Source organism: Thunnus albacares, chromosome 2 (genome assembly GCF_914725855.1).
Source record: "Thunnus albacares chromosome 2, fThuAlb1.1, whole genome shotgun sequence".
Lineage (NCBI taxonomy): Eukaryota > Metazoa > Chordata > Actinopteri > Scombriformes > Scombridae > Thunnus > Thunnus albacares.
This window is the reverse complement of record NC_058107.1, coordinates 36,792,879-36,864,967: the sequence shown is the minus strand read 5'-3', so window position 1 is coordinate 36,864,967 and position 72,089 is coordinate 36,792,879. Positions and strand designations below refer to the sequence as shown.

Below are 72,089 nucleotides of genomic sequence, written 5' to 3'. Positions count from 1 at the left end.
TCCACTCGTTCACTTATTAACTTATTATAAAAATCCAGTTTTTCACTCTGAAGCTGGTTTTCCTACAGTGGAAGCTGAGTGTTATTTTCCTGGTAGGTGGCACACCCTGCTGACGGAGAGGCGGATGTTATCAGTCTCGTCTGCTTCCTGTTGGCCAGCCAGGCCGCCAGTCAAAATACTGATAATTAATGATCTGTTATAAAGAAAAGAGCTGCTTTTCCTCCGCAAGCCAAGTAGATCTGTACTGAGGCGGGAACATTATACGACACAGAAACAGAACTACTAATAAAAGAAGTAATAATGGAGATAGTGATGTTTGTGTTCTGAGTCGTGATGGAGAAACAAGCTTCAACATCTCAGATCTCAGAGCAGCGATTGTAAACTTCTCCCTCTCCGTGTCCAGACTCTGGTGGAGTACGGCTCCAACGTGACGGTCCAGAACCAGCAAGGGGAGCGGCCCTCCCAGAGCGCCGAGCGGCAGGGACACACCACCTGCGCCCGCTACCTTGTTGTCGTGGAAACCTGCATGTCGCTTGCGTCGCAGGTTGTTAAACTCACCAAACAGCTCAATGAGTGAGTTACAATGTTTTAACGTTTGAAGTTTGTGTTTTATTTATCGTTACTATGAATCCTCGTTACCAAAGCAAGAACTTGATGACCTGGAAGTTAACGTGTCGCCGCTTTCACAAATTCTGCCGTGTTTATGATGTTTCCAATCCGCTTTGGGGAAGAGTTCCTGGAACTAAATGTGGGCTCTGCTCTGAAGTCAAACTGATGTATTGTAACCACAATTTATGTCATCTTGTTTTGCATGTATACATAATGGGAAAAGAGGCTTTTTAAGTACTATTTCAGTTTCAAGTAGACCAGTTGACCACAGGTCTGTGATGCAAACTGTTTACAGTTGCTGTTGGTTGAAATGTTTCTGTTTCACTGCAGCTGTAGTAACATTAGCTTTCCCAAAGGTAACTTTGCTGATTTAACTTTGTCTTTGTTTGTCTCAGCTACAGCGTCACACCATTTCATTCACTATGAATCAGAAGTGATTTGCCTCTTGAGGCGTTGTAGCCGACAGTGAATCATACCCACTAAAACGTCTGCATCTGTTGTATTCTATGTAAAATCCAACACACAAACATTCTAGAAAAGCACCAGTACCAGCACTACTTTCTCTGTCTGTATGGTGCGTCCAGTTTATACTACAGGCACTGGTAAATGATGCGATGCTACATGATGCGGCCAGTAAAGTTCATTTACATCTTACATTACATTTTGTCATTTGGCAAACGCTTTTATCCAGTGACCCATAAAGAGCATCCCACCTGAGTTTGCAGTCCTGCTCCTATTGCTACTGCTGAAAAGAGCCTCATAACATCACATACACCCTTAAGTGATTTTAATTACACTGACATTTAAAAGTGATAACGTTAACATGTGATTTGGTGGCAGTTTGTGAAATACAGTGGAATTACAGGTTCTTAGCAGTTCTGGGTTATGGTCATCTCCAGGATACAGATAGTGAAGTTCTTGCAATGGAAACTTCAATTTTTAATTTTTGTTTCAGTTACAGTAACTGAAACCTCTGCTGAAGAGTCTTTCAGTTATTGTTTTTCTTACTGTTAATTTTTCTAGTTTTTCGTCCCTTTGTGTTAGTTGGAACCATTGAGGTCAAACTTACCAACAGCTCATCTGTTACAGTTACAAATAATATCATTTCCAACATTACTATCACTGTTAAAAACTTCACAGCTGTATGTAGGTTGTGTGTCTGTCGGTGTTAATCCTGTTGTGTGTGTTGTTGGTCATGCAGACAGGCAGCAGAGAAGATTGCTCTACAGAAACAAATGCAGAGACTGATGGACCCCAACAAAGCAGAGGGGACACCTTCCAGATCACCCAAGTATAACACACACACACACACACACACACACACAGACACACACACACACACAGCTCTAACATGCTGCTCATCAACTGTAGAGTCTTTAGTTATATCATTTTTATGATGAAGGGAGTGTAGATAGTTTTACACCGGGGAGTAAGTCTGAAAAATGACAGCTTTTGACCAGATAAACCAATCTCAGCAGGGCAAAGATTGCAGTGCGATGATAATAACTTCCCTCCAGGAGAACTTGTGCTTATGAGATGCGATATGAACAACAGTGGTTGCGGCAGCAGTAGTTGCAAGTGATCACAGTAGTAACAGCAGTTTTCAAGTGAGCAGTGCAAAAGAAACAGCTGAAATATTTACCGCCACCATGCAAAGGTTTTACATTCTGTATATGTTGCAGCAAGTAGAGTATATCGTGTGTATCATACAAGTGTAGGAATGCAATCAAGGTGTGAAAAGTTTGAAAACATGCAGGCCGTGTTATTTTATTACAATTTTGTAATACAATAATAATTATAATTTTAATTTAATTTAATTGAAACAGGAGGTCCGGCCCATTTCAGAGTTAAACTAGGTTGATTGCCTGTGTTGAACTTGTTTGCACAAACCCAATGTGTTTTATTAGTTTGTTTTTTAGAGTAGTAGTAGTAGTAGTAGTAGTAGTAGTAGTAGTAGCATAAATAGCAGCAGAAACCAGTAATGGTCAAAATAATTGTGGCAGCAAAACAAATACATACTATTTGCAGTATCAGTAATGATGTTAATAGTAGTAGCAGCATTGTAGGTGTTTGCATTAGTAGCGGTGTTGTTTTTTTTTGGCTATTTAAGACAATAACAACATAAAATAATAAAAGGATGTAAAAGTAAAGGAGAATTTGTGTCTCTCTCTGTGGACTACAGCTCCCATCAGCCCTCAGTGGAGGCGTGGCCAGAGATGATGCTGACAGCGGAGGGGACTCCTGGGGACGGCCATTGGTTGGTTCGTCAGGGAGGGGTGGGGCCAGACTCAGTGCTGCGGCAGCTGCTGGGGAAGGACGCGCCGGAGATGCTGTGTCCCAGAGAGAGGCTTCCTCTGGCGGGTGGCCTGAGCAGAGACGGCCCCGGGGCCCCTGGGGCCCGCAGGACCGGGCTGGTGGAGAGGAGAGAGCTGAAACTAGCAAGACTCAAACAGATCATGCAGCGCTCTCTGAGCGAATCAGATTCAGACGGTTATCCACCGGAGGAAGGTAAAAGTCAAGGAGCCCCAACCACAAACACACTGCGACCTGATAGGCCGTCCCATCTGCCAATCACAGAGGAGGAGCCAGTTTCCAACCATCTCCACTTGATGATGAGGAAGCACCTCCCCTCCTCCTCCTCCTCAGCAGCAGAGAAGAAGCAGGCGTTTTCTGTCAGCGGGTCAAAGTCGGTGGACAGTGGTGGTTACAACCCCTCCCCCACCTCCAGTGACCCCGACGCCACAGACGGAAAAACACCTGATGCTTCCAGCGACGCCCACGATGCCGCCAATGGCCAGAAAGTCGCCACCAGCCCCAAGAGCGCTCTGAAGTCGCCCTCCTCTCGCAGGAAGACATCTCAGAACCTCAAGCTGAGGGTCACGTTCGACGAGCAGGTCCACAAGAGCTCCAGTCAGGAGGCGGAGCCAACCAAAGGGCATCATGGGAAGGAGAGGACTCCAACAGGAAGCTCTGAAAGCAAGCGGCCATTCGGGGCGTTCCGCTCCATTATGGAGACGCTGAGCGGGAACACAAACCACAGCAACAACAACAGCGGTGGCCAATCAGGTGCCGCTGTGAAAGTTTCTACCTGTCAGAACTCACCTGGCAGGAAGTCAGAGAGTAAAAGCAGCCCAGGAGGAGGCAAGGGCAAGAACAAGACCAGTAACGTTTAACTGGGCAGCGAGCACATAAGGAACACGCCACGCTCAGGAGCAAACAGCAAGAGGCAGCAGACATGAGAAGTTTATAGTGAATTAACCCAAATGCAAAGAAACGTCATGTGACATCTGCTGGAATCAACAGGAATTAGTTTTTTCCATTAATATTAGCATCTCTGTTAAGACCTTCACAGTCAACAGTTTCTCATGTTCTTTGCCTCAAACGTTTGACTCTCGACAGTTTTTATACAGTTTACGGACTGAAAGACAGAAACAGAAAATGTCTCAGCTGTTATTGTCTCTTTGTCATCTTGTTCAAATGTATTTGATGCTGTTAAACAGACAGAATCACTTTAAAATGAACGAGAATCATCAGTGTTTTGGTGAGACTCGAGGATTTGTTTTTAATGACGAAATGAAAATGAAGGACGTTTATTTGTGTTGTAATCAGCGTTCCTGCAGAAACCTCACATTTCCTGTCCTCGTTAGTTTGATTTTACACCAGAACGCAAAACATTCGTCTTCTAAAATGAACCAAAACAAATGTATCATTTTTAAAAGATTAACGGTTTCTGTTACTGTTACTGTACTTTGTCCTCTTTACACTAAAGATGAAAAATATTTATGTTTAAGCACACAGTTATATGATTTGAAATGTTTAAAATGTGGTTATAATCACGCACGTGGTCAATGCACCAGCACAAAAAATCTTTTTAAAACCACTGTATATATATAGTAGTATTTAAATGTTGTTTTTTTTTCATTATATTCCACACTTTTTTATTTTTTATTTCCATGGTTATTATCTATGCAGTATTTTTGGCATGAAGTAGACGTTAGTTGTGTGATGTGCTTGCGACGGGGAGGTTGGAGGACGCACCTTCTACAGCGGCTGACAAACAGACCGATCATATAAACTTTAAGAGAAGAAGAAGTTGAAACATGTCGATTCATTCCAGAGATTGAAACAAGAGATTAGAGAAAAGAGAGATAAACTCAAAGCTGGAAACTAAAAGTCCGAGGCTGTAAACTGATGGTGTCGTCTGTCATATTCTGGACCTCTGATGGTGAATTTTCAGACACAGTGTTTATTACTCACAACAATCTCACTGTAGAGGATATTAAAGATAGAAATAGAGGTGCAACAGTACAAAATCTAAACTGTTCTCTGTGAACCTCAGCTCTCTGCATGTGGTTCAGCACATTTTTGGCACAGCAAGTGGCCAAAAAAGTAATTATTGGCACTCAAACATTGGCACTGATGCTCAGTCATTACTGCAAAAGACTGTTATCTGCATGTTTTCAAATAGAAACTGTAAAAAAATGTTTACTGAGACCAGTTGCATATTTATAACTAACCACAAAAGACCACTCCGTCGATTTATCGTTATCCTCTAGAGCTGCAACGATGAATTGATAGTCGATTGAAAGAAAATCAATCATCATTAATGTTACTAAGTTATTTTTCAAGCAAAAATTTCTAACATTTGCTGGTTCCAGGTTTTCAAATGTGAGAATTTGCAGCTTTTGTTATAGTAAATTGAATATTTTTGGACTGTTGGTCGAATAAAAATAATGACATTTGCAGATGTCACATTATGCTTTAGGATATTGTGATCAATATTTTTTATTGTTTTCTGAAGTTTTTACAAACATGAATCTGCAGATTAATCTATAATAAAAATAATATTTAGTTGCAGCCTTAATGCTGAACCGAACTTCCTGTACAGAACAGTTCAGAACTGATAAAGATGTAAAGTTTGTCCTGTGTGTGGCGCTGGAGGAAAGGTCATGAGTTCATCAGAATCTAAAATATGTTTTAATTTTACAAACCACCACACCCTTAAAGGAACATTTTGGGACATTTGCTTATTTGATGTTTTAATGAGAGTCGGATAAGATTGATATTTTATGCAGCTCTTTGACATGTTTCATTTCATTTATTTAGACAGAAATATTCTTCATATGTTTATACAGTATATGGGCTAAATTATACATACAGTATTTTTAACAGGTAATTTTCAGTAAAAGAATACTGCATTTAACAAAAAATAGCAAAAGTAAACAAATTTTAAATGTTAAAAAGTTGCACAGAATTCAAATTGGATGAAAAATTGGATTCAGAAGAAGGAAATCTGTGTAAATTGTTAAAATTGTAAGAAGGAGGAAGAATTTCTTGTGTGGGATTTTATTCCAAATTTTAGTGTATGTCCAGAAAAATGATCTTAAACCATAGTTATTAAAAGCAGGTGTGGGGTTCAGTTCAGTAAACTTATCTTGGCGCAAAAACTGGAAGCAAATGTTTAAAAAAACGTAGCAGCCATCCCATAAACCTCACTACTAACACAGCAACATCCTTTTCCTGCCTGTTTGAGTTTTTATTGTGTGTCTGTGGTGTGGAAACACTCGCAGGTTACAGCCTGGACTCTCTGGTTCGTAGTTTTGGGAGAAACTGGATCACGACTGTCGTGTTTTCTCATGTTTATGTTCAAAACAACACGTAGCAGAACATTCCTGATCCAAACTCATCAGACGGTGAAGAGTTTTTCTGTTACATTCTTGTGTGAGACGTTCACATACAGTCAGGATCAGTAAGAATCTGCTGTGCAGTTTGCTCACAGTGACCTCTCTACTGTCTCTGTAGGTTTACACACTCACACTCGGGAGAATTTAAAGGAGCAGTCCAGTATTTTTAGTGACTTCTCCAGGGTCAGATGAGAAGATGAGTATCAGTTTTATCTCTGTGTGTCCAGTACAGAAATACACTACATAGCCAAAAGTATGTGGACACCTGAACATTACACCCTTAGGTGATAGAGTAACAATAGTGTAACGTGATTGTGACACCATGTTCATTAATGCTGCTAACAGCCGTCAATCTTCTGGTTTCCAGCAGATGTTGGCACCCGGCTGAAGGGGTTTGCTCCCATAGTGAGGTCCAACACTGATGTTGGTGATGAGGTCTGGTTCACTGGTGTCGGATGGGGTTGAGGGTCAAGTTCTTCTACACCAAACTGGCTCTTTATGGAGCTGCTTTGCCTCCTAAAGATAAAAGTAAAGGAATATTGCATGAAATTTGGCAATTTTAAGTTGAAATGAAGAGAAAATGACGACAGCATTTGTCTTTTTTAAAGGTATGTTTGTGAGGAAAAGTTACTTTTTTCTTCTTCTGTCACAAAATCATCTTTTCTGTGTCAGGTTGAAATTAGCTCATTGTTTCTGCATCTGGTGTACAGATACAGTAATCTTACAGATTTTCAGTGTTTGCAAAGATGTTTAAAAAGATTTTCAGCTGAGCATATGTAAAGTTCAGTCCTAAATCACCTCACATTTAAAGCTGGGTTTGTGCACGGTGGCATTGTCATGTTGTAACAGGACTGATGACACAAAGTTAGAAGAACAGTTGTCTAAAATATCGTTGTGTGTTGTAACTTTAAAATTTCCCTTCGTGGGAGAGAAGGGGCTCAAATCAGGAAAAACATCCCCAGACCAAAAGTGCACTAAAGTACTAGATGCACGGAGATGAAAGTGATATCAATCCTCTCAATCTTTGCACCCAAGGGACACAAGTTCAACCTCAGAATCATAACTTTGCTCATTCACGCACTGTAAAAATCTAACTTAAGATCTTGGCTCATGATCGTCAAATTTCTGACTTTTTCTCCTGTAAACACACTTGGATGTGTAAAATCAGTGAAGTTCCTCTTTAACAATAAAGAAAGAAAAGGTGAGCACAGTTATCAAGTTAAAACAGGAACTTCACTGGTAAATGTGGTTCTTCTCCATCTTTACTCAGATCCAGACAACAACTTTAGCTCTTATGTTTAATTTCAGGACATTTTCACGTTCTCTCGGCTGGAGTTTGCAGGAAAATTATTCCCGTCTGCATCGCCTCAAAATATTACAGTTGTGTCATTGCCAAAAACAACCAGTATTCTGTCTGTGGGATTGATCGTATTGATGAGATTGTCTTTGAAATGCAGTTTGTTTTATTTCTTCGTAACCACTCCTTCAGGACGCTTCTACAGAGGAGACGAACTGAATTGTACCTTTTTGTTGTATTTTTTTTAAATGAACTCTTCAGATGGACAGTGTTGCTGCATCATGTTTACTCTCCATGCAAAAAAAAAAAAAAAAGATGCAATATCAGTGAATGTTTGAAAAGATTGTCTGATGTGAGTTGATTTTTTTTCTTTGTTTTTTACTAACCAGCGTGTACAGAGACGGACGGCTGCTCTTCTGCCCTTCTGTTATTTAAACTGATGTGAAGGCTGAAGACAAACTGAAATAAACTGTTATAATAAAAAAATATTTATGGAGTCTTTTTTTGATACTGAAGTAAATTAGAGTTCCATGATCAGAGCAGTAATTTATCAATACTCCAATCAAGACTTGTAATCACATTGACTTTTTCTTCACCGGAAATTTGGTACAATGTGACTAAAGGGCTGCAACTAACAATTACATTCATTATGGATTAATCTGACAATCATTTTCTTGATTAACCAGTTCATTCTTTTTTCTAGAAAAGGTCAGAAAATGTGAAAAATATCTGTTATAATTTCTTAAATCCCAAGCTGATGTCTTCCAATGTCTTGTTTTGTCTGACAAACAGTTAAAAATCCAAAGAAATTCAGTTTTCTATCATGTATGAAAGGGAAGAAAAACTACAACTAACACATTTTTGGCATATTTGTTTAAAAAATGACAGAAACAATTATTCAGTTATTAAAATAATTGCAGATTGATTTTCTGTCACTTGACTAATCAACTAATTGTTGCAGCTGTAAATGTGACTTATCTTTTGTGTTTTTGCATGTTTTAACCTGTTTACTGTAAAAACACACATATGGATCAAGATCTTTGGTTAAAACGTTGACTGATTAATATTCAGTAGTTGTGGAAAATATATTGAATGTGACTCTGCTGTGGGCTGAGAGGACAGTCAGTGATGTAATCTGACTCTGTAATACTGAGCGGCATCACATCCAGTATTTCTTGTGTATTCTTTACACATGGATGCACAATACACATCTGAAACATCCACACAAACGTCTGAAAATGACCCCCATGCGTGTTTACCTGATGAAGCGTGTTCCAGCTTTGAGGTACGGTCATATGATGTTTCCATTCAGTGAAATTTCCTCACACTCTACCCCCCAAAAAAGGCTGTGATGTCACATTTGTGATCCGGGAGAGACACTACAGTTTGAAGTCTGGATGTGTGATAATGTGCTAAAAATGGTGATGAAGCACGAGTATAATAACTTGTCCATTTCCAAACACATTTCAGCAGTGAGTGAGTTCACATGCACACAAGTATCCTGGTTTTGATTATATTCTGGAGATGGTGTTTACATGGAACATGAGAAACCTGGTTGTTCAGCTCCCTGTTAACATGGTTCTGACAGTGTCCAGGTTTCTGATCATCTGTGTCTTGACTCCTCACCATCTCAGCCTCATTTCTATACCAACAGCAAATATTCAGAAACCTGGATCAGGAGTATCCTGATTTCTATTGAAGTATTCCAGGTAGTATATCCAGATGTTTACATGTGCAACACATAACTAGAATACTCCAAAAACCCGATCATACTCCAACAACCTCACATTTCCAGCTTTATATTCATATTCTGAGGCTCTGCTGGAATATCTTTGCATGATTTACAGTTTAAAAACTCCTTATTTATCTTATACTGGTCCTTTATGCAGCCCCTCAGTTCAGCCTCTGTCTGAAACAGGCTGTTTTAGCTCCTGTCTCTTTAAAGGACCAGTGTGTAAGATTTAGGTGGATCTATTGGCAGAAATGGATTGTAATATTCATAAGTATGTTTTAATTAGTGTATAATCACCTGAAAATAATAATCGTTGTGTTTTCGTTAGCTTAGAATGAGCCCTTTATATCTTCAGAGGGAGCGGGTCCTCCTCCACTGTGGCCGCCATGTTTCTACAGTAGCCCAGAATAGACAAACCAAACTCTGGCTCTAGAAAAGGCCTTTTGCGGTTTTCACGAGTTTCGTGGCCACCGTAGGTCTCTCCTACACACTTAGGGGGAGGGGTATTCAGTCGGTTGCAATCTGCAACCTCACCGCTAGATGCCACTAAATCCTACACCTTAGTCCTATAAGACCCGCCTCCCCATGAGCCCACACTGTTCTGATTGGTCAGCTTCAGGAAGCTTCCTCCGATTCCAGAGGCTACATAAACAAACTATAGTAGCAGGATTTCACTTCTTTACTCCAAATGTCAACTTCTCAAATCCATCCGTACACGTTGGAGCTGAATCAGATGTGAAACACGAGAGTGAACAAGATGAACAACCTCAGCAATGAAGATTAGAGAACGGACGCACGTTTATGGACGAGCTGACGTCAACTCATCGGTAAAGTGAAAAAAAACATTGCTGCTCGGTTGGTCGGACAAAACAAGACATATGACACTTGATTGATTACAAAGTTCAAAGCCAACTTTTGCAAACTTCACGCTTCTTAAATAACAAATGAGGCTGTCTTCTCTTTCACTGAGACCTCCTCCGACTCGGTCAGAGACCCTCTGCAGGTCCCTGGACCCCACTTTTCACCACTACTGATCGAGATGGATGTGGTGTGTGAATTGTGCTCTCTGGTAATTTAATGGACGATACATAACAGAGTAGTATATTTATTTCCACGCGCTTCAGCGGCATCAAAAACAGTCACTTAACGGGCAGGATTTATGGTGTTTGGGTAGCAAATTGGCCTTTGATGGCTCCCACGCAGGGTCTTCTGCTTCCCCATGGAGACTAATGGGGTTTGCTCTAATAGCGTCCCTCAATCATCGCTGCGAATATGAAACATGAGCTCACCGACTGACAATTAGCAAAACAACATGGAGAGATGCGAGGACGTGATGTGTGAAGAGTGCAGGATTTATCAGGGTTTCCCAAACGCTCCTCGCGCGTTCATGTAACAAAAAACATGAGCGATTTGTTTTCTTTTTTTCCCCACCTTCTCCTTTTCTTTGAGGTGGGGGGGTGAAGTTAAACTGATAAATTAGACCTCATTTATTGGACACCAGTTTGAGTCGATACCCAGGGGCCCCTGCTCCGCAGCGTGGACGAGGCTCCAGAGCCGCTAATTGGTTCGCTCTGTGTGGACGGAGGAGGCGGTGGTGGGAGGGGGTGTTTGTTTTGGTGTGGGAGGGGTGGTGTTTTTAGGGGGCGGGCGGGGCGTTTGGCCGGCGCTGATGCTCTCACACACACACACACAAACAGAAGCGGTTGTCTAGCGGCGGACGTGTGCGGCACACGCCACGAAAACGGACGAGACGAGCGCTTGATTTGACAGCCGGGCCAGAGGGGTGGAGGTGGGGAGGGTGGGGAGGGTGGAGGAGTCATGTAGGCCTATAGATTTTTGTGTCTGTTGTTTTGGCTTATTTGTGTGCTTCTTTTACTCAGTCAATCAAATTTAATTGACACCGCTGGGCTGGGGCCGGGGGCCCCGCGGCATGCTGGGATGACAGGCCTTTAATGCCAAAGAGAGGAGAGGAGGTTCTTCTGCCTGTGAAGGATGGAGGTGGGGAGGAGGGTGACAATTCTTCAGCCCGTCAACAGCATTAATTGATGTAACGACAGCGATGATGGATACTAATAAATACAACCTTTAAGAAAAAAGGTAATTAGACGGCGTCCTGTGCAAACCGCCACACTCGCTGATAAACACCATTCATCTTCCGCCGAGGCCTTCAGACGGACACGAGGTGTCACCTACATGCAGATCAAACTCTGCATTTGCATTTTGGCCAAAACAAGAAAACAAGTGAGCGTTCGAGGAAGAAGTCATTCAGTTTGTTCTCCTGCAAAAAAAACAAAAAAACAAACTCACCCTTAAAGGTGAGCTGCAGGGATTTTCCACCTCAGTGTGTTTCCAGGTGTTCTCTGTGTAAAAACTAGTATAAAGCCTTTTGTGTCTCCAGAGGGAACTGTCTGAAATCTGATAATCTGCCTTAAGTGATGTCGCTTGAGTCAGCGTCAGTTGGCGCTGAAGACTACAAGTTTGAAAGTGAAAAAAATCTGGTGATGTGAGGTTAGAAAGAAGTGAAGATACCAGACCTCTGTAGTCATGTATTCTACAGGAAAACAGACTTTTTAAATACGTTCATGCTCTTGCAGATGTCATGCTCATAAAAACTCAGCTTCAGGGATCTTTATGGATAAAGGTGGATGCACAATAAGTTCAAAGAATGTGACTTTTTTGTGAGAGAGGAGGATGTACGGCTAAACCTGGCTGCCTTGGATCCAGTTTGACTTGGATCAGTAACTGGTGTTACTGGGGAAATGTCTTCAAACTTCAGATTGACTGAATATGTAGTCCCAAATAAATAAATTGAGAGCACTATATATGTTTTTCCTCTGTGTGGTCCCTCTCAGGCTCCGTAGATCACTCTGCAGGAGGACAGCACAGGCAGGGAGCAAGAGGGCTGATGGGAAATGTGGTTTTAATGTGGATGTGGAGAAATACAAGAAGTTTTATAGTTTTATTGTATCATTGTTTGCAAATTGTTTGTGTTTTGTGCTGTTTAGTTTGTATTTTTTCGTTGAGTTTTGTCCTGTAATGTACGTATATGTATTGTTAACTTTTACACAGTCGAGTTTTATGTGTTTTAAAGGCCCGTCAAGAGACAAGCATTGCAAACTAGCTCAGGCTATAAATGCTGTGGTATGTGGTATTGGTTCATGCTATATACTTGTCCTATAATAAACTAAAAATGTGTTTTCAACCCAGTTAGTGTGATGTTCTTACAGAGGTCACAGGGTTGGTGTTTGGGGTGGATGGTTGGTCATATGAAGCTCAGGAGACCAGACACCAGGGTTCATGTTACATTTAAGCTACTAAAACACTTAGTTAAGGTTGGAAAAGATGATTGTTGTTTAAATATTTAAAAATTTTACTCGTCCTGTCTCGTACTTCAAGTCAGTGTCGACTTTCTCTTAAAGCTGCCTAAACAAAACCATAAAAACATCATCAACATTATATTTTAGTTAGCAGGAGTGGTTGCTGTAGGAAAACTAATTAAACATTTAACTTTTTATTAATATCAGTCTGTAGAAAATGAAAGCATGATCATTAATTACATTATTTTTACTGGACCTGTAGTTCATATTCAGAGCAGCTATTATATGATCTGACAGTTCTGCCTGTTAGTGAAGTTCAGTGTTGATATTGTGACTGTAATATTTATAATTCAGCAGTAATATTGGCAGGTGAACAGAAAACATCAATAAGTGGACAGATGGATGAAAACCACCATCTGTTGTAGTTAAAACTGATGAAGCTCAAAGAAAGAAAAGACAAATCTTCAACATGAGCTTTCCGATCAATATTTAATATCTCTTTATGCTGTATTTTTATAGATTTGTACTGAAAACATGATATATTTTTTACTATCCTTCATTTTTAATATTAATATTTCACCACTCTGCATTTTAACATTCAGTTTTCTGTTGCTGAGTTTCTGTAAGTCAAGTGTGTTTGTGTCTTCTGCCTCATTTTCCATAAAAAGTCAAATTATAGTGTTTTGCAAAATGATGAAGAAATCATAACTTTGATATTTAAAAATAAAAGACTGTTTGGTTAATAAAGGATAATAAATGTCAGAATCACATCCTAGTCTGAATTTGAAAGGAAATGTTTATTTCTAATAAACATGATTAATGACCTGATTATTATAATCAAATATTAAAACACAATATTCAAACATTTTTTTTTTAGCCCTGAGGTCTGTCTGCAGCCTGAGAGGCGAAACCCAGGGGGAAAAAAAGCCTGTTAAAAAAGTCTGCAAAGCTCTTGCTGTTGCTTGTTTATTGATTATTGCAGAAAGACGAGAAAATCAACATTTTAATCTCATCTGGATTTTAGCAGCTGTACTCAAGTATCAGGATTGTACTTAAATACAGTACTTAAGTATTTAGTTACTTTCAACCACTGCACATTTTAAGGTATATTGTTGCAAATACTCATATGGTAAAGCATAGATAATGTAAAAAAAAAAAAAAAAAAAAGTTAAATAAAAAATTGTTTCATAAAAACTGTTTAAAAACATAAAAAAAACATTATAAAAGTAAAATAAATTAAGTTCTGGTTGTGGGATAAAAAAGTGAGAATACAGTTTAATGTGTGCAACAGGTGGTGTTAATCTGTCAATAAGACTGAAACAGGCGTCCTTCATCCTCCATAATCCTACACAACAGTTTAGTCCACTACAAACCAAATATGTTTGTATTTATCACAATCATGTTTCTTCAGTAAGTTGTTCACTTACAAGCAGAGAAGTTTGTTGGGGAAGAAAATGCAAACAAAAACCTCCAACTGTGACACAAACAGAGACATTTTAAGAGTTTCTCCAAAAGAAAGGCTCAGTGCCAAAACAAGGGAAATGAAAGTGGATCTGGCTTTAGACTATAGTTACAGAGGGATAGAGAGTGTAAATGTGTCCTTTGTAAGTTCTTTAAAACAGCAGCAGTTTTCCTCTTTTGCACAGAGCTGTACATATATAAATATATATAATCAATTATATATAAATGTTTGTTCCCTTTTTATGTTTTTGTTGTTTATTCATTCATTTGTTTGTTTTTATTCTTGTCTTTCTGTCATTTTGTGTGTATTATTGTGATGCAAATAATGAGGTTTGTATGTGCATAGTTTTAATATAAGTTTTGTTGAGTTGTATGTTTTCCTGTCTCACTACGAGCTCAACAAGGCAATAAAGTTAAATCAACTTGACTCATGCAAAGTTGATTTCATCTTGGGACCAGGTTCATTTTTCTTTTTGTGTCTTTTATTGTTATGTTTTCCTTCTGGTACATTTGTTTTTGTGTATTTTTTCCATATGATTTTACTTTTTATTCTTTCATCTTTGAGCGGTTTTTGTTTATGTACAATATATATATATCCATCTGCTGTAAATCCAAATACCTCCACCACAATTAAAACTAAATCATAAAAGAAAAAAAAAACAGATTTAAAAGATGACGCTGACTGAGTTTTATAGTCCCGTTGCTCTGATGTAATCAGGATGTGTTCATTATGAGATGAGTTGTTGTTCCCCTGCAGGGAAGATCAAGCACAAGTGTTGCTGTTTTTAATCCTCTGCTGCAGAAACAAACAGACCTCCAGCAGCAGCAGTTTTGCTCTTTAGCAGCCGTTTGGCATTTAGCTCCTCTGTCACGCAGTCGATTTTGTTGATTCTGGGCATGAAAACAGCAGCGGTACCTTGTTAAAGTGTTTGTTCGGCCTTCAGACTGTTTGTCCCCAGAGGACAGACACACTGAGAGCAGACATCATGAATAAGCTGCAGTAAACTGGTGTCTTATTTTAATTTTCCTGCAGCTGTAATTGACAGCGGACTCAGTTTCCTTCTGAGTGCAGAAACAGTTTGCGACCCCGGAGACGAGGCCGATCGTTGTTGATGTTCTGTAAAATGTCAGAAATACACGAGTGTTACACTCAAAGAGATGACTGATTGTTTTTTCACCCCCAATTTGTTAAAAGTTGTCTGTGATTTAGGTTTTCAGAAGAGATGTTCTTTAAGAAACAGTTGCTTCTCTCTTCACACACAGATGAAATTTTGTTTTGTTTTTGCTGAATTTCTGTGTTTTTACATCATAAAACTGAAACAATTTGTGATTTTGAGTATTTATTTATTTAGTCCTGTGCTCTACTGCTTTAACTTAACTGATGTTTGATCCCTGTGTCTTTTTTAGGAGAATATCAACTGTAAATCTGTAAAAACTGTAATTTAAAAAAAAAAATAAAAAAGTAAATTATAATGTATACATGATGTATTTTTGAATACATAGAAAGTATTTTTTATGATTGTATATCTTTTTATAATTTTAAAAAGTATATTTTTCTTTTTTTAAATAAAAAACATGCTGAGAAGCTCTCCCCCTCTGTATGAAGCCTGAGAGGCGAAACCCAGGGTTTATTATTGCAGAAAGAGAAGAGAATCAACATTTTGATCTCATCTGGATTTTAGCAGCTGGACAGTCAGAGAACATTTCAAAGTCCTGTTTGGTCTTCAATCAACTGTTAAAAAATGAAAAATACAAATACAGAGACAACACAGCTTCTTAAACTGCTTTTCACATTTAACATTTGAGTAAAAATGTTCCGTCCATTAAGACGTTTAAGACATTTAACACTGATTCGCAGTCCAAATGTTCTTTATTGTGGATTAGTAAAAAAATATATGATAAAGGCATGAGTATATAGGCTTTTTAAATGTTGTGACTCCACAGTGTTGAAGATGTTTGTCTACTACTCACATTCACCTTAATGACTGAACGGCTCTCTGATGGTCAACAAGACCTACAAACAAGAGAAAGGGATCACAAAAACATTTCTATGGAAGCGTAAAGATTTTAATATTTTACTTTAAATAAACTGAATGTGGTCTGAATTCCTGTCTTTGAAATGTTCAGTCATCAATTCTAAGTTGTGTAATTTCAGAAACTTTCCACTCAGCCTCGTTTGTTTCTCCCGGATGTTCAAGTTTGAATCGTTTTTGAATAATCATATTTGACTTGAATTCTTTTATCCAAATTGGACTTAGTGATTTTAAACCTGCAGTGCACAGCTTTTACATATAAATGAAAGTCTGTGACATTCAAGCCTTTGCAAGTTCACACAATGCTGATTAAGCCTATCACTGCCAGGTAAATCTCTTTGTATTTCACAGGATACAGTTTTTAATCTGGTGTCTGGTTTGACATTCCTGCGCTGGCCGGATGAATGCATACTGCTCTACGGGCAGAGCATGCGCACTAGAGACTCCTGCCGGCCAAGCAGCTAACTTCTGTTTAGCTCTATGCTAACGTTGTGTGACGCTCAAAACTATTTATCCACCATTTTACAGCCGCAACAGTAGCAACAGAGTCGGCTACAGTGGAGCCTTTGACGTAAGCACATGTCAACACTGTTTTTGTAATTACTCTCACTGCCAGAAGGGGGAGACAGAAATCCAGCTTTTCAGTATTGGATATTATAACATTTTCTATCTGAATTAATATTTCCTAAAAAAATATATATATTGAAAATAAAGTTTTTGAAATTGCACAACCTAAAATTGATTCAAACCACATCAACTCAGATTTAAAAGTAAAATATTTCACTATAAGTTCAGTGGTATTCATATGTAAACATCAAGTGTTCAGTAATGATTTCACAATTAGGGTTTCAGTCACTTATAAGAGTCAAATCTTTTCGGCCACTTTTTGCTCCCATATATTTTTTGATTCTGAGAGGTTTGACAGCAGAAGTCATACCAGGTCCTTTAAGTTCTTAATAACCAAAACCCATCCAGGGTTAGGCTTACCTAAGACCTGAGGCCAGCTTCAAATTATTTTCGAGAATACAGTGACCCTGAGAGCTGGAAATCACATGCAGCTAGACAAAACAAGAGCAAATAAAGAAAACATCTTGTGTTCTGTGCAACCGACAGTGTTTCTATATTTGGTTTTCTCACTTCACAGCTTTTTTTTCTCTAAATGCCGCACATGTTCCTTTGCTTTGTTTTGTCTATTTGCATGTGTTGTCTAAGTTGACCTCCGTACAAAACAGGCAATTGTGGTTTTGAAAAAGTAGTGTCAGGTTTCTAGCCAAAATCAACAGCCCATCTCAGAAAAGTCTCTGCACATTGACCAAAAAAAAAAAAAGTAAAAGAGGCTCTTTAACTGCAAAAAGGATCTGTTTTGTTAGTATGCACATTTTTTAAATTTTTTTGTCCAATCAGGTTGGGTGTTGTTGTATTTCTGCAGGTCTATGTGTTCATATGTCCCCAATAATAAAACCTCTGGACCTCATACACCAAATAACAGCTGGTGTTTTACAGTGCGTTTAGTTTTTTATGGTATATTTTTCTTTTAAATAGACAGCGTATAACTTCATGTAATAAGATTTTGGGGGCTGAAAGGATTTTATCTGTCAGCTATTATTTTGTGTGAAGACGACAGCGGAGACTCAAACCTCTGATCGCTCATTCTCTCTCAGTCTGTGATCGCCTCCTGAGTGAAATAATAGTCGAATAAAACTCTCTCATTTCGCTGAGGGGTCCCCCGGGAGCCTTGTAAGGGCCCCTGAGGGGTCCCCAGACCCCGCTTTGGGAGCAGGCGGTCGGGCCCGCGTTTACAGGCTGCGGTAATGATGCTTGTTTGTCCAGCGGTCTGTAAATCACACCGACATTAGAGCTGTCACAGGATCCACTGGAGACACAGCAGACCATCACTAATACCCCTGAACCCCAGAGACGCTGCCGCTGGATCTATAACAGCAGCCAAAAGAAAAAAAAACAACAACAACCACATCGGGCCAGGAAGCTGAGGAGATAAAAGTAGTTTTAAACCAATCCAGACCATCTTTAACACGGACCTCTGGAGGTCTGACACACAAAGAGACCGTTTACTCCACGATCTACAGCTGTTAAACACAGAACGGGAATTTATTTGCGCTTAAAGGTACACTGTGCAGGATTTGTTTGTTGATGTTTGTAAACACAGCGTTCAAATTTGGCCCCTCCTCCCTGGCTCGAGTGAGAGAGCGTAGCGGTAGTCGAGCAAGCTAGAGAGTGAATGAAGAGAGGGAGCGGCGGTAGCGAGAACAAAGCCGTGAATCACAGAAATAAAACGTTTTCTGATTGTTTCACAGCGCTTATGTTCTAAAGCACAAATAAACACGCTCACACCCCCTCAGAACCCTGCAGAAAGGTGCTGCATTGCCGGATTTTGTGTGAATGCAGAGCTTCGTCCTGTCCGCTGTGGCTTCTCTGCTCTGTGTGTGAGCCCAAAGGTTAACACCCAGAAAGGTCCCGAACGCAGCAAAATAATAAAAAAAATAAGGAAATACAGGCAGAGGACACAGTCTCTGTAGATATGTACACCACCACACACTTCTAGTGGGTCATAAGTGATGAGTCAGAGGGATTACTTTTGTATGAGTGTTGTTTTGTTTTTCAGGAAAATCCTGCATAGTGTACCTTTAAAGACGAATTTAACATCTACAAATCCTTTCAAATAAACTGAAAGTAAGAACAGAAAAAGTAAGAAGAAAAACAGAAAAATACGGAGCCACAAATGCTTGACAGATGCAGACAATATTAGTTCTGCCGCAGAGTTCAGCTTCATATCACAGCAGTTTTAGGGTGCCTCTCTACAAACCTGTTTTTATTTGCATTATTAATTTGCACAGAAAATTGAAAAAAAAAAAAAAATCTCAAAATGTTGCACTAGCCAGGTTTATTAATATAAATTAAGGGCAATTTTTAACTGAATTTCAAGAAAATCTGCAAGAGAAAATGAAAATGTATGCATTTTTCCATCCACTGCTGTTGTGTGAATATTGGGAGATAAACAGTCGGCGCCATTAAACCCTTGCAGAAGAAGAGGACACAAGGAGATGATGTCATTAAAAGAGTGGCAGTCAAAGATCAAATGATGGAAAACATGATGGAAATATGACATTTCTGTTAGTTTCATGTATTTATTTGATGAACGTTACAGTCTCCTCATCCGTCCGTCTCCACACAGATCTGATGTTTTCAGCTCTTCAGTGATGTTTAAGTCACATGACTCATGCATGTCATCATTTATTCTGTTTACATTTGCTTTTATTTATATTTCAGTATGTTTTCATTTTTCTTCTCAAGTTTTTTTTATGCACAAATTGAAAATGCAAATAAAAACAGGTGAATGAAACACACCTTATAAAAGCATAATGCAATTTCAACCAAATTTAGATGATATGTGCACATACATTTTTATTAATAATACAGACATGATACTTGGCAGACAGTTGCCTCCGTCCATCTCTCCTGCATATTAACACAAGTGACTGATTGCACCACCTTGTGGCCAGTCTTTGTGCTTGAGACTGTGACTTGCCAGCAATGGTGCATACTTTGGGGCGGCTGGCTGACATCCGGTTAGGAGCTCACCGACAATTTCTTCAGGAATGTGACCTTTTCTAGTTTTTACTGGCGTTCTGCACGGGCCTAAAACTGAATCCAAACCTGACGCTGTACCCAAGACATGACCTGACTGAACCTTAATGATGATGCTAAATTTAAGACCTGGACCTAAGTTCACCGATCGATTGCAGACTGTTAACAACTTACATTTTACAATAACAAAAACAAGAGGTTTACGCAACATAACGCCCCTAAACCAAATACTCTATTTTTCTATTCTTTTTAAGATTTCCTTGCAGCCATTGTTGTCTGTTTCCTCAGGACTGAATCTTCCTGCAGAGCCTCTCTGACTCCTCCAGCAACCTCTCCACCCTCTGCAGCGTTTTGTCTTTATTTTCTGCAGTCTTCTTCATTCATTACAGCAGCTTTACTGTGAGACGAGCAGCTTTTATTGGCACTGCTGCCTGTAAAATCAGTCAGAGCTGGCCGAGAGACTATAACCTTTAAACTGGTAGAGAGAGAGAGAGTTTGTTAGAGGAAAGATGGACGTTCAGACAGTAAAGAGGAAACAGTCCACAAATACACACTGTCATTACTTCACACACACACACACACTACAGATAAACACATTTTCAGCACTCTGCAGTGTGTGTTGTGATATTTATTGGGAAGCGACGGCTCCTTTAACTTCACCCATCGACCGCCCAGTGTTCCCATTAAGGCTGACTGGGATGTCCGCAGGGAGAGAGTGTGTGTGTTTGTGTTGGAGGGGAACCTTTAAAAGGCAATCGGTTGTTTCTTGGAGTGTTTATGGGCTGATATCTCCGTCTGAGTGTCTTTATAGTGAAGTGTAAACTGGAAGTTTAATAGTGGGCAGCCAGAGCCTTCATTTAGCTCAACAGAGGAGAAAACCTGGAGCCTCATTTATCAACAGTGTGTGAGCAGTTTTGTGAGTAAACCGTGCGTAAACTCATTTCTACACATAGAATCTGATTTAGCAGTTTTTTTTCTGGACCAGGTGGACCAACAAACCCCAAGAGATGCACAGATATAATCTACAACAGAGTATTAAGGCCACTGTAAGAGAACAATCATCTGATTTAGAGAATTTAGTCGTAATATTATGAGAAAAAAGTAAATCCATAATATTTTCAGAATAAAGAAGAAGAAGAGATTTTGAGAATACATTTATAATTGTTTGAGAAAAGTTTTAGTACTTGGAGAAAAAAGTTGTAATATTTTGGGGAAAAGGTAAGATTTTGAGTTGCTTTTTTTAAGTTTAAGTTGCTTTTTTGAAAAAAGTTGTAATGGTTTTTTTTTTTTAAGAGTAAAGATGTCATTCTTTTAAGAAAAAAAGATTTTTGAGAAAATCTTTTTTTTTAAAAATACATTTTTTATTTTTTTTTAACTAAAAGTACTTTTTTAAAGAGCCATAGTCATTGTACTTGGAGAATAGTGTTTTGACATTTTAAGAAGACTTTGAGAAAAAAAAGTTATACATTACATTTTACATTACATTTGTAATTTGTACATTTGAGAAAAAAAACACTACTGTTTTTGAGAATATGTTTTCTCAGGAAAAAAAAGTCACACTTCTTCAAGATAAAGTCACAATTATTAAAGAAAAATGCAGATGTTTCCGCGCCTGCTTTGCTGCGTCACTTGGCCGGGCAGAACGGACAGGAGTTGTTCTTGCTGGACTGCAGCCAGACTCGGATGCAGTCTTTGTGGATGGTGTGGGAGCAGCTCAGCGGGTGCCGGCTCTCCGGATCCACGCGGTTCTGACACACCAGGCAGGGTTTATGAGCTCCGACGGCTTGACTTCCACCCACTGACGCCGCCGCCGCCGCCCCTCTCTGCGGCGAGGGCGACGGCCTCTGGATGGGGCCTGGAGGAGCGGGCCGGCTGATGGGCCCCGGGGCCGACCTCTCGTTCAGGGCCAGCTTGAAGCCGACTTGCTCGATGACGTCCTCCATGGACATGCCGGCCAGCGTGCCGCGGGAGCTCTTCACCTGCTGCAGCAGCGACGTCAGCTGAGCCCTGTTGCACTGTGGGTAATAAGCCCCAAGCCTCTCCAGGACTTTGTCCAGTTTTCCGGTGGGGGCTGAGGTGGCAGCAGCGGCGGGGGGAGGCGGGGAGGGAACTACAGGGTGGACTGGCTGGACGGGAGGGGACGGGGAGTGGCTGGGAGGGGGGGTCACCCTCACCGGAGCTCTGATGTGGTACTGAGCCTGGGGAGGGTGTAGGGGCTGGAACTGGTGCGGAGGTTGGTGCTGGGGAGGGATGGGGGGCTCGAACTGGTGGGGGGGTGGTGGGTGGTGGTAGCGGTGGCGGTACTGGGGATGGTGTGAGTGTGGGGGCTGGTGCGGGTGCTGGTAGTAGTGTGGGTGTCTCTGGGGATGGAGGGGCCGGTTCACTGGGTTTGGAGGATGGGGGGGGAATTGAGGATAAACCAAAGACTGCATCAGCTGATTGAATCTCAGTTTAGTCTGGAGGGGGGGGGACACAGAGACATTACAGATAAAACACCAGCATGATGCACAACATCAGGTAAAATTCATTTATTGATCAAAGCTGCAACTAAACATTATTTTAATTAATCTGCTCATTATTTATTAATCGTTTTGTCTATAAATTGTCAGAAAACAGTAAAAAATGCCCGTTAGAATTTCTTAAAGCCAAAAGTGACGTCTTCACATGTCCAGCAATCTAAAGACATTCAATTTATTATAACGTACGACATACAAGTTTCAAATAAATCACATTTGAGAAGTTGAAACCTGCAGATTTTCTGCATTTTTCCTTAAAAAAAAAAAAAAAAAAAAAAAGACTAAAACAATTATTCAATTATCAAAGTAGTTGCCTATTAATTTTCTGTTAATGGATTCATCTTTGCAGCTCTAGCTCTCCTTAAAGATGCCCTGTGTGGCTGCAACTTACAATTATTTTAATTATTGATTAATCTGCCAATTATTTTCTCCATTAACTGTCAGAAATAGCAAGAATCGCAAATCATATAATTTTCCAGAGTCGATGTGAAACATTTCCAGGCCTCGTTTTGTCCAACCAACAGTCCAAAATCCAAAAATACTGACTTTACTATCAAGTATGACAGTGAAGCTAAATCACGATGGGTCTTGAATAAATGGGTCTTACCATGGGGACCTGCGGCAGGGACGGCACGTTGATCCTGGGGAGGGACTCGAGCTCTCGGCCCTGCTGCAGCTGCTGCAGAACCTCCTTGTAGCGGCTCTGCAGCTCGACCTGGCTCCTCCGCACTTTATCCTCCTCCTTCTTCCAGTCCATCCTCTCCTGAGGATACTGCTGCGGGAATTCCACCCTGAGAGTGTTCAGGTACTGCCCCACCTGGGACGGGTAAACACAGAGGTCTTTCTGAATAATTATCCACATTTTATAATCACGTGATTGTGAAAATTTGTGGCTTGAAAACAGCTCCAAGCATCAACTATTAATCCATAATATTCTGACGTCCGTTACCTCTCTCATCCAGGCCTCGATGCGAGCCATGGCGACGTCTCTCTGCTTCTCCACGGCGGCGATCTCGTCCTGTAAAGCCAGCAGGTCGGCCTCCTGCGCCTCCTTCCTGACGCGCTCCATCTCCTTCCTCAGATCCTCCAGCTCCTTCTGCCACCGCCGCTGCTCCTCGTTCTGCTCCTCCATGAGCTCCGTCAGCTTCCTGTCGCTCTCCTCCAGCTCCTTCGCAAGCCTGGTGGCAATAAATTATGATGATTTAAGAGTTAATTTTCCATGAAATGACTCAACAAAACCCCGAAACTTTCTGCTGTACAGAACATCAAAACCTGGAAAGACTGTTTAATGTTAATGTTTGTCTCAAAAAAACTGGAAAAGAAGACATGGAAACATAGAAGTAGCACTCCGGTCCTGGTTTGTTTGATTTATAGCTGCAACAATTAGTTGATCTACAGAAAATTAATCAACAACTATTTTGATAACTGATTAAAGGTTTTGTGTCATTTTTTTTTAAGACAAAATGCCAAAATTCTCTGCTTCCAGCTTCTTAAATATGAATTTGTTCTGGTATCTTTAGTCCTCTGTGACATTTTCACAAGTTAAAGAGAGAAAATCAATTTATTCAATGATGACAAACATTAGTTGCAGCCCTAATTAGTTGATTAATAGGCAACTGTTTTAATAACTCATTCATCATTTCAGTATTTTTTTCAAGCAAAACACCAAATACCGTATTTTCTCTAATAGTGGCCGGGGGGTGTGGTCGACACGAACAAATAAAGGTTGGCGGTGTGCGGGGTGGGGGGGGGGGGGGGGGGTTTATTTGTGCTCTAGGAAGTAACCTCTGTGAAACAATTAGATTTTTTCTTTTTGATCTGATTCACTGCTTTCTTACCAGCTCCATCTCTTCATTCACTCTCTAGCCCCCTCTTCCTATTTTTCTCTCGTCTTTTTTTTTTTTTGAATGAGTTGGGAAACCGACAGCAAAACCTAACTTTACTTTTAATGTGATCAAATGAAAAGAAATGTCCGCCCCGCTCCTCTTGGTGCCTGTTATAATGTGACTGTGATTTGTAGTAATGTACAAGTGCCACAAGTAGCTATAATTGAAGTAGCATATAGGACCTGTGCAAGTGAGTCAGTGACTAGATTTTCCATAACGCCGATGCCACAACACTGTAGAGAGCGAACCTGGCACCCACCAGACGGAAATTTGATGTCAAATTCAAAGAGAGTTTTGCAATATGCGGAGGAAAATGAAGGAGCGAAAGCTGCAAGACATTTTGACACTGACCCGAAAAGATAAGAATCAGATACTGGAAAACACAGAAGCTGCTGTTAGCTGACAAGAGGAGAGCACGGCTAGAGGAAGAAAGTTAGCTTGGAGCTAATGTTAGAGAGACAGCTGATTGATATTTGACTGTGCTGTTAACTGGCTATTAATGTTTATATCCAGCATAACGTTACCTCATATTTGTTTAGTTTTTAACTGACACTGGCCATATTTCCCCTCCCGTACTTGACCAGTCATACTTCACACAAGTTATATTGAAATGTTTGTGTAATGTTTCACACTAAAAGTCGGGAAATGAAGGGTTTTAATTTTATTAATAGCATAATGCAGTAACAAAAATTGAACAGAGCAAACGGAAGCAGATCAGAAAGCAGGGAGGCTTCGTACTAAAATATGAGCAAATATACTTGTCAAACAAGGGAATTAGGAATAAAGGCCTCTCTCTAATATAAGCCTGCTTCCATTAAAGACCTGGTTCCCTCTGCAGTTGAGGTAAACAAAGGCCCTGGCCACTATTAGAGAAAATACGGTATATATTAAATATGAGGGTTTTCTGCTTTTCTTTGTCAGATGACAGACACTTATATCAATATTTGAGTTTTTAAAACATCTGATAAAGCTTCATTGGCAGATATAAATACATAACACTGACACTTTACATAAAACAACCAACACATAATATACAACATGAATAAAACTATAATGTAAAGACGGAGTTTCTAAATAAAACACATCTTTGGTGTTTTTGACCAGACATGAATATTTACCTGTTCCTCTCCTCTTCTGCTCTGTTCTTCTCTGCCGTCATCTCCTGTTTCTTGGATAAGAAGTTCTTCCTGGTGGCTTTGGAGTTGTTGAGTTGCAGTTTAACTCGCAGTGAATGCAATTTGTCCAGAAGACCCTGAAAACAGATTCACAGTCTGATGCAACAACAGGTTTCTGTTATAGACTAGAGCGCCCAAATACTATCAGAATCATTTTCATTCCAATGTTCTGGTTACTTCCTCCTGACATTTTGTTCGCCATTGCAGTTTTGTACAATAAAAAGTTCTTGAAGGGGCAAATAAAGCTCTCCAAGCTAACAGTCAGTTAGCTCTAATGGGACAATGACTTCACAGTTTAAGAAGAAAAGAATCACGATTCTCATCTTCTACGACTGAATCGATTCACAAATGTCAAAAATCTTTTTTCTAAATGTTAATTAATATTGTGATGCTGACAGAACAAAAAGGGTGGAACTCAACTGTGAGCGCAGTGCAGCACCCGGACGGTTTACAGAGCGCACACGCTACAGTTATCTTGTAGTTCATCTTCAAGAAAGGCAGCGCTTGGTTGTATTTTTTTGACTTAATGACTAATTTCTGTTTCACCTCAGCCGCTGCTTAGCGTGTTGGACAGCGACGTCGTTTCCATGGAGACACAACGTTAATAACAACACAGCCTCCTCCTTACTCCAGAGCAAACACACCAGCTTCTGTTTTTACAGTCAGTTATTTCACTTTCATTTCTTTATTCTCATACAGACAGAAGATTTACTTCGACCCCACGATACAACCCACAGATCTTGTCCACTTCATTATAATGAATTGCCATTTGAAATCCTGCTGTGCTCAGGCGTTTACGAAGATTGCGGTCCTCTTGATCTTCTTGTTCTCTTATTTGTGACTTTTAATGATCACCGTCTACTGTCGGATTCGGTCGGATTAAACGAGTTCTCGAGGAAAACTTTCATGACCTAAAAACAAGAACCAACTCAGTAAATGTTTCTCTACAGCAGAACAAAGTGCCTTTAAACAGCAGAATTGAAATTCATTTTTTTGTATATGCATATATGTGAGTGTGTGTTTGAGTCCCACCTGGTACTGGCGGGTGGCGTCCTCCTTCTTCTTCTGCAGCTGTTGTTTGTGTTTCTCGTGTGCGACCGCCTCCTGGTCCTGCTGCCTCATCAGGCCGTCGTACTGCTCCACCAGGCTGGAGCTGTACTCGAACAGTGCCTCCACCTGACTCTCCCAGTCCTGCTGCGTGTTGACGCCCGACTCTTCGGTCCAGCAGTCCGTCTGCACCGCCTGCACCTTCTGCGGCAGGTCTGGGAAACGAGGAAACAAAACCAATAAACAAAGAGTTATGAAGAGGAAGCTATGAACAAACAAAACGGTGATGACTCATCAAACTACAAGAAAAAATGTAAACAATGAGGAGACGTCCCGTGAACCAACACAGAAACATTATTTCATTAATTTTAGGTTTGTTAGGCTCTGTGTTGGTACTTTTACTTCAGTAAAGGATCTGAATACTTCTTCCACCACTGTTACAGTGTTTGAATAACAGATTTATGAAATGATTAACAACACACCAAAACTAAACGCTAGTGAGTCTTTGGCACTGATGGAAGAAGTATTCAGATCCTTTACTGAAGTAAAAGTATCAATACAGCAATGTAAAAATACTTTACTACAAGTAAAAGTCCTGCATGTAAAATCCTACTACTGTAAAAGTACATAAGTATTATGAGCTTGATGTAGTTAAAGTATTGCCCATAAAGACTTTTTTCCATAGACTTACATTGTGAAAGAGACGTCTGTAAATCAGCGGTTAAATTTTTTTGAGCATCATAACCCCCACGAAATGATTTGTCTCACTATCAGAATTTGATTCATTTGGTCCGATCACGTTTCATAAGCCTGTAAGAGCTGCACGATTGAATTATTTTATCCCCATTCATGTTAGTCAGCGTGCTAAACCGGAAGTAGCTGGCTCGGCCGGCGACAGCCACTAGTGTGCTTGTTCTATAGGCCCAATGATTCTGGAAGATCCGGGTAATTTTATATGCGGAAGTCGAACTTTTTTGGCTTCATGCACCACTGAGCAACTTTCATAGGAATGAACAGGGTCCCGCCTCCGACTCTGTATCCAGTTCTCTTCATACATCCATGAGCGGCTCACTTTGAGCTTCAAAACCGCTCGTCAGAAACCAACGGGTGACGTCACGGTATATACGTCCATATTTTTATACACTCTATGGTTTAGGCCAGTGGTTCCCAACTTAGGGGTCGTCTCCCTCCAAAGGGTCAGCAGATAAATCTGAGGGGTGGTGAGATGATTAATGGGAGAGGAAAGAAGAAAAAACAAAGTTCTGATACACAAATCTGTTTTCAGTTTTTGGACTTTTTCTCTAATCTTTGATTTTTGCTGAAATATTGGGTCATTTGAACATTTATTGAAATGAAAGCATGTGAGAAGTTTAGAGGGAAAAATCACTATTTGGTGGAGCTGTTAACAACTCATAGACATCTTATATTGTATGAAATTGTATATATTGTGTGTATTTTAAAAGCTTGTTATATTATCCCTTGTGTCAAATCTTAATCTAATGAGTTACTAAAGCTGTAAAATAAATGTAGTGGAGTAGAAAGTACAATATTTCCTTCTGAAATGTAGTGGAGTGGAAGTAGGATCACATGGAAATACTCAAGTAAAGTAGAAGTACCTGAGGACAGTACTTGAGAAAATATATTTAGGTACTTTCCACCACTGCTCTGTCCTAATGGTACCTTCTAATCTCATGTCAGCTAACTCCAGCTCCAGCTGCTGTTCCTCCTCCTCCAGTGATGAATGTTGATCGTCTTCTAGAGACGAGTTAGCTGCTTCTTCGTTAGCCTCCATGCTGCAACGGAAATGTGACTCACTGACTTCCTTGAACACATTCTATACACACTTTGTGGATTCTTTTTCCGTGTTATAACGGGTGCAACCTAAAGGCGCAATACCGCCACCTACTGTGTTGGAGTGTGAACCAGATTTATCAACCCTACTAAATTCTGTTGATCAATCCAGTTTCTTTCAAGTAGTGGAATAAACTCCCTAACACAACTGTAAATATACTTTTCAAACTCAGTTCTTCCCCTTCAATCTTCCTGATTTCTCTTTTTAATAATTCTCACTCTCGAGAATACTTATTGCAGTGCAAAATGACATGTTCCACCGATTCCTCTATTTGACATAGGTCACATAATCCTGAGGGATGTTTGTTTATTAAATGCAGTGTTTTATTTAGTCTGGTGTGTCCTACTCTCAGCCTTGTTAAGATGTTCTCCTCTTTGGTGCTCCTTTTAGCTGACTTCACTGTGCCAACCTCTCGCTGTACTGCATAAAGGTGTCGTCCTGTATTTGTTTGCTGCCACTCTTTAATGATGTTTCTTTTGATTATTCCTTTTGCTTCAGATTTACTGAGTGAAATTTCTATGATCTCCTCATGCTTCAGTGCCTGTTTTGCTAATGCATCCACCATTTCTTACCTTTTAATCCCTCTGTGTGCTGGTACCCACATAAATGTTATCAAAATATTCATATTTTGAAATATGTCCAGAGTTTCATATATCTCATTAACTATATCCTGCCTACTGTGAGATGTAAATGACTGTAATGACATTAATGCAGAACATGAATCTGTACAAAGAATAACCTTTTTAATTTGCAACTTTTCTATCCACTGTAATGCTGTTGCAGTTGCTATCATCTCGACTGTAGAAACGGACAAATGATCTGATGTTCTTCTTTTCACAGAAACTTTTAAGGTTGGTATACGCAAAGCAAAGCCTGTGCTCCGTGTGTTAGGATCCTTGGATCCATCTCGGTATACCGGGATGAACGTTTGATATAATGCAGTATTTCCAAAATCTTTATGTACCTGCACTTTTTCCAGAATATAGAAATGACACTGAGGTGAACAACCAGGGTGGTGTTACTGATAATGGCACTGTAGGTATATATCTTTCCTGATTTAACGACATATCTTTAGCAATTGTTTCACTGCTCCACGCAAAACATTCCCTCTTAGCCCTTTCTCTCTCCCAGCATGGGAAGAAGTACTTTTTTTGTTGGATTGTGATCTTCAGAATACCCTTGAAGATTTGTCCAGTTGTTCATCATTAACTGTTTGTGTCTGATGCGCAGCAGCATTTCACCCGTCTCAACCTGAAGAGCGAACACAGGAGTCTTTTTAAAGCACCAAAAAAGAAAGTCTTAACGCTTGAGTTTGCACCACCTCCAATTTCTCTACTGAGGTTTTTGCTGCTGAACCGTAGGCAATATAACCATAATCTAATACTGCTCTAATCAGCACTACATAAATGTATTTAATTGCAGATCTGCTTGCTCCCCATTCTGATCCTGTTAAACATCTCATCACATTTAATATCTTTTTACACTTGGTTGTTATCTTATGAATGTTAACTTTTCATCAAACCACACACCCAAAAATCTAAAGACTTTCATTTGCTCTATTCTTAACCTGTATATGTTTATCTGTGTGCCAACACCTCTCTTTTTAGTGAACATTAATGTTTTGGTTTTTTCAACTGAAAACTTAAATCCCCAAGAGTATGACCATTTTTCTACCATGTTAACTGCCTGTTGCATTTTATTTACAATATGATTTATATTCTTTCCTCTTTTCCACAAAGCTCCATCATCAGCAAACAATTACCGTCCAATATCGCCCTGAACTTGAGAAAATACATCATTTTTCAAGTATTGAATTTTCAAGTATTGGGCTCACTGAATGTGATCCGGATGAAACATTCTTATAACATAAGATCCACAATGAGACTGACACAAACATAATCTATAACGGACAGTTTTATTTCCCCAAAAACTTAATTGAATAATAAACAACAAAAAAATATCGATTGATCTGCACATATACAATAAATACACAGCACATAGAATAGATTCAAAGCAGTGTAAGTATGCAGAATTGAAAATAATAGTAATAATGATAATAATAACTTTATTTACATAGCACTTTTTCAAAATAAATGAAACAAAAGTAGAGATAATAGAATAAACTATTAAGACAGCATCAATAAAAAAGATCAACAAATATAATATTAAAATAGTAAAGAGTAATACAAATTAATAAGTTATGAAGTTATGAAATAAAAGCTAATAAGAGAGATTGTTTAAGAATGTGTCAAATAAAAATAAAAGCTTAAAATAATAAATAATAAATAATAGTTGCTGAGATTGTTTGTGGATGCATAAAACATTTTTTCACATCAGTCAACAAAAGTCTGAATTTTGAAAGTTTGTTATTCTTGAAATATGATGATGAATATGTTCCTGACACAAAGATATGTAGACAGCCATCAGTTATTCAGTTGTTTGATAGAAACAAGATTTTACTGTAACAATCTGTCCTGTCCAACATTGTGAATTATCAGCAGTTAAAAAACAAATGTAATATTGATTATATTTCAGATTTAAAATTGGCTCCACATTGATGAATTACAACTATAAAATGCTCTTGTATGTTAATGTTTTACATTAAATGCATTAAATGCTAATGTATTTGTTAATGATTAAAAAACAAACAATATCATTTAGGTTAGGTTTAGTTTAGGTAAGGTTAGGTAAAGTTAGGTTATGTTAGGTTAGGTTAGATTAGATTTGACATTTGATGTGTTTTGCTGATAATAATTATTTTACTTGTAATCAAATATTTTTAGCCAACAATATTTTTACCTTTACTTAAATAAAGGATCTGAATACTTCTTCCACAGCTGTTCAAATTAGTCCTAATCGGATAAACTGACACAAATTAGACCACAGACCTCCATATGATAAGATTTTGTCACAGTGTTCTCCAACTGATAAGATTTTTTGCTTTTTGATGTTTTTTTACATGACCGAAATAGTCATACATTCTGTCATTGTGTTACTTATTGATGGAATTATAGTGAAATTAAAATATTCTCAATTTTTCTGGGGATCCCGTGACTCCCCTTCAAGAACCCCTGTCGGTCTCCGGACTCCGCTTTGACAAGCACTGGTTTAGGGAGCTTTAAACTAAAGATATCAGGAAACAGCGGCAGAGTGAGCCTTCCTCTCTTTTCCCTCCTCTCTTCTTCCCACTAGGACTCCTGTTAGTCACATGACAGAGCTGGGAAAACCTCCTGACTCCCCGCTCCTCCCCTCGCTGTGTCAGTCGGCTATTTTCTGGCTGTCTGTCGGTGTATTTGTGTGTCCGTTTTCATCACTATCAACCTGCAGAAGCGACGCGAGCATGGCGGACACAGCCAGGGACCCACCACCGGACCGCACCGACTTCCAGGAGCTGGAGGACGGGGAGGACCTGTTCCCGGAGCCGGCAGCCACACAGGAGGTGAGGAGGAGGTGATGGAAGGGGAGGCCGGAGGGAGCTGTGGCTGGCAGGGCGTGATGCCTCCAGCTGACCACAGATGGAAACTTAGAGGAGGGGGAGGCAAGCAGAGAGGAGACCCTTAAAACGGCCGATATTTGAATGAGGTTTGGTGGGAAGCGTTTGTTTTATTTAACCGAACACCCTGATAAACAGCCTTCATGCACAACACCATAACACAAAGTGGCCCTCAGCCTCATAAGCGACAGTTACGGGAGCCGAGGAGGGTCATATATGCGCGGAGAAAAACGCAGAATAGGTGTGTTTGCGCTCTCGTCAGGTGACAGTCACGCAGGTGTGGATGGTGCGTTCAGGGCACACTAGAAACACTGATAAACGACAGCAAGAGCAGCCCAGCAGATTAAAGTTTCTGCCTGGTTGTGTTTATGAGTTTGTACATTTGGATTATGAATGAAGACAGTGGCTGAAGTGTCTTGGGAATAATTGTTTTTAGGGTTTCACACTTTTAACTCCTATCACAGTGTTTTAACAGTGAGGATGACTCTTAAACTACTGTATTAAATGTTAAAGGGTGGAAAACAACAAAAACCCCAAATAAAGTACACATTACAATATAAAATACAACAAAACAAGACCACAACATGCTGCTTAAAGAAATCACCACAGTCTTATTAAAAGCTAAACTTCAGGCTTGACTGAGGTCGTTTTTGTTGCAGAGATGTTTTTATTTTTGGATTTAGATCAGGTATGATAGTATGGATGTGGAGAGAGTTGTGATTAGTGATGACTGTTCCTGTTGAAGAAAGTTTTAACTTGTGTGATGTGTTTTCTGCATGTATTACTGGAGTGTGCTGTGGTGACTTTTTGCTAACCAGGCTTGTTGGACTGAAGCAAACTTACTCTATTATAAAAAGAGTGTTTGCTAAATGTAGAGTTATAAATGACTAAATGTAATCATGTTGCACCACATAAACTAGCTGTGACCAGATATTTTTATGAAGATAACTGAACCAACTGAGAAAATTACAGCAAATGATCCAAATGTTGTTTACTGATGAAGAAAACTGGGAAGATTTTAAATTAATTTTACAAAAATAACAATAAACCTCAAATTACAAAATGTAACACATTAGCCTGACTGACCAAAAAAACGTCACATTAGTGTGATCAGTATTTACATTTACAGAGTATTGTTGTTTGTTTTTATTTAATATCTCTTATGCCCTAAATTTAAATGATTTTTGGAAGTTATGTGATGCTTCCTGTTTACATAGTCGGTTGCTTTTGATTTCCTGTCATCTCTCTACTCTTGTTGATCAGTAAAGACATAAAAGTTCTCCTAGAAATACAAAAAAACCCCAGAAAATTCTAACTTGATTAACTGTTTCATTGTTTCCACAAACACTGAAGCCTGAACACATCACAGTCATCCAGATGTTTATGGGATTACAGTCTTCATTCAGACCGAGTGTTAATAAGTAGGTACGGAAAATAAATGAAGGGACACTTCAGTACAGAAAAAGATATCTTGAGATCTTTTTTTTAAGAGGACAGTTCAACCAAATTACAAAGAAATGAGTTGTTTCAGTTTAGTTTTTATTTGATGTCTGACTCCACCTCATTAAATTGGACTAAATGTAATTTTGTTTATGAAAAGTGACATTTTGACAAATGTCCAAGTTCTTCTTCTGGGTAAAACTCACTGTGGGAAGTTCATGGACAGTTTTTATTGGGATTATTTCTTCGAGAGAAATTTAGTTCCAAAGAGAACTTGTGACACTGAGGTCTGTGGGTCATCCGGTGTAACGAGGCCAGCACAAACAAATGTTACTGTCTCCATGGATACTATGACTGTCACTGTCTTTTGATGCTACTGTGTTGTGACTGTCCGATCAGTGTGGCTTTGAATGAGTAGCCAGTGACCTTCTCCATTTTTATTTATTAGCGTAGTGTACTGATACGTACATTAGGCCCAGCTGATAGTGAATTTTAAGAACACCATGTGCTGGATCAAAAAGTAAACTACATCAAACGGTCACTTTTAGACTGTAAATATTGAATTTGTAATGACAATCTGAATATTTAAAATGTTCCCATGTTCAAACAGAAGTTTGCATTTCAAATAAAAAGTGACAGAGCTAATGGATAGATGCCACCAGAGGCACTGTAAGTGAGATGATGTGTGTTTTTTCTTTGTGATGTGGGTGAACTGACCCTTTACTAAAAAAAAAAAATTAATTCAAGCAGACAGACAGGAAGTAAGAGGAAGAGTGAGACCTCCATCTGTGCACCTATCTCAGATCATACCTGCTGGATCTTCTGCAGTTTGCTGCTTCTTCAGCTGTGTTGTAACTACAGCTTGGAAACAGACTTGCAACAGAGCAGGCAGAGTTCACACACACACACACACACACACACACACACACACACACACACACACACACTCTCACACACACACACACACTCAGGCCTGTTTTTCTCTTTTTGTTATTTCGTTGTGTCAGCACTCTGGATTTCATTCCTGGTGATGATTGTCTTGAGTGTCACAACAGCACTCTTCAATGACCTGTGTGTGTGTGTGTGTGTGTGTGTGTGTGTGTGTGTGTGTGTGTTTGAGAATGAGCCTGGGTGTCTTCTCATGACCGACATGCTGCTTCAGAAGCACCAATAAACAGATGAAGGATGTTAAACACACACTCAGAGCTTTTTAAAGGTGGACTGAGGTGAAGTGAAGTGTTTCATAACCTCTGACTCTTCCTGTTTCCTCCTTTAGTGTCTCAGTTTGCAGGAATATGAAGCAGATTCTCTTCTGTCACTCTCTGATATCATAAACACTCAGTTTACAGTTAGTACCACCTAACTGAAGCTAATTCTAATAATATCCTCTCAGTATAAACGAATGGTTTGCGATTGCTGAACATATTGGATGATGAGTGTTAGTATGAAGGATTTAACCCAGTTGTGCACCAGACAGTCCCTCCGGGAGAGTTTTTGTGATTATTGCAGCTAAAAATGCTTGAACTGTTAGTGACTTTTCTCAGAAGTTGTGATTCAATTTTGCGATAGTTTATGCAAGCAAAGGGAAATATTGTGATATGGGAATTTTCTTTTAAAACTACTACCAATTAAGAGTCATATGTAATCACTGTCATATGCAAATTTTTAAAATTTATTTTCTGAACATGAGAACCACGAGCGCAAAGTTCTATAAAAAGGGAAAAACTGTACTTGAGTTCCATTTATAAGCCTTCAATCAGTCAATAATGCCGTTAAAATAAAACCATTAACATAAAAACATAGTTTCATTTCCAAAGTGTTTTTATGTTTGAGGTGGATTGTGTCCATCTCTGCTGTCTGAACATCAACTTGTGTTCTTCTGTTGAAGGGTAAAAGGCTCTTTTTCCAATCAGCTGCACTCTTCCAATCAATGACACAGCTAACAGACACATTATCTCATTTTCAGATGATTGTAAGTCTTCTTGAAGAGGAGGAGCATCATCATGAGCCAGTAATGGATGAGTCTGTATCTCAGTGTGATGAGTCCTTCCTCCAACTAAATGTGTCTAAAACTAAAGACGTGATAATCAGCTTTAGAAAGACTCGTCCTGGTCCTGTACAAATAGCTATGAATACCTGACAGGTCCAACATGTCTCCTCTGAGATGATGAATCTCTTTTTTATAGAAGTTTTTATTGAACTCGTTAACTTCATCAAAGCGGCTGGTAAGATTTCAGGAAGGAGTCAAGGCCAGCTAACCCACCTTTATAACAGGCAGGTGCTCAGAAAGGTTACTTCCCTTTATGAAGTGTCAAGATGACGTCCTTCAGACAGTTTGAACCCTCAGGTTATTGGTTGAGATTAAGAGATAAAAGGTTTCCTTTGTCCTGCTGTCAGTCAATCGTTAAACATCAGATAATATTTGATTGTTGTCTGGAAGTTGCTTATTTGCACAGACTTCTTACTTGACTTCTGCACTTTGACCTTGATGCTGAATGAACTCCTGTAAATCACTCTGCTCACTACGTCCTGGTGTTTGTTGTCCGTCAGTGTTTAATGTGTTGGTTTTTTTTGTATGATTTGTGCGTTTCTGTTTATCTTGGCTGCAAATCAGTTTTCCTGTATGAGACAATAAAGCTACTTTGAACTTTGAACTGCATGCAAATAAAGGCATAGTGCAGGTTTAATGAAAGACAAAGTACAGTAGTCCCTTACACCTGAAGGGTTTTCTACATCTCATGTATGAAACTAGAGTTCAGTGTGGTCTGAGTCATATCCTGTCTCTCAAACGCTCCACTGTGGAGTCGCTGGTTGTGGTTTCAGTCACATTCTGTAATTTTGTCAGATGCTCGATTTACAAACGAGGCGAGACAAAGAAACGTTAGAGGACGCTGACTCAAAAAGCGCCGTGGTACAAATTCTCAATTAGCTGACCAGGCACAAGTACAATGAGAAATAAAAGTAATAAACAACAGGAAGTAGACGAGTGCATAAGAAATACCGTAAGCAACAAGAAGTGCAACAATTTAAAAAAAAAAGTGCTAAAAGCGTGAAAGTTTTCACAGAAGAGCTGAGTTTTCAGATATTTCTTGAAGTGTGTTCATATGGATGAATCCCTCCTATCATGTATCACTTTATATATTGATCTTGATATATATCATATATAACACTTTTCTAAATAAGTAGACAGCATTGTAATCTCTGTTTATTTATAATCCTGTAAAGTAAATACCTGATAAATCTATCAGGTAAAAATATATTTCCGAGTGATGTTCAATCAACCTTTTTTTTCCTGTCGGTCACATCTGTGATGAATTTCCTCTGCAAGTGTCCTCATGTTCCCTTTTCATCCGGCTATTTCCTGCTGCTTTTCAATTTTTCTTTACCACCACGTTGACATCTGTGTAGTTTCCTATAAAAACTGGTAAAAGTCAAATATCAGCATTATTTGAAGAGTGTAATCCACATTAATGTCGGTGTGTCCAGTACTTTACTTTGTAGTTCTGTGAATCTTTTCAGCTTCCTCTTTAAAAAGTCTGTAAAGTCTTTAAATGTCTTAATTAAAGGTTTTAAAATAAGGCTGGAAAACATGATCTAAAATCTACAGAACATCCTAATAATTTAAAAAATATTTTCAATATTTTTAACACATGAGGGCATTTTGTTTCCTTCTTCATATTTACTGATATCATATTTATTTGTCTTTATATTTCAGTTGTTGTAAGAAAGGTTGAACTGGACTTTGGCTCAGTTGGTTCTGGTTTGTTGTAGCTGTTCTCAGTTTAATTATATGCAACACTTTATTGAATTTGGTCAATAAGAGAATTATAATGTTGGTAATTTTGAAGTTTTAGGAGCAAAGTAGTGTCTTCAATGCAAATATTAGAGGTCAGATTTCTTCAGCAGGTTAATTTGTTCACTATTGGTTGAATCCAGGTCAGATGGATTTTGTGCATTTTAATGAACACAGAGAGACTTTGTTATGTTAAATGTTCATTTCTTGTGATTTTTCTTAAAACGTTTTACTGTTTTTACAGATTTCTTTATGTGTCTAGTTTCATGTCTTAATTTTGTTTTTTGTGAGTCTAAAATGATAGAAAGTGTGTGTGTGTGTGTGTGTGTGTGTGTGTGTGTGTGTGTGTGTGTGTGTGTGTGTGTGTGTGTGCACACAGTGTTTCCTCTGACCTCTCTCTCTCTCTGTGTGTGTTTGCTGAGTAAGGAGGGAGGAAGCTCCTTGTTATCATCACTCATTTCCTCTTTTCTCCCTCCGCACACACTCTCTCTCCTCCATCCTCTCCTCTTTCTGTCCGCTCAGCTAAATCTTCCTCCTTCCTCTTCCTCCTCTCTTCCTGTGAATGAGTTTGTCTGTTCAGGTGTGTGTTTGAAGCAGCACACTGACGGTTTGGGGGGTTTTGACCGGTTGTTCATCACTGACCCTGCTTCACTTTCATTCAGTTTTTTTACACCTTCACACCCGCTGAGGTCATTTTTTTTGTTTTTTTTAGTTATTGATAATAATGATATTGCTTTGGATTATGGGTAATTTTCCAAGCGGACTCTCTGGAAGTCTGCAGAAAGTCTGTTGATTTGATCTGCAGACTTCCAGGAAAGTCTGGACGTTTGGATTCAGCATTGATGACGTAAGACAAACTGTACGAGAGGCTGATCAGAGAAACATCCACCTGCTTTCTGAATAAACACTCAGACCTTTGTTTTATTGGCTTTATCGGTCGGTTCAGACTGAAATAGCTCAACAGCTATTGGCTGGATTGCTGCTAAATTTGGTTCACACATTCACGTCCCTCTCAGGATGAATTGTGATCATTTTGGTGTTCAGAATTCAGCTGCATGTTGTTCATTTTTGTCCTAAAACAACATTCAGGAGCCCAAATGAACATTTGAAAGCTGTTTTTCTTGCTGTAATCATTCCTCCTGTTCATACTGACCATTAGATCCCTTCATAATGCACTTACAATGGAAGTGTTGGAGGACAGAAACAGTCCTCATTCTGTGCAAAAAATGTATTTAAAAGTTTATCTGAAGCTTCAGCGTCCAAATGAGTCAAATCAAGTAGATATCTTTCAACGTTTCAGTCTTTTTAGTGTCAAAGTTCCTCTTTTTGTTACTATACTTCCACCTGCAGCTCAACAGGGAAACACAACAAACTACAAACTTCAACAGGCCAATTAAAATATTTATTTAATCGTTGCCATTAAAATAGAGAAGTGTGTAGATTTCTACAACCCTGAACGCAGCTGCATATGTTTAGTTTAGTTCCTGCTTTGTGGTTAAAGATCGCTGCCTGTAACCTGCAACCAACCGACATCATTAACAGGAATCTTTTTGGTGCTAACTGAGTAAAACTCATCAGTCAGATGGCAGTAATGTGGTGATAGTCATTACTGATGGTCGGAGTGTGAAGCAGCTGGTTTCCCTGGAAGAAGCTGAGACCGTTGCTGTGATGTCACACACTGCTGATGGATCAGTTTTACCTCCAGTGTTTGTGGAGAGGCTGGCAGTTTCCTCAGGAAGCTCTGCGGTTCAGCCAGGATGGATGACACACGCTGCACTGGAGGTTTTTTTTTTTCTTCTTCTTCTTCTGTGGAATATGTTGAGTCTGCACAGCTACTGATGTGGCCGCTGCTCTGCTTCCACTTTTCTCCTCCTCCTGCTGTGAAGTGCTGCAGCTTTCTCTGACAATGTGCACGTTCAGCTGTTGTTGGATATTTAAGGGGAAGTTCAGTGTCTGTACTACTACACTGAGTCAACTTTCGATTGATAAAGTGCTTAGATAAGACATATCTTGAAGCGACTATAATCAGTAGTTTTTATAATAACAGTCTGATCCGTCAGTGTGTAATGTGTTGGTTGAACCTACAGTGACTCTGCAGCTCCTCTCGGCTTTACGGAGCTTTATAGTGAGTTTCAGTTCATTGTTTATCTGTCCGGCTGCAACTTTACTGTTCCGGTTCACTCTCAGCATCTCATAGTGTCGTTTTCGGCAGCAGCAGGCAGCTGTTTTCAGAGTTAATGTAGGTTTAAGTTTTAATGGTGCAGCCTGATTCAGCAGTTTGACAGCAGCTAGTAGTGGATCAGCTGGTATAACTCAGTCCATATCTCTGGAAATGTCTTCTTTATTTCAGCCTGACGTTAATGAGTTGGACTATTTGAGTAACTGTTTGCACCAAAACAGACAAATGTTAGTACAAATAACAAAATGCAGTGTCAGCACATCATAAACAATAAGTAGTGCAGCAAATCTATTGAATATTAAAAGATTTTTAGATGTTTGTACATAATATTGTTTCAGAAAAGCTTGTCCATTACTTCTTCTAAAAACTTGCTGGTCCTGCTTTACAGTCACTGACATATTGAATTGACGTGTGTGTGTTTGCAGTCAGAACCAGCCAGTCTACCTGCTGAAGACATCAGCACCAACTCAAACGGACCCAAACAGGATTCACTGTTTGATGACGACCCAGAGGACCTGTTCGCAGGTAAACACACAAGTTTTCCTCATATGAATCAGATTCTACAGACTCTGAACTTGTAGTAAATCTCTGGTTTCAGCCTGATGAACGTCAGCCGTCCTATAAGGCCACGTGTTCCGCTGCGTTTGTGGGTTTGTTAGTTTCATTCACAAAAAATGTTTCCTAAAGAGTGAAAAGAAGAATTTGCTGCTGTCAGAAATCAGCTGACGTGTTTCAGTAGTCGGTCATGTGACAGTCACAGAGAATATCACAGCCGACAGTAAGTGATGTTACACCGTCAGCATGATGTCGGACAGAGAAATGCAGAGTCTTAAACTTATCTGTGGTATCAATAAACGACAGACTTTTCTGTTTATTTATAAAATGTTGTCTCAGAGCTCACTGGTACCTCAGACTTTTCATCATTTTTAATTTAAAAATCTTACTTAAGTAAAAATATAGAAGTTTTAGCAGCTAAATGAATATTGATTGATAACTTCTGAAGAGCAGAGTTGACTGTGTAACAACTGAAATGAGAAATAATTTATATAAACGTTCACTGAGCACTTTATTAGGAACATCTGTGCAGTCTAATGTAATCTAACACAAAGTCTACTTTGATGAAGCTTCTACATTTTCAGTTTTTGTTGACATTGTCAGGAAGATGATAATTCTACTTTATGTTTATTATTATCTATGTATTATGTATATTATGTATGTTGGGAACACTTTTCTATATAATGTACTCCAGTAAACCACCTCAGCCACTATGACAGCTAGCTTAACTTTTAGCTTCATATCTCCTGCACAAGTGTTTGTTCACTTTGAACTGAAGGTAAAAGTGTATTTTATTTTATAATATGAAGATCTTCTTGTGTACAAATCAAATCATATTATTTAAACACCTCTCAGTGAACTTGCAGCCATGATGATGTACTGAACAGAATATTAATATTTACTATTTGTTTTACTTATATATCTTCTTTTAGTTCATTTTGATATTATACAGTTGTTTGTGAAAGTTTTTTTTTTAATTGAAAAGATGTAAACACATTATCTCTATGATATGGAAAAACAAACATTAGTGCATAGTTACTTTTTATGTGATAAATTGAAAAATAAATGTGTAAAAGTTTAGGCAACGTAAGAGCTCTGACGTCTCAGATGTCAATCAGCCCGTTAGGCCTGAGGCTTGTCAACAGTCGTCATCAGCCGCTGCAAATACTCCCGAGTCTTCAAACCTTGTGTGAACACTCAGCAAGCAGGAGTTCATCAGAGCAGCTGTTAAAGACTCTGAAAATGATCAGTTATTGATCCCCACGATGCATGTTAAAGCTACAAGATAGCAAAGTGGTTCTCGTCATAACATCCAACATTAGACGTTTGCAACGGAACATCTGCAGATGTTTGAAGCGTTTCGGAAACAAGGACTGATGAAGTTAAAACAGAAATCTTTGGACACAGTCAGTAAAGGTACGTTTGGAGAAAACACGGAGCAGCATTTCATGAAAAGAACACCTGCTAAGCATGGAGGTGGATCTATTCTCAGTTCAGTTTATGACATAAAAAGTAACTATGCATCATTGTTTGCTGAAGATATTGTGGTTTTTTTTCCATATTTGACATTTTTTCAATTTAAAAAATCACCCTAATGTCAATGGATTGTGAAACTTTTGCACACAAATGTATTTAAACTCCAAATTCAGATTAAACCGTTTATTATTTAAGTCAAACAAGTGTTTCTCCTCTTGTGGAGGAAGTTTGTTCACGACTCGTCTGATCTGAAACATTCTGTTCGTTTCTCAGAGAAAATCCTGAGAATGATTAAAAACTGATGAATGCTACTAATCCTACGTGTCACTTATCAGTCTGTCGGTACGAGTGTTTCTCTCATGATGCCCGTCGACTCTTTGATGCTTTATTGACCCTGAGAGGAACTTTTGTCCTGCAGCCAGTTAAAACATCCAGAACACACAGAGACTTAAACACACAGACTAAAGTACATAAAACACTTCCTGGGCTCGTGTGAAGATTCTCTCTCTCTCTCTCTCTCTCTCTCTCTCTCTCTCTCTCTCTCTCTCTCTCTCTCTCTCTCTCTCTCTCTCTCTCTCTCTCTCTCTCTCTCTCTCTGCCGTGTGTCTCTGTAGAGGCGACGGAGGAGGTTTCGTTGGACAGTCCGGAGAGAGAAGTGCTGCTGTCGGACGGCCCGTCGCCCGCCATCACCCCCATCACACCCCCCACCTCCGTCATCACTCCTCGCATCGGCCACGCACACGACGACATGTTCACACACTCCTCCTTCGACGAGGTGACTGCACTCAAACACACACACACACACACACACACACTCAAACACACACACACACACACACACACACAGGGTTATCATCTTATCACCATGTTACTGCCTTTGTCATGACATTATTTCTGTTAATTGCTAGAATATTATCTCATTATTATGTTGTTTTTACAGAGCTGTACTTTTTTTCACACAAGTTTCATACCTGCAGTAGTTACATTACATTCATGCTATAATTTGTGACTAATAGAGAGAGAGAAAGGTATTTTTAAATTAATATGTCATTGCTGCTGTCATGATACACAGATAAAACTTTCCTCTGTGGATAAAATCTGTGAAAAACCTTTTTCAGAACAGTTTTGTTCTGAAAAAGTTCAAAAGTTGTTTGTTCTTTTTTTTTTCTGTAGATTGAAGAAGAGGAGGGCGGCGATACGTTCGACATGCACATATCAGTGTCTGACCCTGAGAAAGTCGGTGAGTACACGCTCAGTTCGCTTCCCACTAATCCTTGAATATCCTGGGATATTATGGATTAGCATGGAATAATAGGAGATGTTTTCCAGACAAGGAAACAGAAGAGAAATACAGTTTCCGTCTTGAATTTGAAGATTTTCCTCACTCACCAGGAATATTGTCAGTGCTTCCACAAACCAAAACTACATTTCCTCTCAGCCCCCTTTCCTTCCTCTCTTCTCCCTGCAAGTGATGTTTTACACATTCATCCTCAATCCTCATCCTCATGTCTCCTCATTTCCTGTCAGCACAAACTCCGGAAGTGATGAAGTCAGACGCTGATCGCAGCCGACAGTCTGCTCAGTCACACTATTCGTCATCATACTTCCAAATTATTGTGCTTAACGGTTTATTGACACTGAAGCTCTGCAGCCTTGTGGAGCCCCCTACAGGCTCTAATGAGTCATTACAGGCCGCAGTTTAAAAGTGTTGAGCTGAACAAACAACTTAAAGATGGTTTAGCTGTTTGGATTTAAAGGATTTTAAAGCTATAAAAGTTTATCCTGATGTCGGCTGTGGAGAAAGAATGAATTAAGTGAATTTAATGGAAATCTGGCCAGTAGTTTAAAAATAAAAAATAAAATAACTGAGGCCTTTATGTGTATTTATACAGAGTACTCCACTTACCAGTATATTTGTTTATTGTTAAGAGGATGCTTTATATCTTTGAAAACATTGAAGTTAATCTTAATTTTAAAGAAAAGTCATTGTTTTCATATATCAACAATATATTAAAAATGTAAACAATTCATTTCTCACATGTCTACTTCAAAATATGGACTTGTAGTCGGGACAGTAGTCAGTTTGTGACTGATAACGTACGATCTGTCTGTCTGTTCACCAAATATAAGCATGTTATAAATGAATTGACTCTTCAGGTGGTGCAGCTGTTAATCTTGCTCGACAATCCCTTTATGTAAACATGAACAAAGTCACCAGAAGTCAGTAAATAAAACAGTTGAAACCCTCTCGACACTTTGTTGCAAGAAAAACACATTAAACCAGTTTAACCAGTTTGATATCTGAGCCGACTGTATTCCTGCTTCATCTGGCTTCGACAAAAACCAGTCGGTGTATTTATGTTTTTGGTGTGTTTAATATTGTTCAAGTAGTGAAAAAGACACGTGACAGATATTTGTGTCTTACTGCTTAATATAAATATCATCATCATTATCTTTGTGTGAGCAGGTGACGGGATGAATGCGTACATGGCCTACAAAGTGACGACCAAGGTGAGAGTTTAACCGGTCTCTCTTATTGTTGATAGTAGAACTAGTAACATTCATTCACCAAATACAGAAGAATTTGTTCCTGTGTGGAAAATAACACAACGAAAAAGTTAACAGTCACACCTGCAGACCCTTAACCCTTTAACATCCACCCTTTTTTTTATAGAATTTTCACCTATTTGGCATACCCAAATGGAAAAGCTTATAACAGGAGAACTGTAAGGTCATGATGCGAATTTATTAGGCTTCATTTGACAGGTGACATCTTCTAGTTTCTGGAAATGTGTTTGTTTAGTATGTGGCTAAAACACAAACAAAACTACATCAGTTCAAATAAGGCTCAAAAAACAATGTTTTTGGTCCTCGTCTATAATGAGTCATATTTGAATAACAATAATTAGGACATGCTTTATGCCAGAACACCATAAACCTTCTACAGACCTCTAGGTCTAACCTTATGAGCACTAGGGAGTTTTTAGTTTGTGGTGTCCCTGAACCTCTCCGATCATCTCCAATTATCCAAATTGTTGCTTTGACTCATTACTGCATGATGCTACTGCTTACAACTGGCTTCAGCTGGTTGTTGGCGACCCGGTGGATGTTAAGAGGTTAAAGGACAAGTTTGGTGATTACCTATATTTTTCTTATTGTCAACAAACCAACAATGAATTGATCTACTAACAAATGTGTGTGTATCAAAGTCTGATAGATCTTATTCCTCTGTGCCGTAGACCTCCGTTGTTGGGAAAAAAACAACCATATTGGCCTTGAAAACAGATTTTATTCAGAAAATTACATTTGAAACAGTGGAGCTTGTCTTATATTCGGGTTCTGGACGTTTTCTGTTGACAAGATTACTGATGTAACAGCGGCTCTTACAGAGAGCATTGCATTATGGGTTCTTTTTTTAGCATTAATGTTGCTAGGCTAGTGAGATTCTTCCCAGTGTGTTTATAGTAAGTCTGTTAGATTCAGTCAGGACTAAAAGTGTTCACTTATCTCAGTTTAACTTGCAGGAGTTTCTGAAGGCTCATGTAACGGGTTTTTCTGCAATGGAGGAAATAAATTCATGTCGAGTGTCTTCCGACGTCTTCTCTGCAGAAACAGACCAGAATCTGTCAAGCAGCAAAAGAATTACTGCCGTCACAGATGAGGAGAAGCTCAAACAGAACATGATTTTGACAGGATTGAGTGTGTGGATGTGACAAGACAGACAGGATGTGTGATTTACCTTCTGATTTAATGGAAGTATTTCACTTTTATGAGAGAAAAGCTTCCAGGATGAGGACTCTCTTCTCCTCAGATTAACAGTGAAACGTTCCCCAACAGGACGAGGGGCCACATGCTCAGTAGCGTCTGCCTTACACAGAACTACTCTCCAGAGACTGAAAACATGATGCTGTTATTAGTCTTTGGAGCCTTTTTTAAACAAACTAACATGTCCAAACTCTTTATAATGAAGGAACATGTGCAGCGATGTGGCTAATTTAAGTGTTTTTAATAGTTTCTGAACAACAACGGAGGAGTTAGATATATCAGGCTTTAAATACACACACAATACTTGTTAGTATATCAGAAAAATATCAAATATCGCCATAATTATCCTGTAATGACAATCAATCCAGTAGTTGTTGAGATCGTCTCAGATGGTGGAACGACATGATGACACTTTCATTTTACAAACTAGTGTGATTGAAAACTGTTGAAACATGCAGAAGGCTGTCATGTTGATGTTTTGGTGGAGATATTGGAGGTTTTCAGGCATTAATGTGAACATATGGTCCTCTACTGTTTAACATTTGAAAGCCTCTTCATGATCTTCATTTTCTGTCTTTTTTTCCTCTTTTCGTCCAGACCTCCATGTCTGTGTTTAAGCTTCAAGAGTTCTCAGTAAAAAGGCGTTTCAGTGATTTTCTGGGTCTGCACAGTAAACTGGCCTCCAAGTACCTGCACATAGGCTACATCGTCCCACCCGCGCCGGAGAAAAGCATTGTGGGTAAGTAAAGCCGGAGCCACATACTCCCTCTGCTGTACTACAGGTTATAACTGTTGCTATAGCAACACACGGGTTCCCAAACTGTGGTCCGGGGGCCGTGCAGGGGTTGTCCAGGACTCTCAAGCAAAATATGGAATATTTAATATTTGTTTAACGTTCTTTCAAAGGTTTGTTTTCTTATTGATCATTAATTAGTAACAAAATCAATACACATCCACACCTACAGACACTTAAAAGACCAAACAAGACGGTTTTATATGAAATGTAGATGATAACAAAACATTAAATGGAGAATTACAGGCAGGAAATGATATTTCAAATTTGGTTAAATAAATAAGTAAATAAATAAAATAACAATAATTCAATAAATAAGAAATAAAAAGGAAATAAGAATGAAAGATCAAACAAAACAAAATGATCCAGAGACGATCAGAAGAAGGTGAACATCTACATTTATTAATGAAATGCTCTTTACTAGATGTTGATACAATGAAAGATTGTATGAGAATAACTTTTCTTGTATATTTCATGTTAGCGGAGACAAAGAAGAGTAAATATCAGAAGATATGTGAGAACATACAGAACATAAATCCATCAGTCTCTGTCGTCCTGTCTGTTAATGAGCCTCTCGTCGTCTGCAGGGATGACCAAGGTGAAGGTGGGGAAGGAGGACCAGTCGTCCAACGAGTTTGTGGAGAAGAGGAGGTTGGCTCTGGAGAGGTATGATGAGAAGACAAATAAATAAATACATAAAACTGTAGCTGGACTTTTTCTATTTAAAGACTATTTAAAGAACCAGTTTGGTTTTTACATGTTTTGGGCTTGTGATGAGAATCAGTTTACTGTCTGTGAGACACAACAACACAGCTGACTTCTGGAAGAATCTTCTTATTTCTCCTTCATCACAACACAGCCTATATTTACTCTACAAGAGGGCTGAATCCTCATCAGTTATCCAATCAGAGCTTAACACACAGATGGCCAACACCTCCAAATAACAAAATCAATCATAAACAGCAAAAAAAACATCTCACAGTCACAAAATACCATTACAAAAGTATTAATATAGCTTAAAACCTTCAGTATGTATATGTTTAAAACTGTTAATAGAATTAAAAACATCAGAATCTTTATTAACACTCGTAAATGCAACTGTAAAAACTCTCTAATACTAAAAATCTTCATTCATTCCTATCAGATGTGTCTGAGTTGCATCACGCAGATGTGAGCAGTTTATAAATCAGTCCTCAGTGATGCATTCAAGGACTCTCTGACATCAGAGAACGAATCAAAACTGACTATTTTAACTAACATTTTCGGTGCCTCTACTGCCTCATGTGAGTCACATGCCAACTTTATTGCGTTTATTGCTTTATTTAAAAATTTCACATGACCGCACTGAAAAGCTGTACATCCGATTTTTACATCAGCACTTAAAGGCATCACACATTTTTGGATCAGATAGTGTGAAAAGAGTTTAAAAAAACTCCCAACACACACACACAAATGTAACCTAATCCACACCTGTCTGTCTGATTTGTGCACACATTCAACAATCTGTGCAAAAGAATGCAAAAGAGTTAATTACATTATATCTTATTTTAGACATTTATATGCACAGGAAGCAGTGGTGGAAGACGCATTTAAATCCTTTACTTCAGTAAAAGCAGCAACATCACAATGTAAAAATACACCATTAGAAGTAGACGTCCTGGATTTAAAATGTTTCTTTAGCTAAATTTACTTAAAGTATTAAAAGTAAAAGTGTTCGTTATGCAGCATTATGTGTTAATGTATATTGTTACAGTAGCTGGTGAAGTACAGCCGGCTGCTCAGCTCATTTTCAGGTTGTACATACATATTATGCACATTAAAAATCGTCATGTTTCTGCTTCTCAGACAGCAGAAGCTGGTTAGACTTCTGTGAGTTGTGGTTATTTTAGCCTTTAGTTACTTGCAAATGTTGAAAGTTAAACCTGATAAGATTCATTAAGAATTTCAAAAAGATTCAGATTCAATAAGTGAATTTAATAAAATGCTACGAACCCCATAAAACATGTCGACAAGAAAGAGAAACTAAATCAGAAACTTTCACTTTCTATTCTTTGTTCTGTCTTTGTGTGTGTGTGTGTGTGTGTGTGTGTTTATGTGTGTGTGTGTGTGTGTGTGTGTGTGTGTTATAGTTGTGGTAAAGATCAACCTGGTCAGAACTTTACAGGGTAAAGGTTAAACCACAAATATTAGATACATCATTATCACAACACACATGTTCCTGTATGTGTATTTATCTGTGTGTGTGTGTGTGTGTGTGTGTGTGTGTGTGTGTGTGTGTGTGTGTGTGTGTGTGTGTGTGTGTGTGTGGTGGGCGGGGCTGACATTCTAGTGCCCTTTACTGATTGACAGGAAGGTCAGCCAGAGACAGCTGATGGAGCTCAAAGCTGCAGAACTCCACGCTGATGGACACACACACACACACACACACACACACACACACACACACACACACACACATAGATGAACAAGTGTCAGGTTAATGAGGACAAAATTTACATCGGTTGATAATTTTTAAAATGTTAGCAGCAAACATTATAAGCTTGACTTTTGTTTTTCATAAACATTTTGGTGATTAAAAACCTTCTATTAATTATATATTATATATTAATCTGATGATTATTTTCCTGATTAATCGTTTGGTCTTTAAAACATCAGAAACTGTTAAAATAAAAAAAAGTCCCTCACAGTATCACAGACCCCAAAATATTCAATTAACTGTGATCTACAACAGAAGTAAAGCAACAAATTAAACTAATTGTTGCAGCTCTAAAAATAAACATATTTAATTATTATTGGTGTGTTTTGCTGAAGGCTTGTAGTTTCCTGTCCATGTGATCAGTGACTGTAAACCAACAGTTACCACACACAGACTACATGAAAAACCTAATTCAAATACAACTAATATCATGTTTTAGTGACTGTGATTTAAAATAATCAAAGGCTTATTTTAAAATTATTATACAAAGTTATTAGTTATTAACAGTAGTTATTATTCAAATTAGGGACTGTACAATTGTCTTGTTTTTGAGGAAGTTTTAACAGCTTTTCAAAATAAAAGTCCTAAGGGGGACTAAGGGTTTTTTTTTTTTTTTATTTAAGAATTTCTTCACATGTTGGGTTTTTTTCAGACTGTCAATATGCGTTTTTACACTGAATGCTCTTTAATAAACGCTGCACTGAAATCCTTAAAAATATTTTTAAAAATCGGGGAAACATTAAACTTCTAACAGCAGCCAGTCCTGTCAGAGGAAACGTTTCCCACAAAAACAAGAAGCAGAACGCTTCAGTGAAGAAAGTTTTTACTGGAAGCTGAGCGATGAGATCAGATAGCAACAGGTTGCTAAATGAGCGCTCTGTTACCATGGAGACAAGGTGCACCATCACTTTTTTCCCCCCCAACACAAAATGCTGTCCAGGCTATGCGGTCCACTGATCTGTTCATAAAAGTTAGTTTCAAATGTAAGAGTGATGGTTTCAGACTGGATTGCACAGCTCAGTGCTCCTGTTTGACTGGGTAAACTGGTTCTTTGTACAGTATTTTGTTATTTTCTTGTGTGTTTCAGGTACCTGATGAGAACAGTGAAGCATCCCGTCCTGCTGAAGGATCCTGATGTCCTGCAGTTTCTGGAGAGCTCGGAGGTAAAAAAAACAAACAAAACAAAACACAAAATGTAAGACACGTTTAATTTGAAATAATGTTCTTTCGTCAGCTCGTAAAGGAAATGCTAACAAGCTGATGCTAAGCAGGTATAATGTTTATGTTATAGTTTAGCATGCTATATTTGCTAATTAGCACTAAACACAAACTTCATTAAAGTTGCAGATATTTGGTCTAAAATATCTAAAATATTGGACAAATTAAATTGACCTGCTGGTGGTGCATCATCTGGGAACCAAGAATGTCTGTATCAAAGTTTATGCAAATCTATCAAGTAGACGTTTAGATATATCACCAGGGATGTTCACTGTTGACTGTAAATTTCATTGGAATCCATCAAGATATTTCACTAAAAGCCCTAAATATCGACCTGCTGATGGCGCTGTAGGAAATGTCAAAGGATCACCAACATCAATAGGATTCATCCTCTGGGGAACATGAATATTTGTGCAACATTTCATGACAAACCATCCAGTAGTTGTTGAGAAATTTCAGTCTGGACCAAAGTGTTGGACTGACTGACTGACACTGCTGCTAGCATGGCTATAGACAGATAACCTTCCCCACAGAAAAGGTAAAAAACTCTGTCTCAGTTTTACGATCTCTCCATTTCTTTTTCCCCCCAACAAGCAGCAAAACGTCCCGACAAGGTCAAACGAGCGAGTCGCTGCCTGCGAAGCCGAGCCTCTAAAAACTGCCTCAGGGTTTAAGGGCCCGCGGCGTTTCCTGTTTCCTCGCTTTATTGTCCACTCCGACTAAATCCTCTGTAACATTCCGTCTTGTCACCTCAACTGTCCGCCTCCCCAATCCTCCTCCTTCCCCCCCCCCGCCTCCGCCATCCACCTAACTGTCGGCGGGATTGCGTCGGGAAGGAGTCAGCAGTCGTTGGGTCCAGAATAAATGGCCTCGTGTCACTGATTTAACAGATGAATCGCTCGGACGCTTGACCGAGCGTGTCGGTCCGTCTGGCCCACTTAATGAAACACAACCAGAGGAAGGGGGGGGGGGGGGGGGGGGGGTGGGACAAATGGGACCGGGCTGCAATTGAAACCTATTTTTACCCCCCGCCTCCACTCATTTACACTCGTCCTTCCGTCGGCGACGGCCCCGGGGACCAAGCCGTCCCCCGGCTGCTGCTGCTGCTCCCGTTAAATGAGATTGGAGGGGGGGGGGGGGGGGGGGGGGGGGGCAAATGTGCTCCACTGTCAGAGGAAAACCCTGTATGTCCAGGACAAAAGTAAACTTTTCCAAAATTAAGAAAAATGAGCCTATTTTCAGATGGACGTGCAGGTGTTTTCAGAGTGACGCGATGGGGTCTGTTAAAGTTGCTCGGCACATAAAGCGGCGGCATTAAAGCTTATTGGAGCTAAAACGTGAGAGAAATTACAATCAGAGAGGAGGAGAGGAAAAAAAAAGATGGAGAGAGGAGAGATGGATGGAAAGACGGTAAAGGAAAGGAAAAGAAACAAACAGAAAAGCAAAATAAAAGTAAAAATCAAAGGAAGACAAGGGTAAAGCAAAGAAAATAAAGTGATTCAAAAACTGAGCAACTAAAGAAAATAAATGCAGTGAAGATTTGAAATGAGACAAACAGGAAACAAGAATTGTGGGGAAACTAGAGGAAGAAAAGAACCAAAGAAAGTGAAACATAGAAGACAGAAAAACTTTTCATTCTTGGACGTGTTTGTTTTGTTTTGTGTTTGTTGATGTTCTCCAGTTTAACCACTCGTCCTGTTTGTTTGTTTGTTTGTTTGTTTGTGGTCTAGTTGCCGCGGGCCGTCAGCACTCAGGCTCTGAGCAGCGCTGGACTTCTCCGGATGGTCAACAAGGCCGCCGACGCCGTCAACAAGATGACCATCAAGATGAACGAGTCCGATGCCGTGAGTTGAAGGAGGGAGGGAGGGAAGGAAAGAGGGAAGAACCAAAAAAGGGAATGTGGAGGCAAAGAAAGAAAAGAGAGGAAAGAAAGGAGGAGAGGACTGTGGGGATGAAGGTAGAGAAGAGAAGAGAGAAGGAGGTCTCAGGAAGGAGGGAAGGGAGATTAAATAAGGAGGTCGAAGGGGGGAAGGAAGAAAGGCTAAATAAGGAGGTAAGGATGAAGGGTAGGAAGGAAGAAAGACTAAATAAGGAAGTAAGGATGAAGGGAAGGAAGAAAAACTAAATAAGGAGGTAAGGATGAAGGGTAGGAAGGAAGAAAGGCTAAATAAGGAGGTAAGGATGAAGGGTAGGAAGGAAAAAAGATCAAATAAGGTAAGGACAAAGGAAGAAAAAATGGAAATTGGGAAGTATGGAAGGCAGAAAGGAAACAAGGGAATAAGGCAGTATAGAGGGAAAAAAGGAAGGACAGAGAAAATGAAATATGTAAAGAAAGAAAGAAAAGATTAAGAGAACAAGCAGGAGGAAAAATGGAAGTGATTACTTGGGGTTGAAGGAAAGTGAGGAAGAAATGATGGTAATGGGGAAGTAAGGAAGGAAGAAAGAAAAGATTTTCATTAAGGTGTGTGTTTGTGTGTACTTGTATTCCTACATTGTGGGGACTCCCCACCCTCAAGGGGACAAAAAGCAAAGTCCCTGTAATGTATGTAAATCATTATATTTGTGTGTGTCAGTGGTTCGAGGAGAAGCAGCAGCACTTTGAGAATCTGGACGTCCAGCTGAGGAAACTTCACGCCAGTGTGGAGTCTCTGGTCTGTCACAGGAGAGGTACGAGTGTGCGTCAGTCTGTGTGTTAATACTTATTATTTTCAGATATTGATCTTTGAGGATCTTACAAGTACTTCTTCTGGACAGAAACGTGGCTTGAAATCATAAAAATGCATATATGATATCAAAGTTGAGTGTCTCGTTAAGCATCCACAAAAATCTGAATGAAAATAAACATTCATAACTATAAATAATGAGAAAACTGAGCTCAAAAACAGCTCATTTGGCTGCTCAAACCACTTCTCAGGACTGTGTGGGCGTGTCCAGATCACATTTGATTGACAGCTCACTTTCAGCTCAAGTACCGTTTTATTTTCTATTCATTCACTAAAATGTTTTTCTGATATGGAATAAAATACCAAATCTATCAAATGGACACTACTTGGTTGAAAGCTTGAATAATCCACTAACTAACAAACTAAGTTAGACCACTTGAAACTGTGTTTTTATTTAACTATACCTCCTGGAGTATGATGCTAATCGTTTTAGCATCTTCCATTCACTTACATGAAACGGTTAGCATTAGCTTTTCTATTCAAAACTTTTGAGCTTATTATCAACTACCCCAGTGGTCTACTGGTTATCTTGACTAATTGGCTAACTAGCAGACTAGACTAGACCACACATATCTGTTTTTAATTAACTATACCTCCCAGACTACGAAGCTAAGTGTTTTAGCATCTTTCATTCACTTACATGAAACGGTTAGCATTAGCATTACTATACTACACTTCTGAGCCGTGATTCCACTCCGTGATTAATACAGATTTGGGTAGTGTACCCAAGTCTGCTAGTTAGCTTAACACAGTAACTTTCAAACTATATCAGGCTAATTTGAATTCTCATTCTAGCTAATAGCAAAGAAAAGTGCAGTGCATTGTTTTCTCATGGGGGAGATGAGAGTAAGTGTTGTGAAGTCAGCTTGGCCGGATAGCCACTTCAATCATCTCTCTCCTAAATATGATTGGGCAGGTATTTATTATGTAATAAATTCCCTAGTTTAGCCCCAGCTAACTGCAACCCAGTAACAAGGGAAAGGAGAGAAACTTTCTAAAGAATTACATAGGCTATGTCAAAGGCTATGTTCTCATACTTTTTAGGTGTTTACTATATGCACATTAGATCCCAAATTACATAATTAATAGCCAACCATGGATTTGCCTTTCCAGGGGTTTTAAAATGTTTTTCACCAAGAAATAGTTCCAGCACATAACTCCCAGCCGCTCTCAAACCTCCGTCTGGTGGCGGGACGGCTGAGGGGGCGTGCCCCACGGGCCATCATCTTGCCGCCAGATTCTATTGAGCAGAGACTCTGGCTCCAAATGATGTCACACAAGCAAGATGGCGGCTCCCAGAAAGGCGATATTTTGGCTTTACTTTCGCATAGTGGTAGGAAGTGGAGATGCGTTGTCCATATTTATATACTTTCAGTGGTCTGACACAGTTATTCTTTTGTTGGGATTCTCTTGTTTTATTTTGTATTTTGTTGGCTTCGCCGCCATCTTGACTGTAAGGGAGCCGGGAGGGGGGAGGAAGGAAGAGAGTGGTTTTATTTTGTGTAGTGTGTTACAACAAAATGTTCTAAATTAATGTTTAGCTTTCCTCTTCACCTATTGCCATACACAATAATTTACTATCAACTAAGAAAAGCTGTTATTTGTCAACTTCATATTGTCTAATAATTCTTTCTTTATACATGTTCTTGAACTGAAAAATATCTGAACAACCCAGAGAATTCCTCAATTTGATGCCACATACTGAAATACACATCTGCTTTAAAGTAGTCCGTGCATACTGATGCTTGAAATTAAATTTACTCCTATGGTCCTCATCCTCGGAGCTAAAAACAAACAACTTCTGTAAATTTTCTGGCGATACTCTGTTTTTTCCCCTTTACATAACTTAATAATGTCTGTAACTCAATCAGATCTTTATAAGTCCTGACTTAATAAACAGTCTGTTGGTATGCTCTCTTGAATCCACCTCATGTATAATGCATACTGCTCTTTTCTGTAATATAAATGGCGTTATGTTGCTCATGTACGTATGTGTTACCCCACCTCCACTAAGTCACTAAAACATGGAAGAATAAGTGAACAGTACAGAATGTGCATTGCCTTATAATCTAATATATACTTTAATTTTTTCTTTTCCAAAACTGAAATATTCTTGGACATGTTTGTTACACTATATGAGATTCCCATGTCAGTTTCTCATCCTTTATTACACTTAAAAATCTAACTTCAAATACTCAATCAATCAATGAAAATATCAACTCCATCTATAGAAAGTAAGCAAAAATCATAAACTTAGTTTTGTTCAAATGTAATAACTTGATTTCATCAAACCATCTTTTAAGTTTGACCATTTCATTTACAAAGCTTTCTGCTAAAGCTTTTAATTCATCTCCTGAACTAAGAAAAATAGTTAATCTGCAAACAAAACAAACTATAATATCTTTAACACTTCACGTCACTTATATTCAAAATAGTTCAGGCCCTAAAACTGAGCCTTGTGGGACTCCACATTCAATCTTTATACACTCAGATATATGACCAGCAAACTGTACATATCGTTGTCTGTTTTTCATTTAAAAACTCTACATGTCACCACAAGCTCTCAGGACTTTCAAACTTGGTCAAAAATATGTAATGTGTAGCGTTTCTGTTAGAAAAATATTGGCGCCAGTCCACGTTTCCTGGAAGATTTCAGTGTCCCAGACAAACGGGAGAAATTCCAGTTGAATATTATCTGTGTTTGTTAAGTTTAAAAACAATTGATAGGCAGGTTATATAAAGAAGGACATCATTAAGGGATGTAGATTAATAATATTTTTACATTGAAAAGTAGGCTACTCTTGCTTATACGTTATATTCCAAATAAAATAAGTCCTGTCAATAGACTCACGTGCATAACGCTATTTTTTTATGCTAGTCTACGTTCATTGGGGCAACACGTAAACACAAAAAAAATCCTCCAGCTTTAAGCCTACATATTCTCAGATAAAATAAAACACAATAAAAACTATTTGCAAACAAATGAAAAAATACATGTAGGCCTCTCTGGCTCATAACATTTTAATTACGGTGTGCTGCTGCCGACTTGAAAACAAATAATTTCCATTTGCTTAAGGCCTTTTCTCAGAACCCAAACCCAGGTAATGTGTAGTGTAAAATTTGTTTGAGTGCATTATTGTTTTGCCCCTGAATGTTTCCTGAACATCCTTGTAGAGTCATAAAACTTAAGTTTTGTTTGTCTGCTAAAAATGTCTTGAAATGTTTGAATTAGTAGGAAGAGAAGCGTTCAATCTGACTAAATCTGAGGTGGAAACAATGACTGTAAATGTCTGTGTTTTTATATTTTATATTTCAAAGGAATATTTGTTCTGTTTTATGGAATAATTTGTGAAATAGTTTACCTGCTGTGACTTTCATGTACATTTAAAACAATCTCGTATCCCCTCCCCTCTTCTCTCCAGAGCTGTCGGTGAACACGGCGCAGTTCGCCAAGTCTGCGGCCATGTTGGGGAACAGCGAGGACCACACGGCTCTGTCCAGAGCTCTGTCTCAGCTGGCCGAGGTGGAGGAGAAGATCGACCAGCTGCACCAGGACCAAGCCAACGCCGACTTCTACCTCTTCTCTGAGTTACTGGGCGACTACGTTCGCCTCATCACTGCTGTCAAGGTACGAATCCTAGTTTCTCCTACGTAAACACAAAAACCCCCGAATACAGGAACTGAATCATAAGCTTTGGGGACGCCCTCATGTAGAGCAGAATTAGGTTTTAATCGGGATTGTTTAATTATGACAACTTTATGATAGCATCAGACAAAATGAACAAAAACTACACTTGAAATTTTAAAAGCAAAAGTTTGTTATATTCAACAAAATCCACAAAACATCTGTTACCACATCTGTATACATGAGCTGCAAACATGTATTATTCTTGCTGTAATCATTCCTCCTGTTCATACTGACCATTAGAAGATCCCTTCATAATGACCTTACAATGGAAGTGATGGAGGACAAAATCCACAGTCCTCCTTCTGTACAAAAATGTATTTAAAAGTTTATGTGAAGCTAATATGAAGCTTCAGCGTCCAAATGAGTCAAATCAAGTAGATATCTTTCAACGTTTCAGTCTTTTTAGTGTCAAAGTCCCTCTTTTTGTTACTATACTTCCACCTGCAGCTCAACAGGGAAACACTGTCCGAGGAAACACAAAGAGGGAATTTGATGCTAAAAAGACTGTAAATGTGTCAGATATCCATTTAGTATAACTGTGTGTGTGTGTGTGTGTGTGTGTGTGTGTGTGTGTGTGTGTGTGTGTGTGTGTGTGTGTGTGTTTGCACGCAGGGTGTGTTTGACCATCGTATGAAGACGTGGCAGAAGTGGCAGGACAGTCAGCTCCTCCTGCAGAAGAAACGAGAAGCTGAAGCCAAACTGCAGTTCACCAACAAACCCGACAAACTGCAGCAGGCCAAGGACGAGATCAAAGAGGTACGACACACGCAGGGAGGACAATGAAGTTATCGATGAATAAAACAATAAAGTCAGAAACAATAAAGAAAATAACAAGATGAATGAAATATGGCCGGTCGGTAGAAAAATGAATTACAGAAAGTTCAGCTACATGTTGTCTTATGTCGCAAAACATAACCAACATAAAGCAATATCAAAGATTTAATCAACATATTTAATATTTCATAGATTAATAATGTTGATTTTTTTCAGCCAACAAACAGTCGTTTGCTGTCATACATCATCCATCACATCTCCAGATGAAACAGGATGTTTCAGTGGGACATAATGTGAGATGAAAGTGGTCAAAATATGTGTTAAAAATATATTTTTTGCATAATTCAACGATTTCAGGTCCTTCAAAATCATTCAAATCATATAATGAAGCAGCCTGTCTGTTGACATGCTGAAAATAAACCATGGTGCAAACTATTGTAAACATATTACATGTTTGGTGTTTTTTATGGTATAAGTTGATTAAAAGTGAGCAAAAAAAAAACAAATACAGTTTAAAGATCAGTCTTCAAGTAGAGATGTGAGAGCAGCTGATTACAGCTTAAAACTCAACATTTAAACATTTTGAAACTCAAATTTGTGTCATTAATGAACTTCCATAATAACAATCTGACATCACAGCTTGAAGGTCGGGGGAATTACATACCAGGAAAAAAAAATCTAAATAAAATAACACAAAACATGATGTAAAATGAAACATAATATAATGAAAATAATTAATTAAAATAGATAATTTTTTAAATAAATAAAATAAAGTAGGTTTGGCAGTGTTATTTCCCTTTTTTGTTGTTGTTTTTTTTTGACTGGTTGAGTCTTTATGGTGAGAAATTAAGAAGATTTATAAAAAATGTATTTAGTTCTAAAACAATCAACAGAAAATTAATTAACAGCTATTTTGCTAATTAAATAATCATCATTTTAAAGTGTCAATCCTCTGATTCCTCTCCTCTCAAAGGTGTTTATATCATTATTTATGTCATTTAATATATTGTCGTCGTTGTATCTGATAATAATCCGTGTTTACACACAGCGCGGTTTGATGTCTAGTTTTACTCGCCGTTCAGACGTTCTGATGAATCTCTGTAGTGTCTCCGAGGCTGTCGGTGTGTCCAGTCAGATAAAACAAACACACCTTTACAGTTCAGTCATGTGAAAACTTTTTCAGTATATAAATCTTTTTTTTTTTTTTTTTCTTTCTAGCTGCAGACTTCACATGAAGTGAGAACGACAAACAAGAGCAGGAGCGAGTAGAAAAGTACTTTATTAGACCGTCTGTTGAAGCTGTCACCACATAAATTCATCCTCTGCTGTCTGTCAGGAAACAACACACACACACACACACACACACATACACAGAGTCTGCCGGCGTGGTCGGGGGTCTGGTATTAGAGCGGAGGAGCTGTCAGAGTGGGGTTTTGGGAGGAGAAGGTGGGAGGAGGAGGAGGAGGAGGAGGAGGAGGGAGGAAGGCTGTCAGAAGCTGCAGACGAGGACAGTCCGCAGTAGAGTTACAACCAACATTTATTTGGAGCCGACGAGAGTTTTGCCGCCTGTCAGGAGTCGGGTTTTGGTTCTCGCCTTGACAACAGCCAACAGAAAACACACAGCGGCTTTTTCTAGAGTCAAAAAAAAGAAAAAAAAGAGTTTTACTGCTGCTGCTGGAAACCAGGTGATCCGCTGCAGCAGACGTCTTAAAACAACAGTCAGATGCTTAAATGAACAGTGAAACAATATTTTTTATAACATTTAACTGTTCTATCATAATATTTTGAGTTATTATCACTAAAGATTTGTCATCTTTTGTGTTATTTGGGTTCCTGGTAGATTTTATACTTTGTTAGATTGACAAAATATTCTAACTGATGCATAGAAACTCTGTAAAAATGTACCATATGTTTATTTAAAGAGTTGTTGGTGGCTGTTATTTTTCCTCCAGTATAGACGGGAGGGATTTTTAGTATATTTGTAGTCCAACGCCGCCATCTTTATAACATTTGTAATAATAATATCTTTATTTATACAGCATTTATCAAAACAAAGCTACAAAGCTGCTTGGCGTAGAATCGTAGATAAGAGTGAACAACAATAAGAGCTAAAAGGAAAACATAAAACAGCCTGACGGTAAATAAAATAACAGTAAGACCCATAAAACAGGAAGCATCAAGGCTGACCAATGAAAGTACATTTAGAGATTAGATTTAAAGGAAACCACTGACTCATTCGCCTTATTTCCATTTGACATAAACACACACAAAGCTTCTTTTCTCTCCCAACTGTCCCACCAACAGTTTGAAGTTACAACTGATAAAAAATAACAGACCGAGTCCCCATAACGCTCCAACAAGTGAAGCTTTTTTATTTCTTTTTATCAACATTTAAAACAAGTGGGGAGCTGGAAGCTTCTCCTACTTCTGTCCTGACTTTGTTTTATTAATCAGTGCTGATACATGTGATCAACAGAGATCAATAACTGTTTAAAAGGACGTATCTGACTGCTGTTTACAATACTGAGACTTAAAACATGTGAATGTACCAGCAGATAAATTCACAACCACTAAAAAATTAATAAAATTGTTAAAAAGACCTTTAGTCCACTAAGATGAAACCACTTTAAAAGAGAAACTTTTGTTGTTATTGTTTCATTTTCACAAGAATCCAAAGTTATAGTTTGATTGAAAGAGTTTTTAACTCTTAGTTTTATTGAATGTAAAATTTTACTTTTTACTTTAGACACAGTGGCTCACTTTCAACTTCAGTGACTCTTCAGCAGGTTTTAATTTATAATATTTGTTTTATTTGTTTGTTTTGAGGAATGACTGTCTCAGTTTGATATAAAATACAAGAAATCATGTTTCTGATGATGATTTCTCAGGTGTTGATGTCTTTGACATGTTTCATTCAGACGGGCTTCAGATCTGCACTGAATCACATCAAACTCTCAGATGAAGCTTTCTGAGTCTCAGTGTGTTCAGAGTCTGCTGTCAGATTATTAAACCACACTGCCCCCTGTGGGCAGCAAACACAAACAACAGCCAGAAACAAGCTGCTGCTGCTGCATCAGTCTGTACAAACACACTGTGATGCACCAGTTTAATTCTCAAATCTAAACAAAACATCTCTTTTGATCTTTTCCCAAATAATTTTTAATGTACAACAATTTCTCAACCATAATTTTTGCTAAAATGATTATAAATATTGATTTAAGTTGTTTTTTGGGGTTTTTTTTGTCAGTTATTCAGTAAAAGTTCCACAATATTCTGTCTCCATGCAGCTTCTCCTGTAAAGATTTGCTGTTTTTTCTCTTCTTCATCTCACTGTAAAATGAAAACCAGTGTTTTCTGGCTGCTGGTCGGATGAATCAAACCATTTCAACACAGTATTGATTCCTGATCAGAACAGTTTGCTGCCGCCTGCTTTTTGTCTGTTTTTCTTCTGCTTCATCTGATCAGGTTTTCAATCATCAGATATTTATAAGAGGAAAAATCCTCCCTGGATCCTCCGACTACGTCCAACCTGACGGAGTCGACACGTTACAGCAGTTACCTGCTCAATCACCTCTACGAGACAGTGATAGTGATATATAGTGATTTCACTAAGTTTAAGCCTCCAGAACAGGAGTCAAGGTTAAGATCTTTATTCAAACCCCAACGTGTCCTGTAGACTCTAATTTAGTTTTTGCTCTTTTTTCTTGTGAATTATTGAAACATTTGACCTGTAAAACAAGAACATGAAGCTTTACTGCTCACAACACAAAACCTCGTGATCACAGTTTTATTGTCTTTTTATGTCTTTAGCTGCGAGAAAGAATTAAAACCTTGTTTGAATTTAAAGGATTGACACTAAAAACCTGATGTTTACTGTTAATATTTCATGATGATTATAATAATGATGTTAATGAAGTCATTGTGATTAGATCAGAAGCCGTTTACCAGCCTGACAACTGAAGAAAAGTCCACATTATAAACAAATAACTGAGTACTGATATGCAAAAAAATAAAAGGAAAGGAGAACATTTAAAATGTTGTTCCAGCAGTTAACTCCCCCTAAAACCACAAACCACGTTTTTACATTTCTGTTTATGTACGTGCTAAATAAACAGTGTTATTAGGCTGCAGTATTGAACATGATATTGATAACTTCTTTTGAAAGAAAGTGAAAGTGTGTTTCCCAAAAAATATTATTTTTCCATTTAACAGAATCAAACTTTTTTAAAATCATCAGAGTTTAATGTCTCGACTCAAACTGCCAAACAAGAACTTTGCCTAAATAGTATAAAACTGCACAAACTGAACAAAATAATGAATGAATGACTTGAGTATCCAGATCCAACATTAGTATGTGTCGCTTCCTCCAAACTTTCCTCTACAGACACGAATCAGCTGATAATTAAAAGATATTTAATCTCTACAGTAGTTCATTAAGCTGAAACTTCTCATATTTAGTGTTTCAGGGAGGATTTTTTCCTTTCAGTGGTTTTGTTTCTCCTCAGTGTTTGCTCATGTCTCTGGATCTTCCTCTATGATTTTGGAAGCTCTGAACATTTTTTTTTCCAGCCTTTCTTAAATTTTGTTGCATTTTCCCGCCATGCCTTCCTGCAACCAGGAGATTGAGGAGGTAGGACCTTCCCCGTCTGTCTGTCCGTCCGTCCGTCCGTCTGTCCGTCTGCAGCTCTGTGTCCACCTGCCTGCTGCCTGCTTCACACATCTCAGTTTCCTCACTGCATCATTTAGCTCTCATGCTTTTAATTTAACATTGTCATGGTGTCATCTGTTTGTTTGTTTGTTTTTGGCGTGTTTCATTTCCTGCTGCTCACATGAGTCACATGAATTAGTTTGTCAGTGTCAGAGACAACAAAACACATCTCTTTGAGTCAAACATTTTAATTGGGAAATCTAATTAAAGAACAAACAGACAAACCCTTTCATGTGACAAATTAGATCATCCAGCCAACCAAAGTGTGTGTTTGCATCCACATAGTTCATTTATTTCAGTTTCTAGTCTTTATAGATGACTTCATATAACAAGCTAATTAATCTAATCATTATTTAAACAGGAGCTGGTTGTGTTAGTTCAGTAAATATCAATAACCTCAATTAATTCACTGTTCAGCCAGTTCGTTACAGGAACGTGTATACGTACAAAATTAGTTGTTTACTTAGCCTTAATTTAGGCGACGCTGCCAAAATACCAGAATAAAACACAGAATCTTCTGTTTGTTATTCATATAAAAACACTTCAACTATTTATCAAAGTATGAACTTATTATTATTTTATATATGTCATAAATTAGCTGCAGAAAAAGGTTTGTCTTTGCAATATAAGTTCAGAAAGAGTTTGCAAAGAAAATTACCGTTATGGCTTGAATATAAGACAAACTCTATTTTTCAACAGCTGTTGTATCAAAGACTTTCTGTTGGGAAAGTTTCTCTGAGACACTATTAATCCAAGGTGAAGAAGAGTCCTCATCCCTGTAAAAGCGACATAATTCCTTCAAAACCAACCGTGAATCCCACCGTTGTGTATCTTGTCTCCTGTCAGGCTTTTAGTGCTGACAGACTCACTATAAGCACGCTGGAAGATACTCGCTAGCTTAGCAACGTGCAGGCTACACATGACGTAAACGTCTCCTCCTCAAAAACAAGAAGACTTCCACTTTTTCAAATGTAATTTTCAGAATACAATATTATCTCATATTCAGGCCAATACGGTAATCTGCAACCATAAAACAATAATCAGTTAATCATTTAAAGGCTCCTTTTACACTGTAAAGTTGACAATAGTGAGAGAAACGTGGGGAAATCTTTGGCGTCCTTCATCACGCTGACTGTGAGACTCGATGATTTGGAAACCCAAAATTCATCTGGTCCCTCATCTGTGATGCAAAATGACGACATGACTGAAAACGTGTGACTGATTTATAAATGTTGTCGATGTTTTTTCTGTGTGTGTGTTTGTGTTTGTGTTTCAGCTGGAGGGGAAGGTCCAGCAGGGCGAGAGAGACTTTGAACAAATCTCCAAAACCATCCGTAAAGAAGTCAGCAGGTTTGAGGTGAGAAAGATGATCGTAAAAGATGGATGATGATGATGTCAGAGAGAGGATGAATGAGTGAATCTGTTAACATGAGGTTCATCCTAATAAATAAAAATATATGTGTGACTTTCATTCTTTTTTTAACAGAAAGAGAGAGTGAAGGACTTTAAATCGATCATCATCAAATACCTGGAGTCACTGGTTCAGACACAACAGCAGGTAAAAATAAATACATTTTTATCATTATAGTCAAAATGCTGTTATGTCAATTTAGCATATTGGTTAAATATAAACTTTTATATAAAACTTACAAATTGCCAGACTTAAAATAATAGCGCAAAATGATGTTTACGGAAGTTTATGACTGGTAATATTAAAAGTGAATCATTTAATTAAAATGTAATTTTCCATTTATGTAATAAATAAATAAATAAATAAATAAGAAATTTAAATCTGATGAAAATTAAAATGTTGATATTGACAGACTTCTGTTGTGAAATCTGTCAAACATCATGAAAATTATCATTTATATTTAATTTTCATTAAAATTGGAAAGATTTAAAGATTTAAAATACTTGTCACATGCTCATATTTTAATATACGTGCGGTGAAATGTGGAGGATATTATACATAATAATATTTAGGATATAATGTGTTTTACTTGTGAACTGTGTCAAAAACTAATTTGGACAATGAAACAAAGTTATTGTGATTTTGAATTAAAATTTAAATGCAAATGTTAAAATAAAACATTTATTTTCAAACAAACATTTTTTAAATAGAATTTTGTTCTAGATAATACACACAAAAATGGAATATTTAACTTCAATTTGATTTAATTTGGTTTATTTTAATATTGGCAGCCACAGACTTCCATACTTTCTATATTGAATAAAATACAAAAATTAGTAATTTTGTATTTCTTTCTTCTTCTACAGCTGATAAAATACTGGGAGGCCTTCTTACCCGAGGCCAAGGCCATCTCATAGAGTTCACACACACACACACACACACACACACACACACACACACACACACACACACACAACAGACAGTCCTGACTGACTCCGGTCAAACTACACTACCCATAATGCACTTGTCCTCCCAGGTCACCCTCTGCCTCCTCCTGTTTAAGAGAAGAAGAGAAGTGAGGGAGCGAATCAGCTCAATGTGACTTTTTTTTTTGCAGTTATAAAAAAAAAAAAAAACAACATACTGCTAGTTTCACTTTTTAATTTTCAGCTCATCATCTCGTTTTGTTCCTTTTTCGTTTATCTGCTGAACTCGTGGTTAACAACAAAACCTTCCTCCTTATACCGTTTTCCTTCATGGTGTTGTGAAAAAAAAATCTAGTGGCAAATTTGGATTTCCCATGTGAGATGTATTTATATCCTGAAAGCTGTGATGAATGTTATATTCAAGTCTGAATTTCATTTTCCTGTACGACGTGAACGCAGCATGACCCCCGGACACGGCTTTCTCCAAACATAACGGCTCAAATATGGTGTCAGGTTTTATATTTTAACCACTTTTGTCTATCTATTTTCATCAACTTTTGCGTTTTTCTGGCGTAAAAGGGCTTCTATACATTTATCTTCAAATACTACAATACCCATGAGCCTCGCTGGCTGTGGAAAAAAGGTCAAAGCTGTGAAAGTTGATGTCAAAATTTTTCCAACAACATCTTCAAACTTCTAACTTCACCTTGCTCTTTCCTGCACGGCAACAACATCTCAAGCATTCTGATTGGATGTTTCCTGCAGCAGTGCACTCTGGGAATTGTATTTGATTTTTCTCGTAATGTGACAACAAACAGAACTATTATTGAAGGAACCCTGCACACCATATTTAGCCCAAACCACTTCTTTACTCTATTAACTGATGAATTTTAACCATAAATAATATTTACACATTATCTGATTTATTTTATTTTATTCAGCACTATCAGTTGTGTTCACTGGGAGATGCTAACGATGCTAATAGCTGCACTAAGTGTCTCAGTGGAACAAACTGAGTGAGACTAGCTTGAAACTTGGAACGTGAGCTGTGAAACTGATCCGGAGTCAGTGATGAAGGACGACTTGACGGCATCCATTTGATATTGTGTCTTGTACTTCCTGTCACCTGGTCGACCCACTCTCTCCGTCTCTACGCCTTTTCAAAACGAGAACCTGTGTCTCTTTGTTGCTGTATGATCGTCAGTGAAGGCAACATTTTCTGTTTCTGCCCGTCTTTGAGCCAATGAGAGGAAGGAAGAATCTCACCTACGGGTTCAGTTCACTGCTGCCGTCTGATGAAAACCTCCAGATCTGAGAAACTGAAAAGGCATCAAGACAATATATACAGACATGCATTTAAATATAATTTAAAAGACTTACATGGGAAATAAAATGGAATAAAACAGGAGAATAAAAGTTGCAGTGAATGAATCAAGAGCCTCAAATCTGGTTTAGTAAAAGGCAGCAGGAAACAGAAAAGTCTTCAATTTAAAAGAGTTGCAGCACAGCTGCAGTTTCTGGGAGTTTATTCAGATATGTGGAGCATAAAAACATAATAAATGTTTTTCTGTTGGTCGCAGTGACAATTTAACAATGCAGAACTGTGCTTGACCACATGTTTGTGATTCAAACTGAAATGTTGCTGTTTAAGCTGCAGGACGTTAGCTTGTCCAAATCAAGCTAACTTTAGCTTTAGCGAACAGTTAAAAGCGTAGTTTGTAATTGCACTCATTTCCTACGGTTGACTGACAGCGTATGAAGCTCATGTTGTTTTAAAGTGTCCAGAAAATCAGCAGTTTAATCACATCTCGGCTCCTGTAGCCTGACCGTTTGCCAGTTGGTTGGATATTTCTTAGTGTCAATCGACTGAGTAATCAAGTACATGCGTTCAGTAATGAAAGCCCAGTGTGTAAAAGGTCATCAAAGAAAATATTAACAATTTGAAATAAAGTATGAAGATGTGAGCTCCCAAGCAAAAACGACTGTTTAGATCGTAAATTCAGTCACCAAAAAACACCTACAGTTACATTTCAGTGACGGACGCCATCTAGCCGCCGTAGAAATGATGACCCGGACAAGTGACGCAGTTCAGATGACGTCTATGTAAAGTCACTTCCTTGTTAGGACGAGGCAGGTTTGATGCATGATAGTTAGATGGCAAAAAGTGGACTTAGCTGCAGGAGACATTTAAAAAAAAAAACATAACGTGGTGTTAATTGTTGCCATGACGACGAAGGCTGCTTAACTTTAAGGAAGTCATAACAAAGTGAACATTTTAACTAAAACCAGGATCTTTCTCTAACCCTAACCAAACCAGACCTTCACTACAGCGTTGTCACACCATAAAACAACATTATTTTTTTAACAGTGATTCGTTACAGTTTTGGAAAGCTGCTCTGGAGCGCCACTACCAGCGACCTCTGTGGTCGTTTTAATTTGGAGGACTTGTCGGAAGACGTGCAGCGTGAACAGAAACTCTGTGTTTTTTCTTCCTTCCTTCCTTCATTTTCACTCAAACAGGGAACTTTGATGTTTTTGAAGTTTTTATTATGAAGTTTTTCTTTGACCACAGATGAAGGATTGAAGAAGAGTGAGGTGAATCTCAGAGTGAGTGTCAGGTGACAGAGTGTGTGTCCGTCCAGAGAAGCAGCCTCAAGACTGTGAGGATTTATTTTTACCGGCTGTTTCTCTTCCTGTTGATCAGTGTGAGGGCTGCAGTTACATATAAATATTTAACTGCTAATTCAACCGAATCAGTTCTTTATTTCTATTGTGTTGAACTTAAAGCACATTATCAGAATAAAATCCTGAGAAGCTACAAATCTGATATTTTTCATCTCATTAAAGTTGATTTTAAAAAAACTGGAATTTCTTTTTTTTTGTTTTGTTTTTCCATCCGCACTACTCCTTAATCATATAACACTGTGTTGATTGCTACCTTTTTGTATTTTATTCCATGTTTTTGCCGCCTGATGATGTGCAATGTTTGAGAATTTTAGTTTTTTGTTGTTTTTTTTTTGTTTTGTTGTTAATTGTCACCGATGATGAAATGCTTTACCTGAGCAGATTTTTTTTTTAAACTCTTTTGGTTGTGACGTGACATTCCTGCAGCGCAGCAGAGAAGAAGACGTTTGAGTACTTTAATTACAATAAAAGAATGTATCTCATCATGTCTGGACTCTGTTTTAATTATTAAACTTCTCCTTCTAAAAACGAATCATTATTTGTTATTATTACACTTTTTATTATATACACTTCAGCTCAGTTTCACTTTTATTATTATTAACTTCATTTCTCTCCTTTTCTTTATTGATATATTACAACATTTTAATTTTCTGTTCTGTAACTTGTTTTATAAACAAGGCTTATGATTAATATTATGATTATTAATATATCAGCAGCTTTTAGAGTGACGTTCACACCTACAATTATTAGTATAAGTGTGAGTTATAAGAAGACAACCATGTTTTAAGGGCTGCAAATTAAGATTATTTTCAATTAATCTACCGATCTGTTATTTTCTCGATTAATCGTTGATTCTGGACAATATCACGTCTTCAAATGTCTCAAAAATATTCAGTTTACAATGATAGAAAATTGAAGATATGAGACATTTGAGAAGCAGGAACAGACAATTATAACAATTATTCACTTATCAGAATCATTGCCTATTAATGTTCAGTTCATTGATTAATCAGCTAATTGAGGCTATTTCATTGAGGCTTGAAATGACTCTTAAATGTCATTTTTCTCTTATAGATATAAGATATAAACAAGATGCTACAGAGCAGCTGAAGCTTTTGAGATAAACAATAACTTATTATCACAAATCATAAAATGTTAAATGTTCAATAAGTTGGAATAAAAACTAATTTTTAACTGTATTTTTCTGGACAATTTAGCTTCAAATTATATTTTTAAACTCACTCACACCTCTGATGTCGTCTAGATGTGTTCCTGCATCAGATTCACTTCCATAACATTCATATCGAAGATTAAAAAAAATTAAAAAGTCGTCATTCAACCGTTATAACAACACGTCCTTACTTAAACTAAAACAGCTTCACCTGCAGGGCAGCTACTGCTGAGCTGTGTACCTGTCCTGTCATCTGTCCTCTGTTACTGTAATCACCTGCGTGTGTGTGTGTGTGTGTGTGTGTGTGTGTGTGTGTGTGTGTGTGTCTGTGTGTGTAGTGTGGTTTACATCCTGCTCTATTTATTTATATATTCATTCATTTTTTTTGTCCGAAAGTCTCTTGTCAGAACCTCAAAGTGATAATCAGAGCGTTGAGACGGGAAAAGATTCACACAGACTGTCAAGAGGCTTCACATCAGCTCTGCATATACTGTACACACACACACACACACACACACACACACACACACACACAGACTGAGCATATAGGCAGAGTGCTGTCAGAGAGTGTGCTGTGCGTTACTTTGCATTGTGGCTGTCACAGGATCGACTAGCTGTCATATTCAGGCTGCAGGTTTCTGTGGGCGACGAACAAATTCACATCCGACTTTATTAAAATGCTCCAGAGCAACATTTGGTTTGTGTGTGTGTGTGTGTGTGTATGTGTGTGTGTGTGCGTACATATTCACACCTTACAATATCATGCAGTCCAATTCAACATCACCACAAACTACAGACTGAGTTAGTAAAGTTTGGCCTTTAAAAATGTGGATTTCGACATGTTCTGGAGCCTCAGTGTGAGGTTTACATGTGTTTACGTGTCGTTGAATCATTTGTTTGTTACTTTTTACAATTTGTAGAGCTCTTGTTGTTTTTGGAAGTGTGAAAATGAATCAAATATGAATTGAGAAAGTTGATTTAAATCGTTTGCAGTTTGATGATGTGTGAAATCTTTGCTGAGAGAATCTGAACCACATCAAGCAGCAGCTGTTGGATTGATGGTTCTGTAAACACAGCGAGGAACGACTGGAAATTCAAAATCACCCTGGAATTTAATTCTGCCATAGTAGAGTCAATTTTCATTTATATACAGCTCAATATTACAAATCCTCTCATCATTACATCCTCTATCTTTACACCTTTGATTCAAATAAGGAAAAACTCCCTAAAAAAACCCTTTAATGGGTAAAAAAAATGGAAGAAACCTCAAGAAGAGCAACAGAGGAGGGATTCCTCTACCAGGACAGACACACAATAGATAGATTAACCAGAAAGCAAAATTACAGAAATACAGCATGGAAAACAGGATGACAAAATGATTGACTGATGACAAATATGAAGAATCTGAACAGGAGGACATAGTATGGTAAGTAATGCTAGTGATAACCTAGCCCCATCCACAACACCATAGCAACAAGCTAGCTATCCTCTAGCAAACCACACCAAGAAACTCTGAACATAACACCCACTGAGCAGCAAATGAGCCACCAGACAAACCCAGTAACAATCACTTTAAACACCCCAGCAAACATTTAGCAACCAGCTAATAAAAGCACATTAATGTGCTCATTATTCATGGAGATCAGGTAAGCTAGACCAGTTAGCAGGAGTCATGTAAACAATAAACAGTGGTCTAGTAAGCGCTTGCTAACACCTTAGCAACCACCTTAGCAACAGCCATAAACCTGAGACACTGTATAATGTAGCTTTTAGGGTTTTCTGTCACTTAAAGAAAGTCAACAAATCAGACAAATGAGAAGCTAACACACGATTTGCTCAAGAGATCCATGAAGCTATTTCTTAAACTACATTATATTATTGATATTCAGTTTATTTGTGGTGTATCTGCTGCTGACTTCAGTTTAGCTTTATCCTCGACTTTTCTACGGTGTCAAATCTCTGATTTTTCCACACGTTACTTCTCAGTATTATTCATTCAGCACGGCTCACTAGTTTCCTCCATTTTGCGTTAATAAACAGAACAACCTCCTAGTTTACTGATAGGACAACAGGGCATCAAATAGATTGTGATGCTACTCTCCCTGCTGTGTTTTTTTTAGTATGAATTTTGACTTCATGATCGATTATTACATTTTTTCCCATGTTTGAATGGTAGTTTGAACTTCAAATAAAACATGACAGCACTGTTAGCTTTTGCTCTTATCTATTAGGCCCCATTTACACCCTGTATTAACATGTGATCTGTATCTGGATAAGCAAAAACACATGTTAATGCAGATGTAAATACAATCTGTACAGCATGACCACATTCATAAGAAAAAAAATCCTCCCAGTAAGTTCAAAGGTCACCTAGCTCTGCCTCTTCCTGCTAGCTAAAGAAAACCCTGCACAAACTACAAATATCAGCAGCAGCTAGAAGTCGTCCGTCGCAAAAAGTGATTTAGAGATTAATGGCGTCTGTTCGCGGCAGGACGTTCCTTCGACCCGGAACGCGACATGTTTGTCCGCCTTCCTGGCTAATCTGCATTTCTGATCACAATGTGAGCATAATTGAGAAAACGAGAATGCATTTTAATAGCAGGTGTTAACGAGGCCGCGACCTGTCGATCACCCTCAGCTTCAGCTACAGTCTCTGTAATTCCTCCCGTCTTACTGTCAACATATAAACCCGTTTATATAACAGCAGCTCACACACCGACTCCGGTCCTGCTGTCTCCTTCAGCTTGAGAATAATGTAGGTAAACCTGCATCCTTAACCTCCCACTATCACTTTAGCTCAAGAGTAATGGTGCATCTACTTTTCCAGCTTCACCTCCACCTCTAAAATTTTTACTTTGACTCCAGAATAATGCGTCTGCATCTGTTTTCCCTCCCTCACTCTAACCTCTCGCTCTCACACATGACCACAGAATAATGTAGATGTATTTATTTTTACGCTCTCTCTGCCTCGACCCCCCCCCCCCCCCCCCCCGTCGCTATCAATCTGGCTTTAGAATAATGTAGGCGCATCTGTTCTGCTCACCCTGCTAACCCCTCAATTTCCCCACGACTTCAGGATAATGTAGGTGCATCTATTATCTCCGCTCACACCCCTGCGCTGCTGTCTACGACCCCGTTTTTAGAATAATGTAGCTGCATTTACAACTACACTACCGCTTCCCCCCCCTCCCTCCCTCCTCACCTCTCACACTATCACTGCAGGGTCGGGGGGTGGGGGGGGGGGGGGATAAATAAATACGCCGCACATCTGAGATGAAAGTGCAGCTTAAAGTTTCAGAATTGTGCCGAGGTATTTATTATTAGGTTTTCATATTCTCTCCATCGGCTACTTTAACTTTCTCCTCTTTGTTTTTTTTTTTTTTTTTTCTCTCCTCCGCAGACACAAACACAGACAAGGTGCAGGGAGGCAAAGAATGAAACAAGCAGCGCTCGGTAGCAGATAACAGTGTTGTTGCAGCATAACCTCCGGCTTTTATTTATCATATCTCCAAATGGCGGTGTAGCTGTTGTGCTGTGGTCAGGATACAGTGACCTTAGTTGATCAACTACCCCCCTCAGCAGCCTGATAAGAGGGCTAATATAACAGCGAGCGAGGGGGGAAGGCTGTACTGTAATTATTTCTGTGCTGTCAGAGAGGGGGAACGGACTGCGCCCCCCCCCATCACCACCCACCCACCACCCTCTGCCGATTCAAATCTGAGGGGAAACTAAAAAGAAGAGGAAGAGGAGGGCGGAGAGGAAAGAAAAGGCCGGGACAACAACAACAACAACGCCAGCAAGAGACAAATATCAGCAAGCTGCCGCGACACGCCTGAAATTGGACCAGTTTGTCATGCACAGGGCTGCCACACACACACACACACACACACACACACACACACACACACACGGACATCTGAGAGGCCATGCAGGACTTAATTCAAACTTTACTGGTTACACACACACACACACATAACAAGCAGGTAAATGTGTGACATAACGGTCCGATGACGCCTGAACACTTACTACAAGTTTAATCAGGACAACGCAGGACGCAGATCTTCATCAGGTCAAAATGTTTGTAAAAATGGGGAAAACACTCATATTAAAGCATCCATGCACACCGATAGGCTGACGAGCTCTATGATGAACATCTCAGAGCAATTAACAATTCAATAGAGTCCACAAATAGCAGGAATAAAAAGGCCACATGTCAAAAAAAAGACAACAAAAATATCACAAATATCAAAATATATACTGTATATAATCAGAATTACATCATCACATGCTGTATATAACAAACCTGAGTTCACCTCTGGTCAATATTACAAATCTTGTCTATTCAATACAATTTTATTTGTTTTGAGACAAAACCCAAGAAGACTTAAGTTAATTGTTTGACTAATTAAACTCTAATGAAAGGTCCATATTAAAGAAGTCAGCACACTCTTCATCAGTGAGACTCTTTCTGTTAGAGGTTTACTTCCTGCAGTGTCCTTCACACTTGTCCGTCTGTTTTTCAATGAAAGGATGTGTATATAGTGAATTGTGCGTGCCGTCATTTTTCCATAACGGCCATTGTGTCTTCTGTTATTCCTCT

The 72,089-nt window shown here is 38.6% G+C and overlaps 3 protein-coding genes across 5 annotated transcripts in view; 2 read left to right on the top strand and 1 right to left on the bottom strand.

Moving 5' to 3' along the window:
- Positions 1-4,735, top strand: part of LOC122968185 (synuclein, alpha interacting protein) — a 21,613-nt gene extending 16,878 nt beyond the window's left edge. The window contains exons 10-12 of the mRNA XM_044333196.1: positions 404-573; positions 1,811-1,900; positions 2,792-4,735. Of these exons, the coding sequence (XP_044189131.1) occupies positions 404-573; positions 1,811-1,900; positions 2,792-3,782 (1,251 nt within the window). The 3' untranslated portion in view covers positions 3,783-4,735. The remainder of the gene's footprint in view (positions 1-403; positions 574-1,810; positions 1,901-2,791) is intronic.
- A 14,801-nt stretch (positions 4,736-19,536) lies between these two features.
- Positions 19,537-28,205, bottom strand: rnf214 (ring finger protein 214). The gene is made up of 7 exons (XM_044333340.1): positions 28,044-28,205; positions 26,349-26,578; positions 25,260-25,393; positions 23,205-23,433; positions 22,863-23,072; positions 21,352-22,195; positions 19,537-20,214 (listed from the first exon to the last, which is right to left on the bottom strand). The coding sequence occupies exons 1-6, from the start codon at positions 28,153-28,155 to the stop codon at positions 21,365-21,367; spliced, it is 1,746 nt and encodes a 581-aa protein (XP_044189275.1). The 5' UTR covers positions 28,156-28,205; the 3' UTR covers positions 19,537-20,214; positions 21,352-21,364.
- A 3,211-nt stretch (positions 28,206-31,416) lies between these two features.
- On the top strand, positions 31,417-65,014 carry snx2 (sorting nexin 2). Of its 3 annotated transcripts, XM_044333354.1 has the most exons (16): positions 31,417-31,654; positions 39,546-39,645; positions 41,766-41,926; positions 42,325-42,391; positions 43,619-43,662; positions 45,514-45,655; positions 46,297-46,375; positions 49,273-49,348; positions 51,134-51,247; positions 51,977-52,070; positions 55,549-55,754; positions 56,427-56,570; positions 61,207-61,218; positions 62,573-62,653; positions 62,783-62,854; positions 63,574-65,014. In XM_044333354.1, exons 1-16 carry the CDS (start codon positions 31,424-31,426, stop codon positions 63,622-63,624), a joined length of 1,674 nt encoding a protein of 557 aa, XP_044189289.1. In that variant the 5' UTR covers positions 31,417-31,423; the 3' UTR covers positions 63,625-65,014. The 3 variants fall into 3 exon arrangements, with proteins under 3 accessions (XP_044189289.1, XP_044189310.1, XP_044189300.1); XM_044333365.1 differs by lacking the exon at positions 61,207-61,218 and having other exon boundaries at positions 31,420-31,654; XM_044333375.1 differs by lacking the exons at positions 61,207-61,218; positions 62,783-62,854; positions 63,574-65,014 and adding an exon at positions 57,807-57,861 and having other exon boundaries at positions 62,573-62,643.
- The last annotated feature ends 7,075 nt before the right edge of the window (positions 65,015-72,089 follow it).

Bases quoted from the DNA above. Each gene is read 5' to 3' on its own strand.
- rnf214 (XM_044333340.1), bottom strand. From the start codon at position 28,155: ATGGAGGCTAACGAAGAAGCAGCTAACTCGTCTCTAGAAGACGATCAA. The intron at 26,579-28,043 runs GTACCATTAGGA...CTCGTTTCCCAG, and splicing joins AGCTGACATGAGATTAGAAG to ACCTGCCGCAGAAGGTGCAG. The intron at 23,434-25,259 runs GTAAATATTCAT...TATTGCCACCAG, and splicing joins GCAGAAGAGGAGAGGAACAG to GCTTGCGAAGGAGCTGGAGG.
- snx2 (XM_044333354.1), top strand. From the start codon at position 31,424: ATGACAGAGCTGGGAAAACCTCCTGACTCCCCGCTCCTCCCCTCGCTG. The intron at 41,927-42,324 runs GTGACTGCACTC...TTTTTTCTGTAG, and splicing joins CACACTCCTCCTTCGACGAG to ATTGAAGAAGAGGAGGGCGG. The intron at 51,248-51,976 runs GTGAGTTGAAGG...TGTGTGTGTCAG, and splicing joins AGATGAACGAGTCCGATGCC to TGGTTCGAGGAGAAGCAGCA.